At 33.4% G+C, this 72,089-nt stretch overlaps 5 protein-coding genes across 6 annotated transcripts in view; 2 read left to right on the top strand and 3 right to left on the bottom strand.

Moving 5' to 3' along the window:
* Positions 1-2,317, bottom strand: part of LOC140445926 (beta-1,4-N-acetylgalactosaminyltransferase bre-4-like) — a 129,629-nt gene extending 127,312 nt beyond the window's left edge. Inside the window, exon 1 of one of the 2 annotated variants that reach the window (XM_072538371.1) lies at positions 1,998-2,317. The gene's annotated coding sequence lies outside the window, so the exon portion shown is untranslated. The remainder of the gene's footprint in view (positions 1-1,997) is intronic. The other variant, XM_072538370.1, reaches the window with a different exon arrangement.
* A 32,428-nt stretch (positions 2,318-34,745) lies between these two features.
* Positions 34,746-47,604, bottom strand: LOC140445924 (Golgi resident protein GCP60). The gene is made up of 6 exons (XM_072538367.1): positions 47,411-47,604; positions 47,064-47,352; positions 40,879-41,057; positions 39,991-40,142; positions 35,604-35,838; positions 34,746-35,211 (listed from the first exon to the last, which is right to left on the bottom strand). Exons 1-6 carry the CDS (start codon positions 47,574-47,576, stop codon positions 34,865-34,867), a joined length of 1,368 nt encoding a protein of 455 aa, XP_072394468.1. The 5' UTR covers positions 47,577-47,604; the 3' UTR covers positions 34,746-34,864.
* Positions 47,605-47,858: 254 nt separating this feature from the next.
* LOC140445923 (CWF19-like protein 2 homolog) lies at positions 47,859-50,066 on the top strand. Its single transcript, XM_072538366.1, has 3 exons — positions 47,859-47,951; positions 48,031-48,692; positions 48,755-50,066. Exons 1-3 carry the CDS (start codon positions 47,949-47,951, stop codon positions 50,043-50,045), a joined length of 1,956 nt encoding a protein of 651 aa, XP_072394467.1. The 5' UTR covers positions 47,859-47,948; the 3' UTR covers positions 50,046-50,066.
* A 3,062-nt stretch (positions 50,067-53,128) lies between these two features.
* Positions 53,129-54,546, bottom strand: Rpn12 (regulatory particle non-ATPase 12). Its single transcript, XM_072538369.1, has 4 exons — positions 54,323-54,546; positions 53,858-54,226; positions 53,415-53,600; positions 53,129-53,352 (listed from the first exon to the last, which is right to left on the bottom strand). Exons 1-4 carry the CDS (start codon positions 54,428-54,430, stop codon positions 53,212-53,214), a joined length of 804 nt encoding a protein of 267 aa, XP_072394470.1. The 5' UTR covers positions 54,431-54,546; the 3' UTR covers positions 53,129-53,211.
* A 613-nt stretch (positions 54,547-55,159) lies between these two features.
* Positions 55,160-57,082, top strand: LOC140445922 (uncharacterized). Its single transcript, XM_072538365.1, has one exon. The coding sequence runs from the start codon at positions 55,277-55,279 to the stop codon at positions 55,676-55,678; it is 402 nt and encodes a 133-aa protein (XP_072394466.1). The 5' UTR covers positions 55,160-55,276; the 3' UTR covers positions 55,679-57,082.
* Positions 57,083-72,089: the final 15,007 nt, after the last annotated feature.

Here is a 72,089-nt window from a genome sequence, read left to right as displayed (position 1 = left end):
GGTTTCTAGGCAAAAGTTATTACGCTACGTATCATCCTCAGTAGAATAAGGAATAAATGTGAAAAAGATCAAGATGAAACGCAGTTTGCGTTTAGAGATGAATTGGGCACTATAGAAGCACTTTTTGCACTGAATGTTTTGCTACAGAAATGCCGAGATTAACATAAAGATGTATTTGCCGTATTTATTGATTATGAAAAGGCACTTGATACAGTATATCATGACCAGTTAATTAAAATATTAAGAGATAAAGGAACTGACAGCCGCGAAGTCAGGATTATTGAAAAATTATATTGGCGTGAAATAGCGATCATTCGTATTAATGGGAAGTCGACAGAAGAGTGTAAGATTCTGAGTCAAGCAGGGTTGTATGCTGTTCCCAATGTTTTTTAATTTATATTCAGATTCAAACGTGCTTTGCACAACTTGGAATATGATGTAAAAATTAATGGAAAACTGGTAAATACCATCAAATACGCAGATGACACAGTTATATTGAGCGATGACTTAATTCGATTGCAATATCTTTTTTTAAAGTCCATTAACGGTGGGACGAGAGATGGGACTAACAATTAATTGTTCTTAAACACTGGTATTTAGTCGCTTAAGTACCTCATCAAAATACTCAATTGCAAATAAATAGACAACCAATACAAAGAGTAACCAATTTTAAATATCTAGGATGATATATTACCGAACAATTAAATCCAGATAAAGAGATAGAATGTAGAATTGAGATGGCTCCTACAATTTTTTTTTAAATAAGGTCACTCTTTTGTAACGATAACTTGAAACTTCAACTTCGGAAACGAATGATTAAATATTACATACGGTCAGTTATTTCATATGGTGTGGAAGCATAGACCTTCACAATATCTACTATTAATCGCTTACAGGCTTTGGAAATGTTACTAAAAATACCGTGGACTGCTAAGCAGATAAATAAAGCAGTAAAGCAGGAAAATAGCATATCTTGGACATATAAGGCGGGCAAAACAGTACAATATTCTTCGACTAATAATTATGATGGGTAAAACCAAAGGACACAGTGGAATTGGTAGAACATAAGCGTCGTGGTTGAAGAATGTCACAGAATGGACCGGGATAGCAGAGTCGAACAATTATTCAAAATAGCTCAAGACAGAAAGAGTCTTGTAATCGCCAACGTCAAGAGGACTTGATAAGGCGCGTCAACAAGAAGATAAGACAATCTTCTATATGAACAAGTAACTCAACTTGTGACTTTCGATAAACATCTTTCAAACTATACGAAAAATACCATGAAGAAATCATTTATACGATGTTTTCCAAGATTATTTTATTACTGTTCTGTTTTGACCAATCTTCTATAAAGGCCGTTCTAATCTTCTGATATAAAAAATGCACTATCATGCATTCCCAAATCGAGTATAGAAGGAATATTAACTATAGGTATAGAACAGAAAACATTGAAGAGGTACGGACATAAAGATCAGCCATTGGCATAGGTAACAGGCAGATATATCGACAATTAGATGAGCAATATTGATACCAGGAATGCCATCCCAGAGGCAGCTGGAAGAGCGAGAGAAGGCAATGAAAACTGTAATATCCTTATATTGTATTATATTATCTATGAATATAATAAAGAAAAGACAACAGAATATTTTGTCAGAAACCAAAACAAAAATCATACAAAACGATCTAAAATGTATTTATATTTCAAATATGGTAAATTCTGGCAATTGTCCTAGATTTAATATTGTTGCTGACCTTTGTTTACATCGCGAAAGACGTGAATTACAAAACACAATCACTAAAACACTAAATATTTTGAAAAACAAAGTAACATACAGGTGAGAGGTGACTATGCTGGTCATAAATAACGAATAATTTACGTTACCATCGCGTGTATGTATTTCTACCTCTTGACCTATCTGTCTGCACGGGACATTAGCATAATTTGAATCCCTATACCTATTGCGAATCGTTATCTACTTGTAAATTGCTTAACATACTTTTAAAAATACCAGTCTAGACGAAATAATGTCAGTTGGGCAATATCGTGATGTAATTTTTCTGTAACTGTTCAGATGCGAGAAAAACATGTGTTGAAATTTACCATTCTTTCCAAATAATCCGGGAAAATCGTTCTATAAACACCACAACATATTGATTAACTTTAACTGTCTTTAAAATACGAGTTGTTAAATTTAACACCAACTGGGAAAACACAGTTTTGAAGGACGATTCGAATGTTGCTTTACTACCGACTGACAATCTCCGACATTATAATATCCTCTCCCGCAGCCGACAGACGATGAACTGAACTGTCTGAAGCAGAAGCAGCGAAACAACCAGCCAAAGACTGGTGGCCGCCGCTACTAAGGCATTGTTGCCAAATGTCATGTTTTTACCTAAGACAAATTCAACACGGACTCCAAAAAAAGTCACTATATAGATTTATACAAATCGCATCTTTTATATTGTGCATATTTAACGAAATTATTTGCATATTTTTATGAAAGTTTGTTTATATTTCATAAATCTTCAAGTTGTTATGGTAACTAGGAATGGATATGGACTCTTCCGCCATCTCCATTGTTATGTCTCGATTGATGGAACTGCTTCTATAATACCATGGAGCATTACGATTATTGGTTTTCAACATTTCGTTCTAAACCTCTGGATTACTTCAATGTTGTTGTTATTACCTCATCGCTAGAGCTGCGGGCCCTAGGTCCATACTGGACTAAATATTTGTTTATAAATCAATACTTTATTATCTATGGATAGTTTAGAATTTCTTCCTAGCATCTAATAGAATTTTTTAAATTTAATATTTAGTTCTCCTCTCTGCTTCTGTATATGTATTTTCTAACACAGTCTAGTAGCAGAATCTGCAACAGATTCCTATATGTCATCTATTATGGTTCCCTTCTCTTTTATTGATAAAGTTTACATGTGCATCAATTTGATTGGCCTATCTTCCTTTTTTCGTAGCTGTAAAATGAGTATATATCCCTTTTTATTCATCAATGCCATTTACTATACCTATTTGATAAAATAAATACCTTCAACATCTTTATGTATTTAATTAACTTTTCTAATTTCTTTTACTATTGTAGCGGCATTTGTATTGTACCCGTACCGGTACTCGGTAGCGGGTAAATACTCTTTTACGTTCCCGGTAGAAGATATATCTACTTCAGGGATGCGACCCTGCCACGTGAGCCATAGTTCAGTGAGGCCAAAAGAGAGGTGGCTTTCCGACAGATGCAAGGAAACAGGTCTGGATAAAAAGTATGATAGCTTTAATTTACACAAAAAAATCAAAGAAAGGACAGGTTCTAGAAAAAGCACAAGAACGAATATATTTAAAAATGATAAAGGAGATAATATTACTGATATGAAGGAAAGATTGTGCCACTGGACCAACTAAATCCAAAAGCTATTTAATGATGAAAGAGAAGAACTATCATTAGAAACCACAGAGCATACCGGACCATCAATATTACGGGAAGAAGTCATCTATGTTATTACAAACACAAAAGAGGTCAAAGCTACCAGACCAGATGATGTGCCCATCGAATTATTAACCTTCGAGTGGTAACGTACGGTCCCTGACACCGCGTGTTTTGTCCGCGCAGCAAGGTAGCTTTCAAATCCTCATCACGCTATTCTATTCAGTCTTGAAAAATCTGTGACCGAGTGCGGATAGTTCATATGTTATTCGACCTGACGGTGTGAACGACCGAGGTTACCATTTGTGTTATACTCAACGGTAAATTTTTGTCGTTTTTGGTCCATAGTCAGTTTAAATAATAGATATATCAATTCAGAGGAGGATTTCTGTGATGAAGAATATGTCGAAAATCATGTACCAGTAGAAGTAATCCAGCGTATACCACGTTTGTTTGGGAAAGATGGAACAAGTTGGAGGAAATATCATGAATTTAATCGTAACGTTCGAACTCGTACTGAAAATCTTTTACCCAATCTGGCAGGACCAAAAGGTGATATTAGGCGAATATTGGTGATAAAAGAGATTTGGAAATGTTTTTTCACTACAGATATTCTAGTAGAATGCACCAATAAGTAGCATTGAAACGCTATGACACAGTCAATAACAGAACGGCTAGGCCAATTGATCTTAAATTAAAAGAAGAAGAATTAAAAGCTCTCTTTGGGCTGTTGTACATATCCGGCGCTAACAAAAGCAATCATCTTAATGCTGATGATTTATTTAGAACAGATGGAAGGTCAATGGAGATTTATCGCCTTACGATGTCGCTAAAGATGTTCCAGTTCATTTTAAGACACATTCGGTTCGATGACAAAAGTACTAGGATACAAAGGCAAGAATTCGACAAGTTGGCCGCAATATGTGAGATTTTTGAAGCTTTAAATTCTAATCTACCGAAGCATTACAATCTTTCAGCATATACTACGATAGATGAAAAGTTAGAAGCCTTTTGCGGCAAATGTTCATTCAGGGTTTACATACCGAATAAATCAAATCATTACGGTATAAAAATATATGCTTTAGCAGACGCTGAGATGTATTATACGTCCAAGATGGAAGTATATGTTGGTAGACAGCCAGCAGGAAAATATTTTGTTGATACGTCAAATATGTCACTTGTACCTCGTCTGTGTGAACCGATTTGGGGAACGGGAAGGAACGTTACCATGGATAATTTTTTCACATGCGTTCAGCTCGCGCGATTACTTCAACGTGAACATCGTTTAACTGTTATAGGAACGTTACGAAAGAATACACCTCAAATTCCTCTAGTGCTAACACAACAAAGGCTAGAAAAAAAACAGTATGTTTGCATTTCAAGAGAAGTGTACCCTTGTATCGTATGTACCCCGAAAAGGTAAAAATGTTTTAGTGTTATCTACTATGCATTACGTCTACGACAACAACATTGATAATGCAACAGGTAAACCGGAAATAATTATAGATTATAATAAGACTAAAGGGACACTAGATGTCGTGGACAGAAGAATCCTACGAATATCATGGACTTAAAGAATGTCAAATGCAAAAGTTACTAAAAGAATAGGAAATAAAGCTGAAATAATATTGACTATCAAAAGAAGAAAACTTGAGTACTTAGGCCATGTTATGAGAGGGCAAAGATACTCATTATAGCAGCTTATGCAAGGCAAAATTCGAGGAAAGCAAAATGTGGAAAGACAAAGAATATTGTGGCTTAAAAACTTGAAGGAATGGTTTGAATGCAGTAGTGCAGAACTATTTAGAGCGGCAGTCAATAAGATCCGCATAGCCATGATGATTTCCAACTTTCGATAGAAGATGGAACTTAAAGAAGAAGAATTGTAGAGGCGGGGGTTTTTTACTTCTAATTTCTTCTTCACTCTTTGAGACTTTTTTATGGCGATGGTGACTTCGTATCCATTTTCTTTATTTTTGATTCTTATTCACTCTGTCTCTTTCTCTAGCTCTTCTTCATCCTTTTTGTATTCCTGTATCGTCTGCGTGTTATTGATCTTCTTTATTTGTGTTATTTATTTTCCTTGTTGCGAATATATTGCTCCTAACCTAGCATTCAATTGTTTTTAATTGTTTTATTTGTAGGTACATATAATTTTGATCATTATTTTGATAGTTAAATTCATTTATTTTATATATTTGGCATTCTTGTCTCATTGCTTTATTTTGCATTTGATATATATATATATATATATATATATATATATATATATATATATATATATATATATATATATATATATATAATATACAGTGAGCACGTAAAGGTTGGAATAAATTCGTTAAACGCTTGATTTAGCCATTTGATAAAAAGCTCATACTCGTATATGAATGTCAAATTTTTCTTATGTCACTGATGCCACATAACCCTATGTTCGGGAAATAAAAAATATTTTACTCATATCTAAACGTAATTTATAAAAATATAAACAGGACTAAATAAAAATACAAACTATTAAATTAAATGCTCAAATTGCAAACAATTTGCCTCTTGACAATATGCAAGACGTTATAAGTGTATCAGCATTAATTAAATTAATTTCGGTCCTAATTCTCTCTTTAAGTTCATCAATATTATTACAATACACAGGAAGTTAGTTTCCTTGTGAATATTATTAGGTTTGTTAACGTAAACTTTAGACTTAAGGTATCCCCATAAGAAAAATCTAGTGGGGACAGATCAGGAGATGCCACTCTAACAATCCTCCTCTGCCGATCCATCCATTAGAAAAAAATTATTTAGGTATTCACGTACATTTCGTGCATAATGGGTGCTCCATCTTGCCGGTATTATAGCTACCGAAATGTTCGGTAGCTGATGATTTGGGTAAAGAGCTGCAAGTGCGGGAATTATTCGCAGTTAAAGTAAATCCAAATACTTGTCACCATTTAATGAACCGTAATAAAAATGGTCCCACAATTGTATTACCAACTATTCCCGCCCACATGTTGACTGTCTTTAGATACTGTGTGTGCCCTTCTACCGCCCAGTGAGGGTTCTCTTGTGCCCAGTACCCACAGTTCCGCCTATTTACTGTCCCATGTTAAGGAGAAGGTGATCTCATCTGAGAAAACAGATTTCCGTAGAAATTGCGGATAATGATTACATTGATCCATCATTAATTAACAAAATTTTTGTCTGCGATCGAAATTATGTTCATTCAGTTCATGAATCACTTGCACTTTATTTGGGTGCCACTTATTCTCTTTTAGAGACATTAAAAAGTTGTTAGTTGTTAGACCACTGATGGAGGCTCAACGCAATATATAAAATAATATTCCAGGTGAAAGTCACATACAATGAATATAATACCATTACATTCAGTCAACGACAAACTATAGTCGTATTCTTCCCAGGAAGTTAGTGAGTATACCTTCAGGCTTTATGCTAGGTAAATCCCTTTCTTCCATATTATTTGGTCTTATATAGCATGCTTTGGAGTTCTAGGAGTATATGTATTCAATATAGTGTATATATATATATATATATATATATATATATATATATATATATATATATATTTATATACATATGTATTCAATTTATAAAACATTAGTGCCAAGTATTATGACATATGGGGCTGAAAATTGGATCATAAACAAGAAACAGCAGTAAAATAGTAGCAACAGAGATGGAATGCCTGCGAAGATGCTGCAGAGTAACAAGAATGGATAGGAGGAGTAATGACGAAATAAAGCAAAGAACATCAATAGAGACAGAACGAAGTAGACGACGCCATGAGTAAGAGAGGCCTAAACGATGGAGAATGGAACAACAGAGAGAGATCGAAACGGTTGAGCTAGGGAAGACAGTGAATACTGTAGAATCCCTGAATATATATATGTATATATATATACATATATATATATATATATATATATATATATATATATATATATATATATATATATATATATATGTATTCAATAGCTGTTATCAATTCCGCAACATGGTTCCGTTCAATAAAAGGTAGTTTTGTGGCACCTCTTTTGGCTAACTCATCGGAAATTTTTTCCCAAAAAAGAAATTCATAAATACACATAGAATACTCGAGGATGAATATCCATAATAGCATCATCATCATCATCAGCCCATTCTCTGTCCACTGCAGGACGTATGCCTCCTCCTAACCTATCCAGAGCGCACGGTCTTGTACAGTATGGATCCAATTTTTCGTCATCTTTCGCAGATCATCTTGCCATCGTATAAATGGTCTTCCTCTGTTTCGTTGATCTATTCTTGGTCTCTATTCGGTTTACAAGCTGTCTTCACAACATCTGTAATTCTGATTCTGTCTCGTAGGTCTTCGTTTGTGATCTTGTTTTTTATTGTTACTCCTGTCATTGAATGCTCCATTCTTCTTGGTTTTATTCTTAGTTTCGAAACATTGTTTTTTATTAGGGACAGTGCTTCCGCACCGTAGGTGATTACTGGCAGAACACAATGATCGAAGACATTCCGCTTCAGATTAATCAGTGTGTTGCGGTCCTTAAATACATTTTTAAGAGCTCCATATGCTGCCCATCCATGTGCAAATGGTTGGACAGCATAATAGATTACCTAATAGTAAATTAAAAATTACAAAGATAAGTAGAAAATAAACACCATGAAAATATGGTAGAGCAATTTATTAACAGATACGTGAAGAAACCATAACATCCGATAATCAATTTGGTTTTATACGAGTCAGATTAACAACAATTACAATTTTCTTTAGAAGGCTGCTGATAGAAAAATACAGAAATAAATAAACAAACGCTCAATGTTGTATTCAATTTATGTGAAAGTAGGATTGCACAAGGGCTCGGTGCTTAGTCCTTATTTAGTCTTATTAGTATTAAATCAGATAACAGCAAAACTACAAAGTATCATTTCTTCTTCTCTAAGTGCATCTCCGCAACGAAGGTTGGCAATCATCATGGCTATTCTGACCTTCGAGGCAGCTGCTCTGAACAATTGCCTTGAGCTGCAACCAAACCACTCTCTCAGGTTCTTCAACCAGGAAATGCGTCTTCTCCCTACGCTTCTCCTATCCTCTACTTTTCCTTGAATTATGAGTCTCAAGATGTTGTATCTTTCGCCTCTCATCACATGTCCGAGATATTGCAATTTCCTTTCTTTTATTGTATTTTCCATTTCGCTCTCTCTGCCTATTCTCCTCAACACTTCTGTATTCGTGACTCTATCTACCCATGGAATCTTTAACAATCTTCTAAATGTCTACATCTTAAACGCGTTAAGTCGATTTATTGTATTCCGGTTTAATGTCCATGATTCAGCTCCATAGTAGAGTACACTATGTACGTAGCATTTAATTAGCCTTATTCTGAGAGCCAATGTCAGATCTTTGCTGCATAAAATCTGTTTCATTTTCACGAAGTTGGCACGTGCTTTTTCAATTCTGACTCTTATTTCTGCAGTATAATCGTTATTTTCTGTGATTATCGTTCCCAAGTAAGTATATCTTTTTACTCTCTCAATCTACTGGCCGCCTACCGTTAACATTTCGTTTGTATTGTTGTTCTTGCTAATTTTCAGGAATTTGGTTTTTTTGATGTTAAGAGAGAGTCCGTATTCTCCACTATTTCTTAATATTTTGTTCATTATTCTTTCTAAGTCTTCCAAGTTGTCGGCTATTATGACTGTATCGTCGGCATACCTAATGTTGTTAATTAAACTTCACTTAAACCGTTCACTTTTATGCCGACTATCTCGTGTACCAAAGTAACATTTACTGGTGATTAATATATGCTGATGATGTAGTGTTAGTAAGAAATACTGAAAGGGATTTAAAACCAAAACATGAACAGTGAATACAAACTCTTGAGAAAAAAAGTTTAAAGCTTAGTAGGACAAAAACAGAGTATTTAGAATATTCGTCTAAAGATGGAGTTACTATAAATAAAATGATGACTTTGGGTAGTGAAATGATTGTGAAAAATAATAGTTTTAAGTACCTAGAATTGGCATTACATCATCATCATCATTGGTGCTACAGCCCTATAAAAGAGCCTCGACCTTCCCAAGTCTATTACGCCAGTCAGTTCTATCCATTGCCAACTGTTGCCAGTTTGCTGCGCCTATTTGTCTACCATCCTCATCTACACCATCCCTCCATCTGAGTTTTGGTCTACCCCTTTTTCTACTTCCCACAGGTTGTGACATAAGGATTTTTCTAGGAGGGTTGTTCTGCTGTGATCTTGCCAGATGTCCTGCCCATCTTAGTCTTCCTATTTTTATAAAGGATACTACGTCTTTACCACCAAATATATGTTTATATCTGTGATATATCTCGTAGTTGTACCTCCTTCTCCAAACACCATTTTCACAGATGCCACCAAATATTCTTCTCAGGATCCTTCGTTCAAATATAAGCAGGAGATTTTCATCTGCCTTGGAAATGGTCCATGCCTCCGACCCATATGTCAACACTGGTTGTATAAGGGTTTTGTATATGGTTATTTTTGTTTTTTGGCTTAAGTTTCTGCTTCTCATATGTCTACTCAGTCCAAAATAGCAGAATTGGCATGTGAAATGATTGTGAAAAATAATAGTTTTAAGTACCTAGAATTGGCATGTAATGGCACAGAGTAATGGGAAATAAATTGATATACATACCGTAGAATGAGGGTAAGATGGATGAAGTGGAAGGAAGCGAGTGGTGTGTTGTGCGACAGAAAGGTTCCAATGCCATAAGACCAGCTATAATGTACGGAACTGAATGTTAGGCAGTTAAACAGAAAGAGGAATGAGAAACGAATGCATGCGGCGGAAATGAGAATGCTTAGATGGATGAGTGGAGTGACAAAAAATGATAAAATTAAGAATCTTAGAGAAGGCTAGCAGTGCCGCCGATTGATGTTAAAACGAGAGCATATGGTAAGATGGTTCGGGTATGTTCAAGAATTGCTGATTTACAAGTTCCTATGAGGAGTAGGATAAAAATACCAACCAATGTCTAAAGAAAGGCGCATAGACAGGACAAGGAGGATTGATATTGGTATAACCCAAGATAGAAACTTATGGGGAAATGTAATTAGAAAAGGGCAAAGAGAATAATAATTGATCTACTTTATTTTCTTTAAAGCAACCTCCTTCGGATATAATATACTATGTAGTATAAGCACTTTTTAATCCTCGAAGCTCTTATAATAAGCACTTATGATTATGTCTTATAGCAATACAGTGATTATCCAAATCTGCGCCTTTTATGCTTTTGTTCAATTTTGCGAACAGGGAAATCATGGAATGTGAAAAAAGCTTTTCCGTAGCTTAGTTCGTCTTAAAGTTTCCTGCCTAATCCGAGGCTTTTCATTAGGTTTTTCAATAATTAGTTCATGAGTTCCTTTTTATGAATTCCTTCTTATCATATTTCTTTACTATTATATACCAAGTTTATTAATTATTATACACTCATGGACAAAAATATCGAATATTTTGTAATTTTCCAATTTTTTTTTGTAGTCACTATTATTTGTAGTCACGATAATATTCATATAGTAGGCTGATGTACTCAACTGGTTTAAAATATTTTGATGTTTATTTTGACGTTTATTCAGTGGTTAGTGTCATTCGTACATTTTATCATAAAAAACCTTCTTCACGTAAAGGAAAAATCATACTAATTCGGTTATTTTTAGTTTAATTTATTAAGTTTAAATGAATATTGTTTTGATTTAACTAAGTTTAAAACAAGTATCCCACCAATTCAACACTGCGATGAAGCCCAAGTAGCACATATTGTAATTTTGTACGAGGAATAATATACACAAAAAGGTATCGCACGACGTCTCAGCAGAACTGAATCTATAGTTTCGAATACTCTAAAAAGGTACCGCGAAACAGGAAATTTTATACGAAGGTCTGGTCAATGACGCCTAAGGTGCACAACCGCAATTGATGACCGTTTTTTGGTTCTTAATTCTACACGAATTCGTTCATTGACATCGATGCGCCTCAGAAATGAGCTATTAAATGTTAGACAAGTGAATGTGAGTTCACAAACAATTAGACGAAGATCAAAAGAAGCAAACTTAAAGCCGAGATGCCCCGCCAAAGTTCCACGTCTTCTCCAAAATCATAAAGCTCGTCGTTTGGAATTTGCAAGAGCACATATTTAGTGGAATATTGACAACTGGAAAAATGTTCTTTTCACTGATGAGACCAGAATCCTATTATGGAATCCAGATGGTCAAAGCTATGTCTAAAAAAGAGTTGGGGAATGATTCGCCAGCTGCAGTCTCGCCCAGAGCGTTAGTTTTGGAGTTGATGGCATAATTCTTTGGGAAGGTATTAGTTGGGAGGTACGTACCGCACTTGTGGAAGTGATTGGACGGATGACTGGTGATGCTTACATTTAAAACATCCTGCAAGATCATGTTTTGTCATATGTTGGTTACATTGGATATGGAAGATTCACGTTAATGCCCAATAATGCTCGACCACATGCCGCTGCCATAGTGAGTAATTATTTTGATGAGGTCCAAATTCGAAGATTGGACTGGCCACCGTTTAGCCCGGATTTAAATCCAATAGGGCACATGTGGGATCACCTAAAACGCAGCAAACGACAATGAAATCCCGTTCCAAATACGATAGAGCAGCTTCGGTTTGCTGCACAGGATGAATGGAATGCAATTTCCCAAGAATATGTCCAAAATTTACTTGCAAGCATGCTGAGAAAGATGCAAGCAGCAGTAAGAGCTAGAGGGAAGAATACTCGTTACTGATCATGCACTTCTTTTTTCTTTTAGTTAAAACGACTTGTTTAAGCAATTTAAATTATCATTTAAGTTTAGAGTAAAATAACGTTATTTACCTAGTGTTAAACATTTAATTTTTTCGCAATTTTCTCTGCATAAAAACTTAAAATTGTTCATTAAACATTGTTAAAATAAACTTTATTTTACAATAAACGTCTTGATTGACCACAATTTATTTTGAAAAAACAAAAATTAGAAAATTCCAAAATATTCGATATTTTTGTCCATGGCTGTAATTATAATGACTTGAAACGTGATAAATGTGTCTGAATCTATTTTTATACATAATATTCAAATTTTAGTGTATTATAACGTCGATTTTAATAATTGGGACCGTCCATATGTAATAGATATGTTATTTGATATAACCTGTTGACACCACCCACTAGATAACAAAACAGGATTGAAATTGAGAAATAATCTGTATGGTGAATTGTAACCGCGATATTTTTATGTATCTACTATAATAGCACTAATTGTGCTAGTGATAGTTCTATTTGGAACGTACGGTTACAAAAAAGCCGAAAAAGCATGTTATGTGATCATACATAAAGTCCAATATTTTAACTTATTGAAGGGTGGGATAAAGGCAAAGATAGTGACGATGATTGATTTTGTCTTACGTCTTGTTGATCGCTAACGTCTAAAACTTCGATATCGCACATAAAGAAGAATGGTTTTAATAATTTAAATCTTGACAATCATAGGATCTTCGACCGCCATACCTGGCAACGCTGCCGAAATATCCGCTGCTACAACTGTTCGCCAGTGACGACATGCGTTGCAATTTCGATTTCCAGAAGATTGTGTTGGGTAGTGCGGAACTTACATTAAAATTGTCCAATACAGTCGCTCAAGCAAGTTCTTAAAAACTTTTCAGATGACTGCCCATACTATACTTCAATCGAACGACTGAAACCAACCAAATCAAAAAACGGACATTAAAAAAATGGTCAAATCAAAGCGCTGGATTATTTTTTTGTATTCAATTCGGTTTAAAAATAACTTTTAGAATTAATGAGTTTGGAACAGGTTTTAAAATTAATTAGATGTTATTTTGGAGAGGTTTATGTACCTATTTTAATATGCAAGTTAAAAATATATTTTCTTCGTACTTATACTAGGTGTATCTATCTATAGTATCGTCTATTAAAATAGTATCGTCTATTAAAATAGTTAAAACACGTATTTACATAAATATAGCTATTTTATTAAATTAAATCAAACTCGTTCACAATGGTCATAATTAAATCACACCAAATTATTATCTCTCGTTCCGCTGTGTTTATGTGTCATCACCGAACTACTCGTGACCATATAAGGCAATTAGTGACCCAAGCCAATCACCGTATTAGAAGTTGAGTGTGTCTTCACAATGTCATAACAGAACTACCAGTATTCCATCTTAAGCTGATTAGGACATTAGGAAGTTAGTGACTTAAGCTGATCAGCGTATTAGGATAATAGTGTGACTGCATTCGACCATCCTGACGTCACGATCGTCCTCGATCGTACAACACCTATTAAAAAAAAATAATATGTTCTTTATTATTAAGAATGCCAATTTACAGAAAGGCTCCATCATTCTGCAGAATGACATAGTCTAAATCAATTCGTTTCAGATAGCTACAACTATCCATACAAGCTCATTTTTAAACATTAAAACATATGACTGTCATTTTTCAGAATGACAATGTGAATAAATTTGTTTCAAATAGCTACCTTTGCTAGCTTGTCTATTATTCAAACAAACTCATTCAAGACATTAAAATATTTGGGTGTCATTTTGCAGAATGGTGAACTGAATATCCATTCAGAACATTAAAACATTTATTTGTCATTTTTCAGAATGACGAACTGAAAATCCATTCAGAACATTAGAACATTTATTTGTCATTTTTCAGAATGACGAACTGAAAATCCATTCAGAACATTAAAACATTTATTTGTCATTCTTCAGAATGACGAACTGAACATCCATTCAGAACATTAAAACATTTATTTGTCATTCTGCAGAATGACGAACTGAAAATCCATTCAGAACATTAAAACATTTATTTGTCATTTTGCAGAATGACGAACTGAAAATCCATTCAGAACATTGAACATTTATTTGTCATTTTTCAGAATGACGAACTGAAAATCCATTCAGAACACTATAACATTTATTTGTCATTTTTCAGAATGACGAACTGAAAATCCATTCAGAACATTAGAACATTTATTTGTCATTTTGCAGAATGACGAACTGAACATCCATTCAGAACATTAAAACATTTATTTGTCATTTTGCAGAATGACGAACTGAAAATCCATTCAGAACATTAAAACATTTATTTGTCATTTTTCAGAATGACGAATAAAATAAATTTGCTTCAAATAGTCAGAACTACTCAAATAAACCCATTCAGATCATTGAAACACTTTGTTGTCATTTTTCAGAATGACAATTAAAATATATTTTTTTTTTAGTTCCAGCTATTCAAACAAATTCCTTTTAAACAATAGAATATCTTTATGTCATTCTACAAAATGACTACACTATCATGTAACTAACCTGAATAATTTTAAGATCTTTGAATCTTAAATCTCTTGATGTTTTCTCCACCAACAACTCCTTCATAAGGACGCCTTTTTCTTGATGAATGTACATCTTCTGTTACACGATATCTATCATTTGGTAGAACCTCAACAATCCTGAATGGCCCTCTATACTTTTCTAAAAGCTTCTTACTTTCATTGTTTGCTGGAAAACTTGTAACTTTTGTCAATACCAGGTCACCAACAGCATATTTCACTGGAGAGCATCTTTTTTTATTAAATTCGTTATTCTGTTTGATTCTGTTTTCTTCTAATCGTTTAGCTACATCCTTTCTCAATAACATTACATCAATAATGTCCATATCATTATCATCTATGTATTTGTCTCCATCAACTCTTAATTTGTACCCGAAAAACACTTCACTGGGAGAAGATTTAGTTATTCGGTGTTTTGTTCCGTTTATTCCTTGTTGAATGTTTTTTAAATTCTTATCCCACATATCGGACTCAAATTTTGCACCCATTGTGGCCATGGTATCTAGTAATGTTTTATTTGCCCTTTCTACTTGGCCGTTGCCTCTTGCCATTCCTACTGCAGTTGTAAACACTCTAATTCCTCTCTCTGCCATATAATTCAAAAATTCTTTTGAAACAAAAGCTGATCGTGCATCTGATATCATTCGTTTGGTGTTACCAAATATTTTAAAAAATTTCTTCTAAAGCACAAATAACATGTTTACTTGATGTATCTGGGACAGCTTCAACAAACACAAATTTAGAAAAGGCATCAATCAAAACCAAGATGTATTTATTTTGAGATTTCGTTAACACAAATGGCCCTAAATGATCGGCATAGAGTGTATGAAACGGTCTAGCATATTTTGGAATGGAATGTAGATAGCCAGGCTTTTTTTCTCCCGGTTGTTTATGGTATAAACAGGCAAGACAAGCCGAAATGTATTTCTTAATAAATCTTCGCATTCGTGGGAACCAATACCGTTCTTTTATTCTTTTAATTGTTTTATCCAACGCAAAATGTCCAATATCGTCATGATTCATTTTGACAATTTGCCAACGACAATTTTTAGGCACATACCATCTTCTACCATATTCCGTTATTTTATAAACTTTGTTTCTCTTAAATCATATTTCTTGAAAGTATCCTTATGATTTTCCTGATCTCCTGACAAAAGAATAATCTTTTTTTTATTTATTTCCGTATCTGTATCCTGTGCTTCTCTTAGATAGTCGTCTTCTTTGATGAGCATCACTTTAATTTCAAGACTTTCCCCTGCTTCAGTTCTTTCAAAGTTCCTACTTAAGGCATCTACATGTTGTAGTTGTACTCCTGATTTATGTTTTATTTCAAAACAAAAATTTTGTAAACACAAAACCCATCTTGCTGTTCTTGGGATTATTGTTTGTTTTACTAATGCATTTTTAACGGAATTGCAGTCTGTTATTACAGTAAAAGATCTTCCTGCTAAATATTATCTATACCTTTCTAGGGTTTTGACAATAGCCAAAAGCTCTAATTCAAAAGAATGATATTTCTTTTCTTCTTTTGTGGTTTGCTTGCTAAAATAGGCAATTGACTTTTCACGACCATCAACAATTTGAGTTATTATGCCTCCAAATCCTTCTCTACTTGCATCCGTGTAAACTATTATGTCATGTTTCGGATTAAATATTGTTAAAATTGGTTCTGAGACTATAACTTTCTTTATTTCTTTAACAATTTTTGTTTCTTCTTATGTCCATGTCCAATTTACATCTTTTTTTTATCAATAAGAAAAGAAGGGCTTGCGAACGATGAATTACTCTTTCGAATAATATTTGCATCCAATAATTCTTATACTGTTTTTTGTAAAATTTCTTTGTCAGCTGCAGGTGTTCTGTAGGGACGAAACTTAACTACATCTGAACTTGTAATATCGATTCTCATAACAACAGAATGCGATTTTTTTAGAGCTTTCAAATTTGTATAAAAACAGTCCCCGTGATTTAGCAAAATATTTTCCAACATCATTTTCTCGTATTTAGATATATTTCCTGTACTTATTTATTTATCTAAGTCTTTCTTTATCTAAGGAATTTAAATGTTAAACTATTATCTATCCTATAATACATAATATTTACATCTTCTGTAAAATTTCTTCCTATTAGGTCATTATAACCCAATCTTTATCCATGACATACAACATAATATTTAATTCTACAAAATCGATTTTTCTTTTAGCAAATACATAATATTCAACTGATAAAGAATTTCCCAAAAATCCAGAAAGTTTTACATCTTTAGTTAATGATTTTATTTCTAATTTAAACTTATCTGCCAATTCTTTTGAAATTAGCGAACAATCGCTGCCAAAATCAATGAATGCAGTATGGCTGTGCTCATTTAAGAAAATAATTTTATTAAATTTATTTTCGAATGAATCAAACTGTATTTGTTTAACAGATTTATTTTTTTCTAAATTTTTGTTCGTTTTATTTACTTTTGTCTCTTGACATTCTTTGTTCTTTTTAAAACAGTATTGTTCAATATGACATTTAATTTAAAAAAAAAAAAACCTGCATATTTGGTTTCTGTGGTGACAATCTTTTTTTAAATGACCCTGAATTCCACAGCACATACAAGGTTTATTCTTGTTAAATTTGTTATTAACAAATTTGTTATTATGTACAAATTTTGATTTGGAAAAAAACAATTGGATTTGTTAAATCAGGCAATTTTTCTGGACTTTTGTGATAAAGCTTATTTCTTAAATAAACTGCCAATAAATTGACATCTTTGATTTGAGCAACTTCAATAGCAGATTTAATATGTTCGTCTCTAATAGCATCAATTATTAAAGAAATCTTATCTGACTTGGAAAAATTTACTTTAAGTTTATTAATTTTTGCTAAATGTTCAAAATAAAATTCATATAATGAAGAACCCTCTGTTGGTTTATGATGGGCTACGTTCATAAAAAGATCATAAGTATTTCGTGTACTTTAAAAAGTATTTTCTAACACTGATCTCCATTCTGCCCAAGAAAATTGAGACCATGCAACTTCATTTTCAATAAAACTAGCGTACCATGTTTTAGAGGTACCTCTAAGCTTAGAAATCGCTTGAAATATAATGTAGTTATCAGACCAACTATACGTCTTAGCATTGTGCTCTATTATTTCAATCCATCGATCTATTTCTCCAATTAGTGGATCAAATTCAGGAATAAAACTGACAGATTCAATGTTTCTATTCGTACAATTATAAGATGCAGATGGTGAATTTATTTATGTGGCATTTTCTTTAATTTGAGGCAAAGGCGAAGACGTATAGGTTCTATTTATTTTTGAATGTTTAGATCTTTTTTTTTACTTACTGGTTCTTTTCGTTTTTGTATACCTTGACTCCCTTCTCGGCGAAGAATCGGTGGACGAAATAGTTGTGGTTTCACTACTGGAACTACTATTTCGCTTGGACTTTTTCCTTTTCGGCATTTTGGACACTTAACATTAAAAATCACTTATCATTAAAAACAGTTCACTAGATTCTACCGTAGGTTCTTTAACACACTTCTGATATCGTCTATTAAAATAGTATCGTCTATTAAAATAGTTAAAACACGTATTTACATAAATATAGCTATTTTATTAAATTAAATCAAACTCGTTCACAATGGTCATAATTAAATCACACCAAATTATTATCTCTCGTTCCGCTGTGTTTATGTGTCATCACCGAACTACTCGTGACCATATAAGGCAATTAGTGACCCAAGCCAATCACCGTATTAGAAGTTGAGTGTGTCTTCACAATGTCATAACAGAACTACCAGTATTCCATCTTAAGCTGATTAGGACATTAGGAAGTTAGTGACTTAAGCTGATCAGCGTATTAGGATAATAGTGTGACTGCAATAGGTGTTCTCCTGATTCGGTCTTGTTATATTTTTATGTGTTCTTTCTTCTATCTTTTCTCTTTGTAATTGAAAGTTTTATTCACTATTGTACACCCTGGTGTCTGGTGGCAGCTGTAATATCACACATAGATCAAATTGTTTTACTCTGTACTTCTGATAACATACCTAATTATAGTTGTTTCTCTTGAAACAATTATAGTGAAATAATCAATTTAATTGCATCTGAAGTTATTAATCTCTACCGAATCTCTTGAACACAGAATACCTACAGAACAGGATTCAGCAACTATTCCGAAAAATATAAACGCAAAAGAATGCCTTTGGTAAATACAATCATCATTTTGGCTTTACAACCCTGTGTGGGTCCTAGCCTCCCCAAGAATTTTTTTCCAGTCGTCCAGTTCGTTCACAATAAAAGCATTTCAACATTGAAATCTTCACTATCCAAATATCGACATATCGACAACAATAATACGCATTTTTGTTTGTATCTGAAAACTTACTAATCTACCTACAACATCTCTATGTTGAATGCCCTCTGCGCTCTTGCAATATACACTGTAGTTTTGACGTGACAACGTCTTAAATTAGGTTGTGGCTCGGAGTCACTCATGAAAAAGTGTAACGCCCGCTCACGTCTGTTACGATGAGTCACCGAACGAGAGAGAGGCCCGCCGGACCGGCGAATGCCTTGCGTCTCTCTCCCACTCAAACATGATCGGTCCGCTGGTGCGATGCTATTTCTCCTATCATCGTCCTATCCTCAACAAAATCACTCAAATAGAAATTAGTTAAGTTTAAGTTTACATGTACAATGTTTTAGTAAACAAAATATATTTCTATAGTTAAAATTTGTGCAATTCTTATTTTCAATCAATTCCTTGTTCCTATTGTGCAATTTAATAATATTCATATCAATAAATATTCTACCGAGAAAAAGACGTTGTCACGTAAAATCTTCGCCCGTAAAACCGACTTTACAGGCAACCGATTTTTTTTGTACCAATGACTGACTCTGGCCATTTCATTTCATTGATTCCCAGAAAATCTATTTTCACTCTTTCTATATCTTTTATTTCCTTGTCCAGTTTTCCAGCTGCTAACAGGATTCTGACATTCCAAGTGCAGATTCTCAAATTAGATTTTCTAATGATGGTTTTCTTCACGAGGTTTTCGCATCTTTCACCTGTCTTGCCGAATCTTGGCCCCCGATTTCCATGATTCAAAAAAGTTTGAAGTTGAAGTGTTTGTGTTATAGTAATTTTCACGGGGAATTATGGTGATATTTAATACAGCGGCTTTCCATTGCCTTCTATATCCTTAAGCCGTCGATCATTAATTTGGTCTATCTAGAGGAATTCTCAACCTCAGGACAAGTGCCCTATCACTTATCAACTCATCCGTCCGAATCCGTTGGTCAATAAGTGGATCTCCACAGCTCTAAATTGAATAGTGTTTATGGTTAGTCGATTACGATTAAGGTTCTTTAATGGTTTTAATAATGACTGATAGTCGGTAGATAATTACGTGATAAAATGAAAGCTTTTTTGTTTACGTCTTATTTAGCTTTCGTTACCATGAAGTTACTCTTGTCTAACTGGATATTGTTGATTAACACGTTAATCGCCAGGCGGCATTCACGGTGTGCCGCACTAAAAAATTAGTTTAAGTTCTGCGGCACAGTAGTTATGCCGCATGTTGTCAGGCCCGTTCCTAGGGTAGTGAGCGCCTGCGTGCAGGATTTTTTGTGCGCCCCCATATTATGTTTTTAAGATACCTATATCATAACATGTTCTTGTGATATGACTGAAAATACGATATGAATGTAAAAAGAAAAATAAAATGAACCATGTTTGAAGAAAAGGTTTTATTTTCAAAATTAAATGAAGAAAAAAGGTCATTTTAAAACAATATTATTATGTAAGTTAACAGTAAGAAAGAAAACACTCAATTCGCAAATTAATAAGGCATTCTGCAATATAACATGAAACAATAACGGAAAGGAGATACTCTCAATGCAAAAAACTTTATTAAATAATACATATATACCAAGTAAAAAATAATTAAATAACAAATATTGGAATTACAACATGATACGTCGTGCTTTCACAGATGCAAGCTCATTTATCATTTCATTGTGATCAATGGCTTCACAAATTTTATTTTGAATTGAAATGACGGCCAAATCTGATAGATTTTCTTGGCACATTGACGTTCTTAAATAATTTTTTATGAGCTTTAGCTTTGAAAAACTCCTTTCACCAGATGCCATCGAAATTGGAAGGGTCAGGAATATTCTCAAGGCTATAAATGGATTTGGAAACAAGGATTGTAAATTTTTCTTTGTTATATAATTTAAAATATCTATGAGCGAATCCGAAATTTTGCTAGAGTCTGTGATTGGGTTAAGAAGTTTGTATGACAGAATTTCATTATGCAAATCAAGACCATCAATATCTTTGCATTAGTTTCCTTCATGTTGAATTTGTAAAGCTAAATCCAAATCCATACATGATCTTTTAATCACATCAGAATCTAGATTTTGAAAATTAACCCAAAAATCCAAATAAATCGTGCCACTTATATATTCCCCCAAAGCGTCTTTGTAGGGATTGAATTGTTGTGTCCAAAATTTGAAAATAAAAACTGATCTTAAATTGTTGTTTTTGGATCGAATACTGTTTCATCTGTACCTTCATACGAATATTGAAGCTTCGTCTTTCTTTGTCTTAATAATGGAAATGTTTGCTCTACATCACTTTTTTCTGCTTCTGCTACAGCCTCATACCTGAAAATCTCGAAATGTTTGTCTGACCTTTTTTCAGTGAAATAAATAATAAGATTTTTTATTTCTGTGTGGCATTCATTTAAAGTTGTATTTGGAATTTGGATCATTTTACTTACTATATTAACTTTTGTTAACACATCATGCCAAATTATAATAGAAAAAAATGAATTTGAACGTTTTAATTTTGTCTAATAGTGACCTTGCTGAATGTTTCGTGTTCATATCTCTTGAATTATCTTCCACCAAATCATGTAAACTTTTACAAATTTCGAGGAATTGAAACCTAAGAGGGCGAATGGCTTTGACTCTGCTTTCCCATCGTGTTTCACTTACTGATTTTAAAGTTGAGTTTGGTACATTTCTTTTTAAAATGTCCCATCTGTAGGGGGAAGCAGAAAAAAAATTGAACAACTCCTGAATAATTGAAAAAAAAACTAGTCTCACATGAAATTTTAGCTGCAAGGCAAAAATATTGCTCTGGGATTAATTTTTAGAATGTGAGCTTGTGGGCCCACATGCTTGCCAGACATATTTGCCCCATTGTCTTAACCCCCCATTTCTTCTTTTAAAAAATTGAAGAGCCCTTCTCCTTTAGTATTTAAAACTTTGAAAAAACCCAGAAAGTGTTCTCCAATTTCGACTTCATATGGAGAACAATAAACGAAGCGAATTATGACCGTCAGCTGCTCAACATGGCTAGCATCTGGAGATTCATCCAAAATAATTGAGTAATATCTTGCTGTTCTAAGGCAATTTAGAATTTCTTTCTGAATATTTCTTGACAATAAATGAATTAATTCATTTTGGAAGTGATTGCTCAGGTAATGAGGCATATTTCGGCACAACCCTTTAGACCTTCGAATATTGCTCATATTGCTCAGGTATTCCATCATAATTGGATCGAATTTAGCAATCATTTCAACTAATTTCAAAAAATTGCCATTATTAGTCTCATAAAGATTTGTACTGTCACCCCTTAAAGCTAAATTTTGGCCAGGTAAATACTGCACAATACAAATCATTCTTTTAATGATTCCACGCCATCGCTGTTTTTCAATTTCATAATATTTTTGTTGCTCTTTATCAATAGTACATTCTTTACTCAAACGCGGCGAGCGGCATTAGACGACGCGTCGTGTGCTGACACTAATAAAATTGTAGGGTGGTAATTTAATTAGTAATTTTGGTATTATAATAGGGAATAGCAATCGGAATACTGAACACTGACTTTTTTTGTTTTAGAAGTGAGAATATTTTTGTAATGGTAACCAAATATTTGGCGCCCCTAAAATTTAGCGCCTGCGTGCGGGGGATTCATTGCATACCCGCCAGGAACGGCCTTGCATGTTGTTCCAATGAATTTTGATGCGTGGCATTTCTATCATACCGCCGTTGCTATACATTTATATGGGAGTAATAAATATGTGGCCTGGCAGACCCAAGTAACCCACTTCCCCAAAATTTCAAGTTTCGCTTACCAAAGAACTCAGTATCTGCGGATAGGTTACTTTTATTCCTATATCGTAAGAAAATTGTATATACTTTGGAAGTTTGTTTATTAGAAAAAACTTAACACATTCTATAAGGAAAATACGTTATAGACTTAAAATAAATAAAATAAACTATATTTTGTTGGTAGAATTGGCTACAAAGATGCAGGAAACTCAGTAATGTTTATTGCACGCTATACATTTCCAGGGGGACTGAGGGAGGAGTCTTATTGGAGGCAGTTTTTCTAACGTATTCTTATGATATTCGGTGGTAACATACCACACAACGATTTCTTGTTTCCACATTCTCAAGTTTGTGATTTTCTTGAGGCTCTACCTCCTGTGGCGCTGTGGATGGACAGCGCCACAGAATATAGCGTCGTAATTGACATCTTGGCCTTTGTTACTTATTTATGTAGAATATAGGCACTTACAACTTTGATTCCTAAAATTAGCTCAAAGGCCAGTTTTCTGTACCACTTAATCCCTTTCCAGAGTGAATGATTGTACGATTTGTACTCGTCTATGAGTTCAGTTTTTTCTACATTATTTCCCCATTTATTTTTAACAGTTTTCATAGTGTCAGTATGTTTTGTGCTAAGTGTCAACACCTCGTGCTTGTCTTTCCACTTTAGCATCAACACTCCTGCATCACTTTCTCTGGCACATATTTCACCTTTCTGTAATTTTGCTTTTTTAACTTTTTTATAATTAAGTTTTCGATTTTGTCTTATTGTTCCAACTAATTAAGTTTTATGTTCCAAAAGCTTATGAGCCAAAGTAACAGTTGTGTAAAAATTTTCGGTGTAAATTGTACGACCCTTTTTACGCAAGTTTTATGTGCGATGTAAAACTACGCCTGCAGAGGCTCCCAGTGGATGAGTATCTTTCCCGCACTATATGTTAAGGTCAAAGGTGTATCCTCCTTTCAAACATAGTTTGTACAACTTAACTCCACATTTATGGCGTTTATTTTTGATATACTGCCGAAAAGATAATCGTCCCGAAATGGCACAATTGTCTCATCAACACATCTTTTTCTGGTACAATAACATCTTGATATACCTTTTTTCTCATAGATAGAAGAGGCGTCAATTTTCTTATTCTATCATTGGGATCCAGATTTATAGATTCGGTATTGTTGAAATGAATGACTCGTAGTATTAATTCAAAACGATTTCTACTCATGTGGTGAATTAAGTTGTTATTGTACAAGGAACTTTTGGACCAATAATTTGTGATTTTTGGGTAGGAACATAATCCCATCCACAACACAAGGCCTAAAAATGTTTCAATTTCTTCAGTTACTGCATCGCGCCACCATTTCAAACGGTGTGAACTTTTATATTTTTTTTTGGGTTTTCTTCTGCCCTGAATATCTATTGTTTTCTTCTACTATCTCAGCAATAATTTCATCTGCAAATAAAAGTTTGAAGAATTCATAGGGTCCCTTGTCAAGATAACCGTGAAGTGTATGGGACTTTATGCCGGGCGTTGGCTCGACAACTGAAAATTATTTTATGTAGCTGCCATCCGGTATATATCAATTAATATTGTAATTTTCTTGTTCTTTCGTTACCATCTTTATCATCGTTATCTTCTTCATCGATTCTGAACTGCTCCAAAACCGCGGAAATCGTATTATCGATAAAATTTAAAACTTGTACTGGTTGTGAAGATCTTTCAGCATCTGATCGTGATCGAACTTGATCATGAGGAAGTTCTTCATTGACATTATCGACATAATCTACAAACGTTATAAACTTTACAAAACCATGTCTAGCAAAATGGGCTTTACTTACTGTGAGCAGTAGAAGTACTAGGTAAATCTTGAATACCATCGTCCTTACTGGTCATGTGTTGTACTTTTTCGTACAGGAAATTTGCGTGACGAGTTATCGCTTTCACTACCTTCTTTACTATGTAAATAATCATCTTCATAGTTTTCGCCACATACATTTCTTTCGTCGAATTCATCATCAGATAACATTTCGTCAGAAGCATTTGATTCGACGTTGTTCTTTCTCATAACTCATTTTTTTTAACTCTCTCTAACTACGATAAACTGCACTTGTCGAAGCTACCTACGATTACAAATGATCAAACAGTGTAAAATGTAATACGAATAAACAGGTTGCAACAGGAAAGTGCGGCACTAGTTGCATGCCGCATGAGCACAGTTAACAAAAATATTTCTTTAGTCTGTGGCACTTGAGCTGGGCTGCAACAAAAAAACAATAAAAAAAAAGTTTTATTGGTAAAATAATACTGCAACTTTCCTGAAATATATATTAAATATTGATGTAAATTTAAAAAATCGCGAGGTGGCCTGGGACCATTTTTTTTTATTTAACTAGCGATTAAAGTGTTGTGTGCTTTCTTCATATAATTATCATTTGTTGTTATCTTTTATGCGTTAAGAGTAATTTTTTCATTTAGGATGCCTCGAAACCAGAAAGTATAAAGTCTTCTAAAAAACAATCTAACAAAGTTTCTAATGAGTTACTATAAAACAATTTAAAACTACTCATTGTTTTATTTTTATGTGGAAGTTATTATAAGATATTGTTATTATTGTACAATATGCAACACAAATGACATTATAATCAGTATAAACATATTTAAAGGGACACGATTTATAAACAGTAAACACCTGTTGAATCAGCTGAGAAAAGTATATGATAAGCTTTCCTAGGTTGCCATCTTCCCATATTACAAACTAAATTGGGGGATTTTCTAAAATTATTTCTATAATATTCGTACTATTTACATACATATTATAAGTTTGTAATGAATTATTTATATAAACTATGTTTATTTTAGATAATTGTTGTTTTGATCTAAATACTAAAATGAGTTTTTTAAAAATGAATCTGAGCTATCGATTTAGGAAATTTAGATTTGACATTTGACTACGGTGTATTCCAAAATAGACAAGTAAAGTGGGAGAAAGTTTATTTCAGTTTTTGCGGCGGGAAGTGAATGAAAATAGGTTCGTTTTGGCGCTAAGATAACAAATGCTTCACCTAAAAAACATTCTAGTGCATTATTCCTGAAGTTAATTAAATAAGTAACGAGAACATTATGAAGATATTATTATAGAATCTAACCTCAACATAAACAAGGGAACACTGACCGTTAAGGCCGTTAGTAACCGTTAGTACAATGGAGGAAGAGGAAGCCTTTGTGGACGAAAACGTTCCTCGCCGATCTCTACGTATAGCACTCATTGAACTTAATGAACACATCCCAGACACTCCAAAATCTACAAACCCTGATGAGATGATCGTTATCCAAAGAGGGCCCAGGAAGAAACCGATAACTTGGTCTCCTGTAGACTATCATAAAATAGGTAGTTTATTAGCTCCATCCAGAGACAGAACTCCAGAGCCAGTGGTAACAAAGTCTGAGATTAATCCCAGGCTCAGGAGGAGGTTGATCATGAGTCCATCAAAGAGTCCTTCACAGGAAATGGATGTTTTCATAGCCAAGAAGTTACGGGCGTTAAAGAACATATCTCTACAGTAAAGATAAGAATCTAGGATGATGTTTAGTTTATATTTTCAAAACGCTTACTTTAAAAAATAATGTTAGTGGGTAAAGAAAGTCCTAAGATGACTATCTCAGTCTGTTTGGTTTTTAGTACTAGGATAATTTGTAATAGGTAAATTTTACACTACTTGTTTATAAAGGTTATAAGTGAATATACAGTTTTATGTAGTTAATTTGAGCTTAGCCATGATTGCAATTCTTTTTGAAAGGCTAGTAGTTTTCGTAGTTTATTGCTTAATGATTTCTGTTTCTAATAATTTAGATATTTATTGCAGATTGTTGTCTGTAAATTTGTGTTTTCAAGAAAGAAGCTACTTTTGATATATTTAAATCTTAATCAAATGAATGGCCTACTGTAAAAAGGTGTATATCAAAATGTTTTATTTGTTTATATAATTTTAAACAGACTGCATTCTTTACCAGGTAAGTAGTATCAAATCAGTTATATTTCTTTGGACTATCTCATTTTTAATTTGTTTCTCTCTGTTTTATAATTCATTCATTACGTTATTTGTCTATTTTTTACTATCTTTTGAAGATTTTGAATAGTTCTATTGATCACAGTATGGTTTTTTTTAGTATACATTACCCTTATAGTAAAAAAATGCTCTGCAAATTATATAAACTGATATTTCCTGTTTATTATGGGCTCTTCAAAGGGTATATTTAAACACACATGTACCAAATGGAAAAATATCTGTTATCTGATTTTGCTATTAATCGCCATCAAACAAAAGCAATAGATTTATGCCATTTTAGTGTAATTTTTCTTTCTTTTTCCAATCCTACTATTCTGATTAAGTGCCTTATATGATTGTAGTGAATTGCAATATTTATAAGAACATTAGGTATAATGAAAGAACTAATAATCACAATTTATATTTTTACTTTATAAAAATAAATATATTTTATATGAATACATAAGTTTTTTATTAATAGATGATTCAGTGTTCCACTTGACACATTTATGAACATTTTATATCCACTATGTAGCAGCAAAATTTTACTAGAATATAAGCAGTCAGAGATTCTTTTGTAAATTGAGATGCCATTTAAGTTTTTCATTTCTACTTCTTTTGATGATGCCCATGCTCTTAATTGTGGCAATCTCATTTTACAGAGTCTTCTGAAGTTTGTCAATTAGCAGTGGTTTTGGCTTGTTTCTCTGTGCTTATTTTATTTCATCTACGATTAGGTTTTTGTATCCTACCTTCACACCTTTTCCTTGTTCCTTTTCTTGTAATCTCTTTTTATTACACTTGAAGATGTTTCTACAGCTGATTCCTGAGTGTATTTTCGTTTGTCAATGATCTTCTTTTTGTCCTTATCCATTTCAATGTTAACAATAACAACTTTTGAATTATGGATTCCTACATACAGGGTGGTAGTTAAGTAATTGTACAAAAAGAAACAGTAGATTCTACACTTTAAAATATTACGATTTCAGCCAACTTGTTTTAATAAAATGTTGATGAAAGTACAGAGTATTAAAGTTGAAATTTTATTTTTCGGTATAACCTTCATTTTTGTGAACATTTATGTATAAAAATTTATAACTGGGGGCTCTTAAGTAAGAGGAATTTTAATTTGATGCATACTTTGACTTAACTGAAATAGGGCGCTACATATGTGGTATAAATTTGCGCTTAACATTTTTGTTCTTCAAGTTAGTGCTATTTATGTCAAAAAATATTAAAGATCCATTATTTCAACAAAAAAAATGTCTGTTAATAACTTCATAACAGAACAGTTTTTAAGATAATTGCATTTTATAAGATGTAACACCACAAAATGGTGTGCTACAGCTGCTAAATGTTTTATTTGAAGCCAGTTTTGATGTCATCATTAAATAACCCCAGCCTTATTTAATGCATTATGTGAAATCTTAACATAGTATGCTGATCTGTCAAATACTTTTGACTAAAAAAGTCATCTTTCAATTAATCAGTGACTTTTGTAATATCTAGTATATTTTAGTTTATTAAGGAAAAGCAGAGAATCCTGAGAGATCCATAATATATGATTGCTATTTATTGTCAGCAATATTTTAACGAGCATGCAGTGAAAATGGAATATTTAAGAAAATACCCAGACTGCAACCTAATCACCAAACTGTTTCGGAATTTAAGCAAAAGTGATTTGTTTCATCCTAAACGTTAGGCCGATCGAAAATCATTACACCTGATCAAGAACATGAAGTAATGGTTCGCGTTGACGATGATTCTCAAGTACACTTGGCCACAAGGCAAAATATGTGGTTCATGCAAGATGGTGCACCTCCACATTATATGAGGGCAGTGGAAACATATTTAAATACCAACTTTCCTGAATGCCGAGCCACTTTCCTTGGCCACCATGTAGACCAGAATTTAATATATTCCATTTTGGTATATGGGGCACAATGAAACAACGTGTCTACAATAGAGGAGAAGGTACAAATATGGGCTATGCTACTAATATGGGCAATTAATATGAAATACACACCACCATATATACGTCAAAAGCATGTCTAGACACTCTTTAGTCTAAAATAATAACTAATAAAGCTTACAGTGACCTAGATCCAGTGACCGTTGAAACAATCACATGTTAGTGTTGAAGCTGTTTAAGAAATTCTTCAGGTATGTTTTTATTTCAATTTTTTTTTCGGTGAAAACTAAGAATAAATTTAATATTTTATCACACATCGTAAGCGAAAAGCTGATATTTTTGACTTTTTCTTTTAATTTGTGTTGCATTTTAGTTATTAATATTTGACTATATGTTTGGTTATGTTGCAATATGGGCCAGCGTGGTGCTACAAATATGAGCTAGCCCATATTTGTATCAGTTTGGTTTACAGGGTTTTTTTTTCTTTTCAGAATGCCTAGAAAAGGTATTGTAAGTCCAAAACAACGAAAGTCCTGGGATCCAGATAGCATGAAATCTGCTATTCAAGCTGTGAGAGATAAAACGATGGGTACATTAAAAGCAGCTAAAACTTATAATGTCCCGAGATCGACAGTACAACGGTTAGTAAAAATGACAACTGAGTCCAGATGAAGCAGTACTTAAGAAACTGGGAAGAGGAACTATTCTTGGCCAAGATTTAGAAAAATGTTTGGTAGACTATATCCTTCAAATGGAAGCGAAATTCTATGGTTTAACGCGGACTGATATCAAACGAATGGCATTTAACCTGGCTGAATCAAATGGATTAAATCATCCCTTTATGCATTTAAAAGAAGCTGGTAGAGGTTGGCTAGATTTGTTCTTGGCGCGTCATAAAAATACATTGGCTTTAAGGAGATCAACTGGAACGTTTTTTGGACGGGCAGCTAGCTTTAACAAAGAGAATGTTCAAATATTTTTTGATCATCTAGAAAAAGCATATGATAAATACAATTTTTCCAGTAATCAGGTTTACAACGTAGATGAAACAGGCCTAACCATTGTGCAAAATAAAATTGCAGCAATAGTGGGGCGCAAAGGAAAGAGACAAATCGCATCGCTGAGTTCGGCTGAGAGAGGATCATTGATCACTTTAATTGCATGTATGAGTGCTGTACAGTGGCGGCTTTTGGGGGTAGGCAGGGTAGGCCGGGCCTACCCAATAATTTTAAGAGCTTTAAAATTGAAAAACATATATTCAAAAATTATGTTAATGCATGTAAATAACTTTTAAATGTACTAAATCACTCAATACATTAGCGTCCGTTAAGACAACTATGTTATTATATTACCACAGAAAGTATCGAATCGTATTCAGGCATTTTAAATATCATTAATAGGCCCGATCGGAACTGGCCGACCCAGCTCACATAAGATCCCTGTACAAAAAGCGTTTGAAGTTAAGCAGCTTGACGGACAACGATTTATATTGTCGTATTTATGCTTGCTGTTTAGGCACCAGACGATCGGGCCTACGACGACCATCGTTGTCACTTGTACGTAATTATCGAATTGTAAAATAAATTTTCTTTTAAATTATGGTAAAACATATGTAACATAATCTATAATTGTAACATATTTTTAAACAAACATCACCATTGCAAACAAGTGCATGGTTGCCCAAATAAATTTTAAAAAATTTGTTAAATTTAAAGAAAAAAATCACATTTGCATGATTTCTATATCTCCTGATTGTATGCAACTTATATATGTGAGATTGTTTTGTAACTGATACATAAAAATGAGTTTTTATGACTCTTTACCAGGTTGCAGTAATAGTAATGTAATACTTTTAATTGCTCTTGGTATGATGTCTACAAATGGTTGTCTGGAAGTATTACGAAAATCAGAGTATATTGTTGGCCGTGTTTGTTATTTTCTAATAAGAAATGTGTATGGAATTGTGAAGGATACTTTGATTTAAAAAATATGTCTGCCTCCTTAAAAAACATTCTAGTTGCAAGGAACATTTAAGTAATTTTCTGTCCTTTAAGGATGTACCGAAGACGGAATTTTCTGTTCGCGATTTGTTAGATGAAAAATCAAAAATCGCAAAAATTAGATATAACGCAGAAGTTAAAATGAACAGAAAAATCATTAAAAAATTAGTTAGGGGAGGGTCATGACCCCGTGACCCCTCCCTCTGAATCCGTCACTGATTACACATAGCTATTAATATGTAATTTGCTGGCTTGGCCTATCCAAAATTTTACCACACCAGCTGCCACTGGTGCTGTAGGGAATTTTATCCCACCCATGTTAATCTTCCCAAGAAAGAATATGAATGTGCAACTCACGAAAGGTACTTCTCCTAGTGGTTGGGTGCAATCTAATTTATTTACACAGTGGTTTAAATACTTCATAGGATACCGTTAATCCCTCTAAAGAGTTTCCTGTACTTCTTATATTGGATGGACACTACAGCCATACTCGCAATTTAGATGTGATCAATCTGGCAAGGGAGAATAACATAGTTATAATTTCATTTCCTCCACATTCAACATACAAACTGCAACCGCTAGACAAAGCTTTCATGGGAACGCTCAAGGCATACTATAGCGAAGAAATCAGGCAATGGTTACGTCATAATAACCGCGCCCTCTCTCAGTACGATATTGAAGAACTTTTTGGCAAAGCATACCTTAAAAGCCAAACTGGAGAAATTGCTGTAAATGGATTCCACGCCACGAATTTATCCATTGAATAAGACTGTGTTCTCAGATGCAGATTTTATTACAGCAGAAATTGAGAGTAACAACCACAGCCATGTAGAACGGTAAGCTAGTGAACCTGCTATCCTACCAAAAACACCAGAAGCCAGCAACATCAGTGAACCAGGTTCTTCTGGTTTGCAGAAGTTTGTAAGTCCGCAAGCTATTGAACCTGATATTCTACAAAAAACACCAGAAGCAAGCAACATCAGTGAACCAGATCCTTCTGGTTTGCAGAAGTTTGTAAGTCCATTTGAAATATCGCCAGTACCGTCGATCAGGAAAAAATCTACAAATCGTGGTAGAAAATCATCGAAATCAGCGGTAATAACTTCTTCACCTTACAAGGAAGCATTAGACCAGCAAAACAACAAAAAGAAATTAAATGTATAAGTAGTAAAACGTAAAACGACACATTACGGCTGAGTCCACAAGGGAGGTGACTAAGAAAAAAATTAAAAACAAGTCAGAGACGGCATAAAAAGGAAATCGAAAGTTCTTCTGACAACGATAGTGAGCAGGAATTTTAACCAGCTGATGAAGATATGGATTTGGAAGAGATTCCTGGTGTAACGGATCCGGAAAATACGAATGTAAATTGTATTTTCTGTGTTCTATTTATTGTTCTGGGGCAGAAAGGGACGAATATGTGACGAAAAAATTAAAAACAAGTCAGAGACGGCATAAAAAGGAAATCGAAAGTTCTTCTGACAACGATAGTGAGCAGGAATTTTAACCAGCTGATGAAGATATGGATTTGGAAGAGATTCCTGGTGTAACGGATCCGGAAAATACGAATGTAAATTGTATTTTCTGTGTTCTATTTATTGTTCTGGGGCAGAAAGGGACGAATATGTGTGTGAATATTGTACATAAAAAATTATAAAATAAAAATATTTGTACTAGTAGCCCATATTTATATCACCTTTCCGTTTCTTACTTAAATGACACCGTGAGAGTTTTTATAATATTACAGAAAAAATATCTTACTAGGCAGAAAAACGGACTAGGACAAAAGAGCAAAACAATTCTACATGCCAATTATGTAATTTGAACTTTTTCGTTCAAAATAGTCAAGATATCAACAATAAACAAAATGGTACAAATATTTGTACCTTCTCTAATCCCATAACTATTCACAACCAACTTTGGGAATAAACAAATACTGCAGCAGTTTCTTTTGAACCATTGATGCTATTTAATATGATACGATATTTTATGGAATATATTGATAAATGCATTGAAGAAAATGGTGGACATATCGAACACTTACTTAGACAAAAGTTTAATGTTATTCGGTGTAACTATTTCTTAATTTAGTTTGTAAATAAAATTATTTTATTAGGACTTTAATTTAATATTAAAGTAAAATGTTTGATGTCAAATCCCATAACACTTTATTAATAATTATCCTACTGATGTAGGTATGTAAAAAAATCGTGTATACAATTTTTTCTTTATTTTGGAAACTATTAAAGGTTTTTCGTACCAAAACTCAGAAGTATTGATATTTTTGTCTATCTTTACTTCGTTGCCTAGAGTAATTGAGTTAAATCAGAGTTTATGCAGTTGATTTGTAAAATGCGATTATCTCGAAAACTTAAAGTTTTGAAGTTATTATCAGGTATACCTGTTTTTTGTTGAAATAATGTATCTTTATTATTTTTTTTTACAATAATAGCACTAACTTGAAGTGCAAAAATCGGTTGCCTGTAAAGTCGGTTTTACGGCCGAAGATTTTACGTGACAACGTCTTTTTCTCGGTAGAATATTTATTGATATGAATATTATTAAATTGCACAATAGGAACAAGGAATTGAATGAAAATAAGAATTGCACAAATTTTAACTATAGAAATATATTTTGTTTACTAAAACATTGTACATGTAAACTTAACTAATTTCTATTTGAGTGATTTTGTTGAGGATAGGACGATGATAGGAGAAATATGAAATGAAAGGAAGTGTTTCTGCTGTAATGTGTCTTGAACGCCAAGAACGCTCGAGAAAGACAGAGACACAAGCACGGAAGCACGCACCGATTCAACGCGCCTAATTCTCTAGTGCTGCGCGCGCAGCGGACCGATCATGTTTGAGTGGGAGAGAGACGCAAGGCATTCGCCGGTCCGGCGGGCCTCTCTCTCGTTCGGTGACTCACTGTAACAGACGTGAGCGGGCACTTTTTCATGAATGACTCCGAGCCACAACCTAATTTAAGACGTTGTCACGTCAAAAAAGTTAAACGCAAATTTATGCCAGATATGTGGCGCCCTCTATCAGCTACATCAAAGTATGCACAAAATTATAATTTCTCATACTCAAGAGCCCTCAGTTATAAATTTTTATACATAAATGTCCACATATGTAAAAGTTAGAGAGAAAAATTAAATTTTTAAATTTAACACCCTGTATCTTTCATCAAAATTTTATTAAAGCAAGTTAGCTTTAATTGTAATATTTTAAAATGTAGAATCTACTGTTTCTTTTTGAACAATTACTTAAGGACCACCCTGTATAGACTAACTCCATCGGCTTTTTTCCTCTTAATTCTTTCACTGTAGATAACGAATTTCTTTCTGTATACTTGCACAATTTTACCTACTTATTGGCCTTTGTAGTGACCCATTACTATTTGTACTTTGTCGTCCTTGTAGATTGCCATAGTGCTAACATTGTACTTCTGTCTTAAGTTCTTTAGATAAGGGAGCGGACGTAAGGGTCCTTCTGATGTGGGACGGGACTGTAAAATGTGTTTTCCTATTTTTGCTTCTTGAAGCGGTTAGTAATTGTTGAGTTTAATTTTGTTAGCTGTTCCCTCAATGACAACGAAATTTTTGATATAAAAGACTCATTATTCTTCAGTTTTTGGTCAGTTGGTACTTTTTTTCTTTCATTACTTTGACCTTTTCTGAGAAAATGTTTTCCCCTGGATTATTATATCATGTTCTGATTCACAATTAACACATTGTGAAGATTATGTAGTGTCTTTTTATTATGGTCCATATTTTGACCATCATAAAGGATTAATTGGGTAAATTGTTAGAAAAACACGAAGAACAATAAATACAGGATAATATATTTTCAAACATTTTTTTTAAAGCCCACTTGGAAACATTCCAGTGACCTTTACACAGCAAAATAGTAAAATAAAAAACTATATTTAATAAAATAAACCTAACGGGTATAATAGACTCTATAATAAAGCGTTTTGGATCTCCAAAGGGAATACGAATTGTCAAACTTCAATAAATACACTCCCTTGCCGGGATAGGGATGGGATCCTGCGTAGACTTCATTTTGACAATCTCTTCGGTATACTGGCACGATTTCGTGAAGAAGAGGTTTGGAGATGCCGTTTATGGTGACGGAACCTGATTCTAAATCGCTAGTTCGTATCGTCTCTTCATCGAATACATCGTCGTCGTCGTCTAGTTCATCGATATCTTCGTCGTCGCTTTCAGAAACGTGTACTGAGACTTCTTCAGTCTTGGGGGTTCCAAATTCGAAGTATACGCCAAAACCTAATAAAAAGCAAAACTAGATTACAAAATATTTGAAGTATGCTTAAAAAATAACCGTTATTAGAGTAACACGTAACCAATAATTCCTAAATAATAAACTACAACAGTTTATCATTAGTTTCCGTCCTTATAAAGCAAAATAAAAGTTATTTTAGTGTCGAAATAGCGTTCTAAAACTTGTTTCCTTTATCCCATTTCTCAAGCACTGAACCTACTTCTTCTTTTCCAGTCGTCTCACTTGTTCCTGTTACAATAATTTTAGAAACTCATTGTTAATGTGCGCATGCAATATGGCGACCAATTATGAGCCTTATTTTCTTCATTTCTTCTTTGATTGTAAGATTGTGGCAATAAACAGCGAAGGAAAACATATTTTTCTAAAGAATACATACCTATGTCGTAATGGTCAGTCGCAAACTCCCAAAATAATCTCGACCCGTGAGGATGTGTCGGTACTCTGACGGTAACGGTTTCTCCGTGTCCCACTCTCACGACGCCGTCACCTTCTCCTTGCGATACACTTTGTTTGAAAGCATCCACTTCTGCTCTGGTCCACATACTGGCAGTTACGATGTTCAGCTCGTCTGTATCATTGTTTTGTGAGTTTGAAATCGATTTTTCGTCTGCCTGCAAAATATACGAAGTCAAAATGATTTACTAAAAAAGTCTGGAATCATAGGCTAACGGAAGAATGCCTCTATAGAAATTTTCCGCGGCCATAAAAGACTGGTAAAATGGCAAAAAAAAATCCAACAAGCTTCGATGTTCGACTAGAGCAAATTCAAAACTACCATAACAACAAAAAAGTACATGAGTTTAGGATGTTGGAACATGCAAGGAGTAGGGCAAAGGATACTATAATCCTTAAAGACCTACAACTCAGTGAGACGAAAAAAGCATATAGCGGAGTCAGAAAGAAAAATGAGTAGCTGGAGTACCAGTAACAAAAGAATAATCACAATGGAACTACAACTAGGAGGATAAAACCTGTAATAGTGGGTATATACGCTCCAACCGATGAAGCCACTACAAATATACAGAGAAATAATTTTGAAAAATATTAATTTCAAAACATTTTAAAATCGAAGAGGTATATTCTTACTGGGTGACTTTAATGGACGAGACAGAAGAAAAATATACAGTGCAATGATAGGAAAATACGGAAAAAATATACCAACTTGCAACGCCGTGTGTCCTATAGAACTGTATCAACAACATTCACTAAAAATATAAATTGGATATTTTAAACATCAATAATATTTTATATTCACAAATAGGCGTGAGATCAGAGAATGCTTAATAAGACAGCAATCACCGACAAAAATAATTGATAAAAGAGGAGCAACACTTGCTTAAAACTGTATTACTGTTCTTCTCATAGCCTTCCTTCAGACGTAACGTAATGTTGTGTTTTAGACATGTATAGAATTATTGCGTGTAATTGGAGACAAATTTGACAGTTGCCAGGATTGTATTAGCGAAATGTGCATTTGTTATGAAATAAAGGTAGTATGTTATTGAAATTTGAATTAAAAAATAAAACTTGTGATTTTACTGACCTTTGTATAAACTACTGTAACGTTGTAAACGTGACATGTTTCGTTATTTTTTTTCGAATCATTATTTTATTTCAATTTCTCTTGATTTTATTAACTTTCTCTTTAAATTTACTATTTTTGTTCTAAAAATAGTTGGCGCTCAACTCTTCTATCAACTAAATATCCTCTTTAATCATTATCTTTCAATTTTAATCTCTCACTTATTATATTCTATTTTCCGTATTCAGAACCCATATCTACTCCAGTCTATTCTATGCCATAGCCATATATAAAATGTCTCTGCCCCTATTCCAAGCAACAAAATATATTTGTCAGGGCTTTTGTAATTTCAGCATTTAATTTGCCTGGTACCGTTAGACCTGAAGATGCTTAGTAAAGTGTAGTAAGCGAAACCGGTCGTTTTGGTGGTAAAATTAAATTGATTGTGAGTAAGTCTTATTTTATTTCTTTTTTCCTATTTGAAATGGACTCACACAGGCAACACATTCATGATTTAAGATAGAAAACATTATAGAATGGCAGGAAAAGGAACGACACAAAAATAATATTATTTTTGAATGGATTGTACATGATACAGGTAAGTGAAGACAGAAAAGATGAAACAAACGCTATGTAAAGTAAGAAATGCATACGAGCTAGCAGAGAGAAAATAGCGATAAGAAACAAGTGATGCAGAGCAAATAGTAATTTAAAAAAAGCAAGCGGAGCTTTACTAACCATGATCTAACTAAAAATTGAGTATATATGGGAAAAGAATTAAAGATATTGGCAGAAGGAAAAATCCGTCGCAGTTAAACTTAGTAAGCTAATAATTGACGAAGAAATACGGACATGGGGCAAAGCGAACAAAAAAAAATAGAAAAAGCAAAAAACCAGTATCGAAGTGTTTGGTGGAATTTGGGACGAGCGAAGTAAATGGGCTGGCTATGTACCTTCTAAGCCACACAGAATGTTTTCCCCATATTTTGGAAAATATCGCAACAATTGACAACAACGCACTCCATAAGAGTCCATATATATATATATATATATATATATATATATATATATATATATATATTAAAGAGAGAGATCCTCTGTAAATTTTTGCATCAAATCTAAGGGTCCATTCTAACTATTTTTGACGCTTTTCTTGTTGGAGACACAACAGCCAATTGGATCATGACGAATGAGGTCTCGCTGAAAAGGGGAGGCTAGAGGTACAGGTTTAAATTAAATAATGTACAAAGTTCAAATATGTGGTGCTGCTTCCTGTTAGTATCCGGTGTTGGAGGGGGAAGAAGAACTAAGCTGCACTCACATACTGTCTTCATACAGGATAAAGATGGGGAACCTCTTGAGTACAAAAGGATTCTGAATAGACTGAGGATAAGTAACCATGGGCTCAGGATACATCTATGGACAGTCTGGAGTAGCAAACATTCAAACAAAACGGTTTTATGGACTTTCTCAAAAGGATTCTGAATCTTAAGAAGAGCTCCAGAAACTCCAAATGTTAGCCTTTTTCGGAATCGGAAAGTTAACTTTCCGATCCAAGGAAGGGAAGACAGTAGCAAGTAGCTCCAGTGAAACAGGGGAAACTTGTTAAGGTGGAACCAGCCCACTCGTAAGGATTAATGTCCAAGAGTGTGTTGGACCCACAGAAGAAAAATGAAACGACAACTCTTCGTAGTGAATAGAAAAATAACCCTTCTACAGGCCAATATTCGACACGCAAAAGTTATGCGAGACAGTTGCATATTGTCTAGGAAAAGGATTACACCTCAACATAAGATGTGATGACAACGCACGCCACACATACGAGCAGTAATACAGTCCGGTGGAATAACAGCGTAAAGAAGCTAAGGTCGGAAGTTCGAAGACTATTTAATAAAGTCAAAAGTAACGAAGGCTGGCTAAGTAACGGGTGTAACTAATTCATGGAGAGAATTTTGCGAGGAGACTACAGATATCCCGGCATGCTCTCGAATCCATAAGGATGGTGGTCCTGGCAAAGGATGGTGCTACCATTAAAGAAGTAGGTTTCCTAAAGAAGCTTAATGGCAAATTTATGGAGACTAAAGAGGAAAGTCTTAGAGAACTCATAAACAAGCACTTTCCGACATTAACAATTCTGAATGACGCAGAAAGGTGAACCAACATAGAACAAAGGCTGACTATAAATAAATTTCAGCCATATAAGTCTCCAGTGACAGATGGCATATATCCGATACTTTAGATTAGAGGTATTGACACCATACATATGCAAGTTCGTCAAAACCAGTAGCATCGAAGATCGTACCGGAAATATGGCAAAAGGTTAAAGTCATATACTTGCATAAGGTAGACAAAGTATCAGACCTAATACCAAAATCATATAGACCAGCCTATTAAAACCTATCGTCTTTTCTATTAAAAACGCTGGAAAGGTTTCTGGATAGGTACATAAGACTCGAAGTACTAAAAGATAATCCTGTAAGCAATCGTCAATATGCATACCAACCTGGTAAATCCACGGACCAGCGTTGTATGATCTAACTAAATAGGCTTATCTCAAAGTCAATGGAGGACAAAGAGATAGCAATTACCGCTTTTTTAGATATTGAAGGAGCATTTAATAATGTTACTACCAACACTTTGATAAAGGCCATGAGTAAACGAGCCACACCTGCAGTAGAATGTAGATTGAAAAGTGCATCCCTGGAGAATAGGATAGTAATATTGACTCTGGGCAAAACAATCATCAAAGCAAGAGCAAGAACACAAAGGAGCTCGATTTGGGCTGCAGAGCCATTGGGAATAAAGAGAGATAAAGGTACACGAAAAACACAGATGATTTCATACCAAAAATTCCTTGAGCTCTTAAGTTCCATAATAATGATAAGTAAAAGGCATATGACGTTCTTTTGTCATCAATACGTCACTCCTATTGGCGCAATCGTTACAGATAAGAAGTCAGGTAATAGGATTTAGTCAGCAGAATGCATTGGTAATGAAAAAATAAATATTTTTATATACCTCTAACTAATCAGTGTTATAGTTAGGTTTGGTCTGAAGTGGAAATCAACCCGTCAAAATAAACGCATTTTCAACAAAAATTGTTGTTAATTCTCATCAAAAATAGTAAGTAATGGGAAAAATACTACTGCCTATGGTTTTTTTTTGTTCAATTATGAATTAGATCCTAAATTTCCCTTCTTTAAACGAACTAATAACTTTTCTACTATTAAAAATGTTTTACCTGCTCTGCAACGTCAACGGCATCTTCTTTATCAGAATGAGCATCCTTTTGATTTTCTTTTTCTCTTTGTGTCGCCTGTAATTGTTGCATATACTGAATGTAGTGTTGTTCTTGTAGCTGTTTTATCAAAGAACCTTGTTTTTCGGGGTCACCTATAATGTCGACAATGAATATCGTAAAAATAACAACAAATGAGTTATTGTTATTCAATCATTTGTTTTATTAAGACGTTTATTAAACTAGACAAATTACAACGAATAATAACAATAACTTACTCAGTAACTTTAACGTTATATTAACAATTATTTTTGTAATAATTCATATATATTACTTTTTTTAAAGCTGTTTTATTCTTCTCCTAATCTTTTTTAATATATTTTTAATAATTTGGGAGTATACTTTATATTTTTTTGACAGTTAAAACACCGCGCTTGTCTTGACGAGATTGTTTGTTTTTAACTAATATTATGGCATGTGGTCTATATTAAATAAAAATCTTTGTTTTTTCTAAGGCTCAATATTTCGCCATTTATTTAATAGCTTCATCGGGAGTAAAGAAATTAAAAGATTATACACATAAATAAAATTGAATATTAAAATAACATTATTGCTGATGTATATGTACATCCAATAAAATTCATGTTAAAATTTAAAATATCTTTGAGCACGTTCGTTAACAATAAATAAGATGGAACTCCATCTGGAAGTTGCCAGATGAATTCATTCAGATCTTCTTCAATACTATGCTTTAAAGCAACAATAAGTTCTTCGGAACTCACTGTATGAGTATGATGCATCATTTAATATATGTTATCAATTAGAGTACTTGGCCTTAATATGGGCAAAAAGCTTGGAGCATAAAAAATATTAAAATTTAAGTAAACAAACCTGGATATTGCTGCTCTGCATACTTCCTAAACTGTTCATAGGTTTGTTGATTTAAAGCTAATTGGATCTGTCTCTTAATTGCCTCCTGTCTCCAAATTTCCTCTTGAAGTACTTTTTCTTCCTCCAATTTCTTCAGCTTTTCTTCTTCTTCCACCTTTTGCCTTTCCTCTTCTTGCTGACTGTAACATTTTTATACATTTTATCATGTATATAATATGAAATACAGAACAAATGATGTTGATATAATAAGAGAATGTAAATTTTAAAAACATTACTAAACTACATTTTTCACAGCAAAATTAAAAACATGGACCATTCTTCCAAAACATCATTCTTAAATCTTGTATGTATGGGCACTGAAATCGGGAGAAATAAAAAGTGATCATGAGCTGGTATTGTACAAAACACAAATAAAAACATGCATTTAATATAATACCATACAAAAAATATATAGGTATATACACATAAAAATTGATAGTAAAGAAAGTTGCACAAAAATTAAAGATCTTAGACTTGACTAGGGCGACTAGGCTAAGACTAAAAGCTGCCTCAGAAGAAATTGAAATAAAAAAAGAATGACAGAATAAAAGAAAATATAACATCACTAAGTGGAAAAGAAGTGGAGTTAAAAAAAGAAATGGATTGGGAAGAAGACTGAAGACGGGAAAGAAGGACAAATGTACAACAAAACTAACAAATAGACACACACTATATTATTCTGGTACAAAAGCACCACACAGAGCAAAGGAAGAAGTGGGAATAATATAAACAGATGAATTAAACAACAAAGTAATCAAATTTGAACCGATAAACTAAAAAAGAAAATATACATAGATACTTGAAAGAGAGTGTCAATCCAATTCAACTTTACACATTAGCAGGAAACACAAGAAGAAAAAGTGATAGAGAATTTTATGAAAAACTACAATTAACTTAAATAGCAAAATCAAGTAACACAGAAATAATAATAATGCTTCTGAGCCAATTTTTTTTGCCAAATTGGAATATAAATTTATCGACCAGATATATTTTATGTTATATTTTATCCAGTTAAATCACAATTTCCTGTACAAAACTTAAAAAATAACTCTGAGGATGATGTTTTGGAATAATTATTAATGAGGTCATAGCAGAAGCTTCACGCCATTTTGAGGAGCTTGTGCAAAATTTACTTTGAGAAGGTTGTTCAGAAAAAACTTGTTAAAATCGTTTGGAAAAGGATTTTAGCAAATATATTGTATTTAAAAATAAATGGGAAAAATAAAAGTCTTGTATAAATTCATTTATACAGGCTGATTCAAATCATTAATAGATAAAATAGAAGAACATTCAGGAATTAAAGAAACAGCAGACAAGAGAAAAAGCACTAACTTTTTATATAAAAATTAATACTATAGGAGCAAAAAGTGGATGTACTTACTTAAATATATACAATAAATAGGAAATAAATAGATTTTTTAAGGAAAAACAGAATAGAATCCTATCTATATCATAATTGTAAGTGATAATGAGAATAATAGTAAATAGTAGCGGTCAGTCTATTATTCATAAAGAAAAATATCCATTTAAGAATAATAAGTCAGATGTACCAAAGTTCCTAGTAGTAATGTGTGCTGCATATTACTAATAATATGTTATTATAGCTATGATGATATCCTATAGCTACTAATAAGGAAGACAGATCAGATAGAAAAGTAAGAATTTTTTTTGTTGAGGGTGTAAAAATCTTCTAAAGACGTGTGTTGGACTCAGAGTCACAGGATACACCCGAGTGCATTTCATCTCTTGGAAGTCGTGCCCACGGGTGTGTTCATGATGCCCTGCCTACCAAATAAAACCATCAAACAAAAAAACTCACCCACAAACCAATTCATTTATACAGGCTAATTCAAATCATCAATAGATAAAATAGAAGCCCTGCCTACCAAATAAAACCATCAAACAAAAAACTCAGCCACACACGCGCGGCTAATCTTGTTTAGACCGTCCTAAAACGCATGCGCGGCTTCCTTCTCTTCTGTTTTTCCCTTTAGCGTTTATGCCTGCTGTCGTTTCCTTTCCAGGATCTCTTTCTTTTTTATTATTCCAGTTATTGTCCCCAGGATTTCTTTGTATTCATTTTCTCCTCTTCCCGGCACTTCCATTATTCCGTTATTCGCCCTAACTTCTCCCACCCTTTCGTATAGCTCCGCCCTCTTGTTCGTGAACCTTTTATAATTAATTATATAAAGTCGGGTCCATCGATATTTCGTCCGTCGGCAAAATAAAACAGATAATATTTGTATGTTATGAAATTCGAGTAACCGATGTCCAGATACGTATCGCGATATTGGTTGTTTCACCGACACAAATGTTTTAATACTAGTATTAAATCATAAAATAACAATGTGTAATGTGTATGTTATAGTCAAAGAGCAGAAAATCTGATTTTGGAAAAACAAGCAAAACGTTATATTTCTTTGTTTTTTAAATGGTTAAAAGTCAAATGTAAAAAAAAATTATCACTCTACCACCCTGTCAGAAAAAATACTAGGTGAAACAACGGCATCTTCTGTAGGGCTTTTCAACGCTTCTCATGTGTTTTAGGCACTTGTTATATGTCATACAATTTTAATATTCTACGTCATACGTCTCTGGTATGTATAGTTATTGGTATATACTATATACCAATAACGTATGACGTAGATATATTAAAATTATACGACATATGACAAGTGCCTGAAACATATGAGAAGCGTTGAAAAGCCATATTAGCGTTTAACGATGAAGTACATAGACGAAACTGTGGAAAAGTATTTTACATTTAAGAAAATATTGTTTTAAACGAACTTGGCAATTTATAATGAAAAACTGAGTTGTTTTAACTGAAATAATCATCATATTAGCGTACCTTGTCTAAAATATTTCTCCTGCAGATGAACTCTCATCATCGTCACTATCCACCAGATTAATAATAAGTTGTCCACTGTTTGAAAATAATTGTCCTAGTCTTCTGTACTCATTTTCTCCTTTCACTACACGGTTCACTGCTTTTTTCCAGTCGGCACTTGTAATCTCTGATAGTTCATATCGAATTAAATTGACCAATTTCGCATCAAATTTTGGAAAACTATTTTTCCTCCGAATCCGTTTTTTACTTGCCCCAAATAAGTTCGATAGGATTGAATATGCAAAAATATGGTGGTAACCTCAAAAACAGTATGGCCATGTTGTATTGCAATAGTGTCCAGTATATATTGTTTCTTATAAGTTTTAGTACGAAGCACTTCAAGTAACTGCTTCTTATTATAGTTGTCATCAAAATACAAATCATTATCTGAGAGGAAATCTTTTAGTTCCTGTTTTGAAGACGAACTGTTAGGAATTTTTTTGAGAAGCCTTGAGTGGTAGCTAGCATTGTACATAACTATCACACTGCCCGGTGTTATATTGGGAAGTAGTGTATTTTTAAACCACTCTTCGAATATAGTAGAATTCATATTCTGATGATAATCTACCTACACTACATTTTTCTATTTTTTTTTTCCGCAAAGCATTAACCAATTTGACACCCAACCATTTGCAGATCCACAGTGCACAATAATCATCCGAGAACCATTATTCGTAGGTACGCCTTTCAACTGGCACCAAAGTAACTATCAGTCCAACCCTTGTTTACGGTATCATGCATGTCATACGATGTCTCGTCTAAATAATATATAGTCCGCTGTTGGACTCAGTATTATTGAATTTTTTTTAAATAATCTAAACGCCAGTATACTATCCTCTTACTTTTCATAATAGCCACCCGTTTATCAGCGGTTTTGTATTTGAACCCAAGTTTTTTCAGCCAACTACGTAAAGTGATTTTAGGGCAGCCTCTTCCCATCGCAACAAGCTTGGTGTATATAATATCAATTGTTGGTATTACATTTTTTTTGTATTCCTTTTCTTATAATACCGCTTTTCTTATAATACTGCCTTTACAACTATTTTCAAGATCATTTTGAAGATTATTGTAAACATTCATACAAATTCTTAGATTTTTCATTCTAAAACAATCCTTTTCTTTGGAAGTCTTAAACACTTTTCTACAGTTACAGTCTCAGTGTCATTGTTTTTTGTATCAATTACACTTAAAAGATTGTTGACTACTACACTTTCTCTACTACTACTTGGGTTCTCTTGCTCCCATGCACGAGAAACTGTGGGTGATTTTTCACATGGTCTAAACATTTTCTTTATACACAAATAGACAGTTTCAAAAAACAAACAACAAAAATTACTACTATTATTATAACTACTCACAACAAAATTTCAACACAACTCAAAACTAAAGCAATGCACAATGCACATCTATCTATAAACAAGCTAGTTGCAAAGATACAACTAAACTAAAAATTTGCAAGTCCAGTCCCTTAGATAAGGCACATGCCGGATTACTTATCGTAAATCAATCAGTTCGAAACTTGAAAATTGATACTTGGGCATTAGTACAGTTAAAATTGTTAGACGATTATATGTAGATGAAATATTAAGCAATATAATTGAAACTTTTTTCTATTTTTAAGGACAAAAAAGCAAGTTCATAAGCAGAATGTAATTCAAAATTATTCTGCACATTATATTTAAAGCATTATTTGGTTAAAACATCTCATTTTTGGTGGTAAAAAATATATTAAATACATATATTAATTTGTCTGGACTAAATGTGGTAAAAGATGGTCTGGAAGTTATATTTTTGTTTGAATTTGCCAACGGATGATAGATAGATGGTGTCAACTTTACCAATCATTTACGTTAATTTATAGTAGTAGTAATGTTATTATTTATTTACTCCGTAGGTTTTCTTATGTTCAGTATAGTGCATCCTGTATAATGACTTAACTGAACTAAATTTAACAGAAATTCATTTTCTTATTATTGTCTACTTGCCTTGTCTAGTTAAGTTTCCAAATGAATGAATACACAGTGACATAATTATTCACTAATTAACATTTTGCTTGACTTGACTTCATTAATTTTTTTTTATTTAATCTCTAACATATATGTAATTTAGTTATTTCAATATATTAGCATTAACATATTCAAATTATGTAAACCTTCAAATCAATTTAGAATTCAAAGTTCAAGTGATATAATATTAAGTTAGATACAGTACAGATTATAAAAATGTAGATATATTTCAGTTCAAATTTGGACAATTCTTTTGCATGCATCATCATGAGCATGACATATTTGAATATTCCTTTTACCACTGAACTAGTTTTTTTTTTCATTTCATTTGTAGTTATAACCAGTTGTACTTCAGCCAATTGACTTATGGTACATTTTCTGTCTATGCAAGCTTTAAGCTGTTTTCTATAGTTAATAACTACTTACTTAGACAGAGTCAACAGCTTTACATACCTCCAAAGCAATTGGCGAATGGATTTAGTGTCCGCAGTCATATAAACCCAAACAAACAACAAATACCTCCAAAGCAATGTGACAGCTCAGTTAAAATAAAAATTTCTGGTGTCTACTAGAACCAAACCCTGGCTGTCTGTCTGAGTACATAGGTACTGAGCTATGGCTGCCACTTTTGTCGATCTTGGCCAGTTTGACAATGTTCTTCCAGTTTTTTCTGAGCTGGGTCATTCTTCATACCCTTACAATAGATTTCCCACAATTGACAAGCCACCTGTACAAATTTTACCATTTGTCGACTTTTTTTTATTTTCTGTTTGTTTAAAATTAAGAATTTATATGGGATTTTTTAAATTGTTTTAAGTTTAATGATACATTATATTAAATAATTTAATCTTGTTAAAGGATACTGGGAATAAGTAGGAATATAGAGTTATGGCGAATTATTTTAAATGGAACAATAAATTCTAGATTATCTACATTATACTTTTAAGAATTACACAAAGAAAATCATAAAATAATTACCTATTTATAAACTAATTACCTAACTTTACTACAACCTATAGAAAATAATGTAAGAATTTGTCAAAAATATTTTACATTTCATTGTGGGATTAATGATATGAATAAAAAAAGTCCATATTTCTTTGCTTTTGCAATTTTTGATATATAAAATGTGTTCTATTTTATTCTTACTGTTCCTAGTAAGCCAAGGCAAGTACAATAATAAACCATAGCAAAGTCTAACTAACATTCCAAACAAGAAAGTTATTTTATGATAAATATATAGTACTTACGCTCGCCTTTCTTGTTCCTTCTTTTCTCTCCTGTGTGCCTCTATGTATGTCGAAAATAAAGGACATTTTCTACTAAGTAATTCTACAAAACCTGCCCTAGCTTGGTCGGCCGAAAGTTGGCCCAATTTTTGCCACGCCACCCTCCTATCTCTACCAACAACATCTAAGGTCCCCAAGGGGGGTAATTTATGTACTGCGTCAGCGTAGGGGCCGTGAAGTACTTGTTGGGAGAATGCTACTAATTGTAATTTGTCTTCATAGCTAAAGTGTACTGCTTTACCTTCTTTTTCTAGGGAATAATCAGAATGTTTATGTGGAACTAAGATATCACAAATATTTAAATTTACCTTTATAAAAGTTAAAACCTAATTTATACACTTCTTTTAGGGGCAGACCATATTCTGCTGTTTCTAGTATATCAGTACTTTTATTGCTTATTATAGTATTTCCATTTTCTAACGCTGATTTATTAAAATTATCAGAAATTTGGGAACTGTCACTTTCGGTAGCCATAGCGAAGTGGTGACGTTTATTATTGTCTTCTTCTATTCTTGACGGTGCTTTTATTTTTATTCTGTCAAAAATAAATTTTTTCTGAAAACATTGTAGACTTCTCTGCACTTTTGTCTTATTTGCATTGATACAATTTTATTCAAAACAAATTTTACTGTTTATTGTACAAATATAAAATGCAATTTTTAAATACTTGTTAAACACAGATAAATTAAATAAGAATTAAACCATAGAGGATGGAGGCCATTCATAAAAGTGACAGGTGGTGACAGTAACGTTGACACCATAAGTTAGGTTAGGTTAGGTATTTAAACAGTGTATTTAAATCTCAAAATATTTTTCTCATTGTTGTTCTCATATAAACAAAAATAAATGGTGAGATAATAAATGTTGTCACGAAAGATACATATTATTTCAAATATTTATTATGGTATTAACTGTTCATTATTTCTAGGGCAAATCAAAGAAATCTAAAAAATCTAAAAGGTATTCCAGCTCCGATTCTGAAGATGAATGGGTAGAGAAAGAAGTTGTAGAATCGAAAAAGAAAAAATCCAAGCACAAAAATAAAAAGAGTAGTTATAGCTCCTCGTCAGATTCACAATCTAGCTCAGATGAAATATATAAGAAAAAGAAGAGCAAAAAAAATAAAAATTATGAATATAGTTCCAGTAGTGATTCTTCTGATGAAGATAGAATTAGTAAATGTAAAAGAAGTTCATATAGGTCTAGATCTAGAAGTCCCCCTTACAAGCCCACTAAGGAAAGTCAAGAAAGTAAGTTACAAAAACAAGAATCAATTGCACAGAGAGAAGAATGGATGAACATTCAAACTAAATTTTTAACATCATCTAATTCTGATCGAAAAAAGGAAAGAGATGAGCAAAAGAGGTTAGAAAGGGAAAAACAGCAGTATGATCCTAGGAACTGTGATAGAGAACTGAATCCCTACTGGAAACATGGCGGAGATGGTTTGCCAGGTTTTAAAAAACCAGTACTTTCAGATGATGAAGATTCAGATAGAAGGCACAGATCATCAGGTTACAGGTCTCAGTTGCCAAGTACTGGAAGTTCTAGTTGGAGAAAGAAGCAAGATAGTGATAGTAAATCCACTAGGTATGTTAAAAGTGACCAGTGTATGGTACAACTGATAATATTATTTTTAATTTATTTTATAGACCATCCAGTAGTACATCTAATTGGAAGAAAAAGAAAGATGCTGAAGAATCAAAAACAAATAACACTGTAAATCCTTCAGGCACTGTTACAGATACTACAGAAATTCCAGAAACAGTTGAGTACACAGAAAAAGATTTGAATGCTTTAGCAGCAAAATTAGTTAAAGCTGAAATAATGGGAAATGAGAAACAAATCACAGAACTAAAGGAAAAGTTAGAACAAGCAAGAAAGTCAGTGCAACAAAAGGCAGCAGGAGATGAAGAAGTTTTACTTACACAAACTGATTCTAGAGGCCAATCCAAGCCCTTGAGATTGCAATCAGAATATGGAGAGTCCAGTAATTCTAGAAAGAAAAAGAGAACTGAAACACATAGGGACAATCAAAGAGTAAGATATTTTGCAGATGATGATAAATACTCATTAAAAGAAATGTTTGAAAATGAAAAATATCAAGCTGGAGCTGATCAAGACAAAGAGTTCATCAAAGCTTATAGTAAAATTAAAAAGAATGATGATTTAGATGATATATTTTCAGATAATATCAGAGAGAAACACTCAGATTCAAAGACTGATGAGAAAAATAGGAGTAAGGCTATACAAGATCATAAAAAAGTGTCCAAGAGTTTAGACAACTGTGATAGATGTATTCAGTCAGAGTCTATGCTGAAACATTTAATGGTATCCATGGGAGACACTCTATATCTGGCTCTGCCATCATTTGAACCATTAACAGAAGGCCATTGCCTTATAGTTCCAATAAGGCATACCCCATGTGCTACTCAGTTAGATGAAAATGAATGGTCAGATATCCTTGATGTAAGGAAAGCTCTTGTAAGACTTTTTAAAGAACAAGATGAAGATGTTATATTTTTTGAATCTGCTAAAGGTTTACATAGATTTCCCCATATGGTAATAGAGTGTATACCAGTACCCAAAGAAGAGGGTGACTTAGCTCCAATTTACTTCAAGAAAGCCATTGATGAATCAGAAATAGAGTGGGCTCAAAACAAGAAATTGGTGTCACTAAAGGGTAGGGATGTAAGGAAAGCTATTCCAAAAGGTTTGTCCTATTTTTCAGTCTCTTTTGGCATGGAAGAAGGTTTTGCTCATGTTATTGAAGATGAACAACTATTTCCTAATAATTTTGCACAGGAAATTATTGGAGGAATGCTGGATTTACACCATAGCAAGTGGAGGAAACCGAAAAGTCAAAAATTTGAAGAACAAAGTAAGAGGGTCATGGAATTTTCCAAGAAATGGAAGGACTTTGATTGCTTGGTGAATTATTGATTAAAACAAATAGAAGCTGGGTTTGCTGCAGTTTGATTTAAAAACCTGTAGGGGATGAATATGAGATTTTTGTATATACTTCCTTCACCATATGTGAATTTTAGTTCTGTTGTGTTCTTTTCTTGCAGTTGTGAGGAAGATCCATTCTTCAATGGACATTTGTATTTATTTCATTTTTCATTTGTTTCTTAAATCTTAACACATTTTATGCACAACTGCCTATTTTGCCCCTTTCTAATATATTTTTGTCCATTTTCCAGCTTCTCTTCCTATTCAATGATTTAAATGAGTCCATTTTACTGCTGCCATTTCTTTATTTAGTTAAGAAAGCCATTCATGAATCAGAAATATAGTGGGCACAAAACAAGAAATTGTTGTCATTAAAGGGCAGAAGAAAAGCTATACCTAAAGATTTGTCCTACTTTTCAGTTTATTTTGGCATGAAAGGTTTTTCCCATCTCTTTAAAGATAAATTACTATTTCCTAATAATTTTGTTTACGAAATCATTGAAAGCATGCTTGATTTACACCATAGCAAGTGGATAACAACTAAAAGCCAAAATTTGAAGAACAAAGTAAGAAGGTGATGGAATTTTCCAAGTAATTGAAGAATTTTAATTGCTTGGTGAAATATTGATTAAAATAAACCTAAGGAAGGTATATATATATATATATATATATATATATATATATATATATATATATATATATATATATATATATATATATATATATATATACATCAGCTCAAACAGGCCCTAGAGGCCCAAGGCTTCAATGGTTTTCTTCCATTTCTTCCTAGATTATGCTAGGTTTCTCCAATTTTATACTCCTAACTTTTTTCTCCATTTTCTTCGTGGTCATTCTCTTTTCCTTTTTGGGTCAGCTTCAGTATTTATTAATTCTTTGGGGATTTCAGTATTTATTAATGCTTTCTGCACTCTAGCTATGTGTCTGAGCCATCTTAGTCTGTGAACTTTGCAATGTTTGAAATTTTTTGTTGTCCTTATATTTGCATTATTTGTTCTTCTTCTCTGGATCTCTTATTACCTCCATATACTCTTCTGAGTATCTAGCGTTAGTTGTATGGTTTTGCTTAAAATCCAGGTCTCGCTAGCATAAAACACCATTGGTTGGACAAGTGTTGTATATATTCTTCTTTTTGCTCTTCTGGATATTTTCTTTGATCACAGCATCTTATTTAGATTTCCAGCACTTTTAATTTCGATTTCTTGAGTCCCTTATTTCTATTTATTGAATGTTACTTTCAAATAATTGTCTGTCCAACTATCTCAAAGTTATATTCTTGTCTAGGGCAGATACTTTCCAAAACTGTCCTAAATCCCTAAGGGGAAATAACCCCTTATCTCCATATACCTTGTTTTCTTCTTCATTTACTTCAAGCCCATACTCCATCACAAGTCTTTTCAAAATTTCTTTTAATTCTGTTGATCTTCTTCTTATTAGGGCAAGATATTCTGCATATGCTATGCATTGATGTGTTTGGTGGTGGATTGAGCCTTTAGTGTGTATATTACTTTCCCTTAAAATTATTTCCATTATTAGATTAGAAAGTACAGTAGACAGGGGTCACCTTGTCGTAGGCCTCTAGTGATGTTAAAGCTGTCAGAGACTTGACTTTCCATCATAGCTTCACTTTTGGTTTCATTCAGAAGGGATTTAGGGATTTTAATCATATTATTTTATCCAAAAAGTTAAAACATTTTAATGTGTCATTATTTGATGTCTGTTTATTGTGTCATATGCTTGTCGAAAATCAATGAAAAATATGGTTAGTAACAGATTGAATTCATATGAACTAGCCAGGATCTGCTATTCATCCAGGTTTTCTTCAATGTTGGCATTAATTCTATGTCTGATCTATGTAGCTAGAACTTTATATGTTGTGTCTTGTAATGCTATACCCCTGTAGTTTTTACATCTCCTTTTTTGTGTATTGGGCATAGTAGGGCTTCTTTCCACTGTTTTGGTATTTGCTCTTTGGTCCATACTTCACATATCAACTCTGATTTCTTCCTGTAGGCTTTAGCCACATTTTTTTAGGAATTCTGCTGTGATGCCATTTTCACCTGGTGCTTTATTATTTTTTAAACTCTTTATTATGTCTATTATTTCTCCTTTTGTTGGTATTTCATGATTGTTATTCCAGTTTATTGATTCTTCTAGTGGCTGCTGTATCTGGAGATATTGTTTTTTATCAGTATTTAATACATTTTTAAAATATGTGGCCCATCTCTAAGTTTTTCATCTATTCCTCCTACTAAATAGCCATCCTCATCTTTCTAATATTTCGGTGGGGTTTTATATTGACTTCATTCTCTTTTTATTTCTTGGTTGAAGCCTATATTTACAAAATCTTCAATATTATTAAATTTTTCTTCCAGGTACAACCTTTTCTTTGTTCTGCATATTTTCTTTGCCTCCCTCTCTTTTCAGCATGTAGTTATCTATTGGTCAAATTATTCTTTCTTATTCTATTGATTCTGGCTCGTCTTAATCACTCTCTTACAATCATTATCATATCAATCTTTTTGTCTTCTTTGAGAGGGTTTTGGAAGTGCTAACTTGGCTGCTTGTTCAATCTTTCTCTGAGTTGTTCCCACCTACTCTCTATGTCTTGTGCTACTTCCTGTACCAATAGTTTCTGGAAGGAAGGTGTACTGAAGTTCAATTAAAAACCTATAAGGAATGAATGTTAGATTTTTTATATATACTTCCTTTACCCATCTGTTTATTTCAATTATGTTCTGTACTTTTCTTCCAGGTATGGTTTTTCAATGGATTTATTTTAGTATAACTATTACATTCTTTATTTGTTTCTTCTTAAATGAGTATTTTTGTGGCTTGTTTTATCCCATATCATTCATAACATTTTTTAACCATAACTGCCTATAATTTGCCACCTTCTTTATTCCCTTTTTTCTAGCTTCCCTATTTGTTCAATGTTTTCTCTTGGTACTACCACTGAAACACCACTGCCTATTTTGTTCGTGGTTAATAATAAATGGCACACTTCCCAAAGTTTATAAAAGTTTCTGCTTTACAAAAAATAAAGAAAATAGTATAAAACAAATTAATTGTTTGTTTATTTAATATTGATTTTTATATAAAACAAAATCCTAAATATAAGAATTAAATACACCTATTAGACAATCATTTCAAGTTCCTTGGCATACTCTATAGCCTGTTGTGCTAGTTCTTTTGAGGATATGGGTTCATGGGTCTTCTCTTCAGGAAGAAAGTGGAAAAAATCGTTGTTGAGTTTCCAAGGTTTGAGCTGGAAAGCCTGTAATACAAAAAACAAATAAGATTTTAAAATAACTTGACTAACAACACAATTTTACACACCTTTTTGGCAAATGTTTTAGCAGCTTCTTCATTTGGCAGGTACAACATTCTGGTTACATCTTTTACTGAGATCTTTTCATAAGCTACTGACAAACAGTCTGCAATTTCTTCTCTTATGGTGTCCAATAAAATATCCATAAAAAAGTTGTAATTCTTAGCAGGTACATTACCTTTAGCCAGAAAGATCTGAAATGAATATGGAGTTAAGATTGTTAAATTTTTGTAAAAATGGGGGCATCCCATAAATAAATAAATAAAGACATGATCTAGAATATATTAAAGTTTATTTTTGGATTTGGATAATAAAATGCCACTTTTCTCTTATTTCTTTTGCCTGGTGTCCTCCCTGGTATTTGAGAGAGAAATTATATTTATAAGAATAGAAAGGTCTAATTACTAACATTTTGTTCAATTAAAGATATATACTACTTTTTAATACTTACTTTATTATAACTTCCTTCCATTAAGTATTGTTCAATAGACAAAGGATGCCTGATGTACACATCATTCTGAATGTGATCTGCAGGTAGAAGTTCCAATTCAGTATGAAATTCTGCTACTCGGTTTTGTGACAGCAGGAATAACAAGTTTAATCCAAGCAGTTGATACTTAAATGGTGATTCTGGTAGTTGGTTGTTATAATCAAAGTAATAACATTTTAATTGTGCCATGTATCTTTCAAAAGACGTAATATCATTGGCGGCTATACTCCATTGGACTCCTATCTCTAGAACATCTCTGGCTAGAAGTAGTTCTTGTTTGGATGCAGTAGATGTGGTAATTGGCAGAAACATTAGATTGGTGAGCTCAAGCTAGAAATATAGACATCGGTATAATTTAAGAACCTAATTTGATATATAGGGTTTATTAAAATAGCAATGTAATTATAAATTGTTTCAGCATGTTACCTTAAGAGTTGACAGTAATTTTTCACATTTACTTAAATTTGGATTGTTAGTATTCCATTCGGATTTTAATTGCTTGTACAAATTAGCCACTTCATTTACTTTCGCCATTTCTTATTTAACTGATTCAATCTTCCCGATTTTAGCTATAAATATTCGTATAAACTTGAATCACAAATTACAATAGTAACAAAACGCAATGAGTTGAATATTTGTGACAGCTGTCAGTCTGTCGATGTACGAAATAATAAAAAAACCTGCAAATGAACTACCTCAAGCTTGATTAATTGAAGCTACGTTAATGCATTATTAGTATCATAGTGTAAATTTTACAATAACTATTCCATTTTTGGTGTATTAATAAAATAATTAAGCGATATATATATATATATATATATTCTAGAATTTTGTATATCAATCATGTATATTTCACTACGTGAATAACAAATTGGGCAAGACCATAGTTTAACTAATTTGTAAAAGTAGTTATCACTGAGGAAAAATGTCATATTTTATAAAAAAAATCTTTTTTAATCTTAATAACTATGAGACAGAAATTTTACTGAAATAAAATGTTTAATCCATTATGCCGTATGTGTGGGGTATTAGTTATTACTAGTTTTCTTTTATATCGCCATCTACTGTGTGCTAGATGTATGAATATTCTAGAATATTCACAGAAAACATTGCGCAGTCGTTAGCGTTCATTGATTCGATTTTAGAAGGAGAACGTGACAACTCACATGTGTTTGTTATTGGAAATCACAAGGCAGAGTTTCCCCTCCCTAAAGTGACTACCAATCAGAGTTCACGTAGTAAGTTTCCGATGACATAAAACAGTCTCGTACGCACAGGAAATCTTCATTCTAGAATTGTTGTTGCGATAACAAGTTGTTTAAGAAAGTGACGTTTCGGTGTTTTGAAATTTGAAAGTGATAATAAAATAATTGATCAAAAATGGCTTTTATGATGCCAGTAGTGAAAAACGATTGGGATATCTACAAAGCCAATCGTTCTCGAAGAGTTTCTGAATGTGCGAATCCAACGTCGTGTCGTTCGAGAAAAGTGTCTGAGTGTAAATCAGAAGGACCAAGTCTGTCGACTTCTCCTGGATCGGAATTTGTAACATCTCCGATCCGTAGTTCTGTGCCCAGCAATATGTCATCCAGACAGTACTCCAGAGCAAGTTCCAGAACTAGTGAAAGCAGCCTTCCCAGCCCCGTAAGGAATATGAGCATAGGGTCATCGCCCCCGAAGAACGACTCAGAACCGACCTTGAACAAGTTCCACAACAGACTTCTGGACAAATTGAAGAAGTCCTTGAGGAGTGGGTCAGAGAGCGAAAAAACCAGTTCATGAGACGCGGAAAAGGAAGGGTCGCCTTCAAAAGGTGGCGGGAAAAGACTGTAGAGGTGATTTTTTGTTTACCTAACCGGGCCATCGAGCTACGTATGTTCAGGTATAGCAACTGATCTGTTGTCCTGTGATATGTAGTGAATATAGTAGCTTTAATGAATTGTTTAAGTTTGCTGCTCGGTTAGTATATTGTTATATTTATTTGATTTTTTCACAGTATAATAGCGTTGAAAAAAGCATAAGGATTTATAACACCATATAATAATCTGTATTTTTTAACCTGTACTGTAATGCGATTTTGAGAACTTATTGTTCTCGTAGAATAGGTAATTAGATTTATTAATGACAAGACTGCAGAGAAATCTATACATAAGTAATTATAATATTCCTCAAAACTAAAAGGAATCGATTATTTTTTAATTTGCTATCCAAAATCAACATAATTTTGTTTATATTTTCTATTTTAAAGTTGTGGATATTTAATTGCTGTTAAAAATTACATTAAATCCTTGAATATCAGTAATTATATCTAAACATTTCTTTAGTGATATTGCAAAAGTTATATCAGAATTTTTGATAAAATTTGATTTTTTTATTTGCTAAATCTTTTTTAACATTATTTAAAGTTTGCAACAGCCTAGATTTGTCTGTTTATAATATAAAGCCGTTAGAAACAAAAAAATGTGTACAGTATGTGGAGTTTAACTTTGAGAAAACTTATTATATATCCAAATTAAGACTAGTTTGATATACTAACTGTTGCAAAATCACTACAGATGTATTGGTGAAAGTTTCTACTTAAGTTCTCTTTTTTTAATTGATGTTAAAAGTTATGTAAAACATAAATAATTACATAAATAAGAATTCCTTTTTTCTTGAGGATCATAAAGCAAATATATATTTATTATAAGAAATGAATACTTCGCTTATTATTGTTATACTCTATATATAGCTATAATTGGGAATATATGTGTCTTCAGAGGGATAAAGTATATATTTTTAGTGAAGAAAGAAGCTTGGGGTACTTCCAGACAATAATCGAGTACCTATCACTAAAAAACCACTGCCCTCTTACATAAGTGCTCAGAAAGAATATTTCTTGGTTTAATTCTTCTTCTATAAGTAGTTTGTTTGAAATGTTAGTGATTTGATTTAGTTTCGAATTTTTAGTAGTAAGAAATATTTTTTCTATGTGTTTGATAGTAACATTCCAAAACCAAGTTCTAAATTGTATAAACGAAAATTGTCTAACGAATTCTTGTACAATAATTAGCTAAAATGTTGATGGTTATTACAGTTTTTGTGTAATTGTAAATGGGTTGGAGAAAAACTTAAATTTCGTAGATATTGTCTCTTCTAACTTCGATTTATAGATAATTAAAAACCAAATAAAATTTATTTAATGCATCTTGATTTTTTATTTATACATTTTATCCTAATACTGTTCTGAAGCTATTTTCTTATGGCATCTTAATACTATTTTTTTGGGAATAAGCTACAAGTTTAAAATAAGTTTTTTTTCACCGAAAAAAAGAAAAAATCGAAACGTCAAAAATAAACTTATTTTAAATTTAAATTGTGACTTATTTCCAACAAAAATACTAATTACATTTTATCCTATAAAGTAAATAAAACTTGGAGGAGTAAAGGATCCCTAATACGATAAATAAAATTAATTATTTCAGTGGGCAGTTGACGTGATGTCAATTGAACGATGACCACTAAAGGGCGGTAATAAAAAGCGAGCGGTGAACCTCCAAAAATATGTCTATGACCTATAACTCAATGGCTACCTAGTAAATTTGGTACCAAAATACCGTAATAAAAACGGTACTATAATAATAAACTGCACAACTTTTCTCAATAAAATTTTTTGATTGGGGTGGGAGAACATGTATTTAAACAAGAAAACCTACCAAATCAACACAATAAAAGTAAAAGTAAAAGAAGAATTACCTGGGGATTAAATGGGATAAGACATGGAGATTCCCTGAGTCCTCTATTGTTCAACCTGATAATGGACGAAATAATAAAAAAGTAAGAACTAAAAAAGGGTACCAAATGGGAGAACAATAACTTCAAATAATCTGCTATGCAGACGACGCAGTACTATTCTCTCAAAGTGAAGATAATTTACAACATATGCTGCACCTTAGTATAACCGCCAGAAAACATTGTTTTGCTTTGAGAACATCTATGAGCTGTTGTAATCTATGAACAAGACGTGGTTTCGGAAGCCGTTTGTTTTTATAACCTGTTGTACATCAATCAGTTGGCTTATTGTACATCTTTAGTTCGTATAACCTTTGGGCTAAGGTTTTTAGTGTTAACGACTACTTACGTATCCGGGACTGAGGACTTTCCGTGCCCTCGGTACGTAATAAGGCGTTAGTGTTTTATTGTCTCCCACTGCATCTTGCATAACTCTCTATAGATAATTCTTTTGAGTATATAATGAGGTTAATGAGTATATTATTAAGAATGGAGTATAGCAACAAAATCGAAAGAAACAGCCTCATTTGGTAAAGCAAAAGATTTTTCATCAAGATAATGCTTGTTTTAACACCAATTTGCATTCCAACTATATTCTCTAATCCAAGCTATCTTGGCAAAAAGACAGGAGCGTCAATAATTCAATATTTTTGTTTGTTGGCACGGAAAAGGCTAGAGCCAGCGCTGAATCATCCAATTATTTCACTGTATAGTTATGAAAGGAGTAATGGAAATGTACAAGTGCTAATGAGTGTGGTGTGAGTAATCAATTTTAGCACCTTATCAAACTAATTTACATTATAGGACGATGATATTTTTTAAATGAAGTGACAGGTAATTATGTACGTGGAATAAAAATTAATGGGCATGTAGAAATATTTTGCTTTGAGTAATTAAGTATCCATCCTATTAATTATTGTGCAATAATTTTTGCAAATTTTATATTTTTTCAAAAATGTGGAACCTGATGACGAATTATGGATCCTATGCATCGTTCAAGTTTTTTTATATGTATAAAAAAGATACAAGTTTTTAGGAAAACAAGTAAACGTATTTTTAAACATTCAAGTCATTATTAAATACACTATTTTTTTTTTAGTTTGTTCTTATGCCCTTTAGTTATTCTTTGATCAATTATTTCCATTTTCCGTTCGCTGATAAATGTTTCATTTCTTCTTTCATTTTTCCTCATTACTTTACCTACCCTGGTTGCGATTTTTGCTAGTACACGATTCTTATCAGCCAGACAACTGGATTCAGGGTGCTCGAGATCGGATGCAATGGAATTATTTACGCTCATGTTCAGCAGTGGACTCAAAACGACGGATAATAATGACCCGCAGTGAGCATCCTTCGCCTTCTATGCTTACGTCATCCATAGCTTGTTAGAACTGTAAGTATTCGTAATCGCTATCAACACATCTTACTAAATATACCCAATCCAGATACAATTTGGTTGATTAGGATATTTTTCCAAATAATACGTCTCGAAAGACAGAGAGGGAATCTCGGAAGGAATAACAATGCAGTTTTATGGTTTGGTAAAATTTTTATTCTTTAAGCTACGTTAAAACAAGCACTAAAACTTGTAGATAAAAAATAATTTGGAGTTAATACAGAAGATAGCTTCAAAACGTCATTTAATGTATTTTAGCGTTTGGTCGATTTTTATTTATGTTATTAATAAAGGAATGTTTAATTCCCAACCATCATTTTCCTCTTTTCTGGGATTTTCCTGTACGCTATCCAACCATCTTTGTCTGGATCGTCCTTTCCTTTCAAAGCGATTAATGGTTGGTTTGTTATACAGTTCCTATAGTTCCCTGTTTGTACATCACACCCAACCTTCCACCGTGTTTTTGTCTCTATATATATAGCTCTGACATTTTTCTTTCTCATCTTTCCAGTTTCTGCGTATTTACTTATTTCATTGTCCATACTTTACTGTGGGCCTTATTACTGTTTTATATATTTTTAACTTTGTTTTTCTCAATACATATTTGGATTTTATCAGTGGTCTTAGGCTTCCAATCTTTTTATTTTCATGTGCCAATCTGGCATTCAGTTCCCATTCTTCCTGACCTTTTTCTTCTATAATAACCCCCAGATAGGTAAAATGGACCACTCTCTCGAAATTATATTTCCTTGATTCATTAGATATGAAAGTAAACTGCCCCTCTTCTTTTTGCTGTACATTTCCGACTATCCTGTACTTTGACTTTTCCTGTTTTATTTCTAGGTCAAAATATTTTGCCTCCTTTTATAATCCCTTTATAACATTTTGTATTTCTTTTCTTATTTTCATTAGAATAGTAAGATCATCAGCGAAGACCAGACATTGGTGTTCATTGTTGAACATGGATCCGGTCGTTTTAACTCGGCTATTACTGATTATCGTTTCCAATATTAAATTAAAAAGCACCGTTGATAATGGATCTCCTTGTCTAAGACCTCTATTCACTTCAAACTAATCCGATGAAAATCCTCTCCATACTACAGGATTTCATGTGCTATTCAGAGTCATTCTTACTAACCTAACCAGTTTTGCGGGTATGCCTAAGGAGCTGGGGCTCATACATTTTATTCCTTCTTATAACAAGTAACAAGTATTCAACAGAGCAACACCTATTGTAATTTTCACATGCAAATCTATACCCCTTTTTGTATATAGGACATAATAAAGCTTTGATCCAATCTTTGGGCATATATTTTCCTCTTCCCATATCCTCTTGATGAGACTATACATCTTTTTTGCAGTACTTCCCCTCAATTATTTAGCATTTCCGCAGCAATTTCGTTTCTTAAATATAATTCAGACATTTTTCATACGTATTTACATAGATGAAACAATGACAACCAACAAAGTGACGACTACGCTCAAGATTACAGCATAATAATTCGTTAAAAGGCTAAAATGACGCCAATTGTGCTGGAATCAGGTATATTTAGTAAGACGTGCTGATATCGGGTAGAGATAGTTACAGTTCTGGATTACCTATGCATAGAAGGTAGGGCTTGTGGTCACAGCAGGTATATTTTGTAAAATCGCACTCGGGGCCCTGATTCTATTTCATTTTGATGTCGAAATTTAAAAGCGACTTCGCCATGACAGTCGCAATCGCTAGCAATTCTCATTCATTTCGATTGTAGTTAAAACTGGGGATATTTACTTTATCGTTTTGACACTGCTGAAAATTTGGGTGCACGCTGCACTACGCTTGTTGAACGTTTGTTTTGTTTACGTACCGTGAACGTCTTTTTTTTCTTGTTTGAGTTGTTAAATCATAAATAGTGGCTATTCTCAAATATATTTTGAATTGAAAGAAAAGATGACAAGGAAAAAAATCCTTAAGTTATAACCACTAAGATTTGACTTAGTGGTTATATTCTAATATATTTTTAAATTTACTGCAGCAGTGCAGCTTAGTAATACTTACCCTAAACATTTTGGGTAGATATCCTAAAGGCATAAACACCCTCCTCCAAATATGGTTCTAATACCCTTATCAAATAATTTGCAGCTTGTTTATTAAGCCGGAATTGCTGCCTAAATGGAGCATCACTTAGTGAAAAAGGATTTTGAGTATCCCGTAACATTCTTCTTATCCTCCGTTGTGAGCGTCGGATATCTATCTTCTCTAATTCCTCCAAAACCAGCAAATGTCCGTAAAACGCAGCCATATTAATACTTTTTGCCTCAGCTTTCCTATCAGGAATCAAAACACAACATTGCCTACCTAAACTGAACCTAAGTTCACTTCTCCCAGTCCAGCCAGTCATGTCAGATTAATTTCGACTCGAAATGAAATTTCAACCACTTTCTTGAAGTTGAAATTAATTTCGATAAATCGAAAATTAGTGACGTAGTTTGGTTAGTTCAGCTGAAATCCACAAGGCTCGCAAAGTCGCATTTCGACGTCGCCATATTAATTTTGACATGTTTTTAGTCGAAATCTCAATTAGAATCAGGGCCCAGGGTTTTAAAAAACGTATATAACTTACAAAAAATCTAGATAGGTAGTGTGCAGAGAAGTTTACAAGAAGTAAAATTTACAAAAATGATTTCATTAACAGTAAACTGGAAGTATACATTATTAAACAACAACAGCGAAAACACACATTCATGTCTCTCTCCTATTAAATTACCTAGCATCTTTCTAATAATACAAATTATTTATTTTTACCTACCGGCTAGTTCTGTTTTTTTTTCTTGATAAATTTCCATGTTTACCTCTAATCTCTTGATGTTTCCTGCTTTTAAATTATTAGCCACAACAATTTGTACAATACAAATATTTACATGGGAAATATACTAGGTAGTAATATTATTATTATGGAAATTTATATTAAGGGAATATTTGTTCGAGTAATCGGAATTTTCGTGTCAATAATAAACGAAAATATTATTGAAAATATTACATTAAATCTCGATTATTTATATGTCAAAAATAACAATGGAAAATTGGGGAAAACCTTTTAATAACGAATGATAAAATCATAAATAAGACCAATTTTGTTTTTACTTCTGGAAAACCACAGAAAGAAATATTTCTGTGGTTTTCCGGGTTTTACTTTGAGTTGAATAACTTTGACTTTTAGAAAAATCCATTGTTTTGGTTATGGCCATGGAGAGGCCGATCCTCTCTCCTGTTGCCGATCAGAATGTAGCTTCGACTTTTTAAATCATTTTAAACTGTTTGTCCTTGTTTCTTCTTAGAGTGCCATATCCCTACGCAACGTCGGCGACTACCATGCTTATAATATTGTTATACTGATCTCGGTCTTGCGCTACGTGTAGCAATTGGTCCGCTGTCAAACCTGTCCACTGCCGCAAATTCCTCAACCAAGAGAGTTTCTTCCGTCCTATCCATTTCTTTCCTTCGATTTTACCGTTGAGAATTAGCCGAAGGAACTCATATCTTGGTCCTCTGATTATATGTCCAAGATATTCTAGTTTACGCCTCTTAATAATATTTAATAGAGTTCGTTGATGTCCCATTCTTCGAAGAACTTCTTCGTTTCTGGTTCTGCTAGTCCATGGAATTTTTAGTATCCTTCGATACAACCACATCTTAAACGCCTCGATTTTATTCATGATATCGGCGTTTAAAGTCCAAGTTTCACATCCATACAAAAGTACAGACCACACGTAACATCTTGTAAACTTTTCACGGATTTCCAGATTTAATGAGTTATTGGATAATAGAGGCTTGAATTTTTGAAATGAGTTTCTTGCCTGTTCAATTCTACATCGAATTTCGAAGGATTTTGGGTAATCGAACATCCAAGGTATTTGAATCTCTGAACTCTCTGCAGCGGTTGTTGGTTTAATATCAGTTGGGTTGCGCCGATATCCACTTTACTGGTCACCATGTATTTAGTTTTATCGATATTTATCGACAGTCCCCAATTTGTGCATTCCATGTCAACTCTATTGATTAGCTCCTACAGATCGTCGATGTTTTCAGCTAGAATCACAGTATCGTCGGCGTACCGTATATTGTTAATTATTTCTCCTCCTATGATAATTCCTTTTTGATCTTTTAAAGCTTCCCTAAATAGATTCTCAGAATACACGTTAAAGAGGGTTGGAGACAGTACACAGCCCTGTCTTACGCCTCGTTCAATACTGATTGGCTTCGATTCTCTGTTGTTGGTATTAATAATGGCTGTTTGGTTCCAGTAAAGTAGGCAATAAGTTTAATGTCTTTCTCATCTAGTTGGATGCTCTGCAAGGCGGTAGTGTCCTTGTTTAGTGTAGTGTTATGTTCAACTTTATGTTTAATTTTATGTTTATGACATTCTATGATTGTTGGATAGCCCAAATTTGACGAAATGCCCCTGAAGATGCTCTAGTGAGCGAAAGTACTTGGGCAAGATTTAATTAATAAAACTGTGCTCGATATCTGCTTTTATTTTTCAAAGTAAAAAAGAATACACAATTTTCAGAAATAAATTAATAAAGCTAATTATTGAAGCAAAAAATAATTATTTTCGCTTAGAAATTATAAAATATGACCAAGCTTCTAAAGGTCGGTGGAATACTATTATAAAAAACAGATAACGATAGCAAAAAAGTGATAGTAAATCTATTTTAAGTGAAAATAATAGTTAAAATATAAGCAATATTTTTAATAATTATTTTTCTTAACTGAACCGGATCTGAAATGATTAGAGTAAAATTAGAAGGAATTTATAGAAAGCGCGATGAGAAATACAAAAATGTTTCTGGTAAGTTTCTCTTATAGTTAATAAAGTACAGAAAAATGTAGACGATTTCGAAAACAAAATTAAACAACCAGCAATCTTGATAAATAACCGGATCCAAACGACAGATCTATCACCAACTAAAGCCGAAAGAATCTGAGTAGATCCAGCTCTGACAGCGAAGGAAGAACGGACAAAAGATTAATCAACACATTACATTATATTCAAATTGCCACCAATTAATGAAAGTCTTCTTGGTCCATATATTTCAGGCAATTTGTAGCCTTTGCAACACCAAACCATTGGGCAGCAGAAGAAACGGCTATTTTTTGGAGTGCGCGGCTGTTCGAGGTTATGCTTCCGACATGTTACGGTCAACTTTATAGGGCCAAGATAAAATCTTATCAGATCTTATTAAATTGACTGAAACAACACAAATATAGCGAATGTGTGTCCAAAATATATTTTGTAATGTGATTGACTGGGTATACTTCCCCAGTAAGAGTTATATCGTATTCGGATCTAGGTTTTTTTTTGGTCACGGACAGTCCTTTTTGTCACTTCTACAGTCGTCTTTGGATTGAAGTATTTTGTAGTTAATACTCTTCTACAACTTATAGACGAAGAAAATTTAAGTGCAATAACTATACTCTTTAACAACATATACAAATCTGGTGAGATACCTACAGAATAGCTGCTATCGACCTTTGTTCTGCTACCAAAAACCAAGAACCCCAAACACTGTAATGACTATAGTTTAATCAGCTTAATGTCACACTTATTAAAAACATTTTTAAAGATTATACATGCAAGAATATTCAAAAAGTGCGAAGCGGATATGAGTAATAGACAGTTTGGCTTTCATAACGGCTTCGGAACAGTGGAAGCTCTGTATAGTTTCACAACTCTTGCCCAAAAATATCGAGACCAACAAAAAGATTTTTTCGTTGCGTTTATAGACTATGAGAAAGCTTTCGACAAAGTTAAACATAACATTCTCATGGAATATCTAAAGAGAAAAGGCCTCGACAAAAATGACATTAACATAGTGAGAAATCTCTATTGGAACCAACAGGCTGTGGTAACATTAGCACGGATGCGCAACAGATAAGTAGAGGAGTGAGACAGAGCTGTATACTTTCACCATTACTATTTAATATATATTCTGAAGAGCTATTTACGCAAGCAGTTGAAAACTGTATAGAAGTGATCAAGATAAATGGTGAAAATATAAATAACATCCATTATGTTGACGATACAGTGATTATCGCTGAAAGTGAGACATATCTGCAGACGTTACTAAACACAATTTGTGATACTGGGGAACAGTTTGGTTTAATAATAAATATAAAGAAAACAAAAACCACGGTTACCAGTAAGAGGGACAAAGTCATTACAAGGATCCAGATAAAAAATGAAGATATTGCGCAAGTGGATAAAATGAAATACAGGAGTCTGGATTAGAGATGATCTGAATCCGAAATCAGAAATTTGCTCAAGAATAGAGCAATCAAGAGCAGCCTTTTTAAAGATGAGGAAATTTCTGAGTAACCAAAGACTCAATCTGCAAATCCGATATTGGATGGTAAAATGTTATATCCACTCTATTCTTCCTTATGGGGTCGAAGCCTGGACTGTTAATGTTGATTTAATGAGAAAACTGGAAGCTTTTGAGATGTGGCTTTTTAGGAGAATTTTGAAGATACCATGGACCGATAATATTACGAAAGTAATTGTGTTGCACAGAATGAGAAGAGGCAGAGAACTTTTGACCACCATTAAAAGGCGAAAAACAGCATATTTGGGGCACATACTTAGAGAGGGAGGAGGATCCACCAACGATCCTGGAAGTTAAAGACGCTGTAAACAAACTAGCCAGAAACAAATCACCCGGAATAGATAATCTCCCAGCGGAATTATAGAAAGAAGGTGGCCACGATATCATAATAGCGCTACAGCAGCTTATAAAAGAAATATGGATACAGAAGTCCCTTCCCAATGATTGGAATATTGGAATACTTTGCACCATACACAAAAAGGGAGATATCTTTGAATGCTCTAACCATCGAGGAATTACGCTCCTAAATGCAGCGTATAAAATATTCTCCAATATACTATGCCATCGTATGGCACCATAAGCAGAGCGAATAATAGGACAATACCAGGCTGGTTTCAGAGGTGGTAAATCAACAATTCATCAGATTTCAACCCTGAGACAAATTCTAGAGAAAACACTGGAATACGGCGTAGACACGCACCACATATTTATAGACTACAAGGCAGCCTACGACTCTGTAAATAGAAGAGAATTGCTTAGAGCAATGATAGACCTAGGAGTACCAAATCAGTTGGTAAGTTTAACCAAACTAACCCTTGAAAAAGTTGAATGCAAAGTACGAATCCAGGGGAACTCTCTGAACCTTTTAAAACAAATAACGGGCTACGTCAGGGAGACCCACTCTCCTGTATACTATTCAATCTAGCTCTGAATAAAGTAATACGTACGTCACAAATCACAACTACCGGTTCAATATATAACAAATCTGTGCAAATCTTAGCATATGCTGATGATATCAATATTGTTGAGAGAACGGAAAACGCAGCACGAGAGGCGTACGTAGCATTAAAGGAAGCGGCTACAAAAATGGGTTTAATAATAAACACCAATAAAACAAAATACATGAAAATAGGTACGCAACCACAAACACTACGGCCACTTGTTATAGAAAATGACGTCATCGAAGCAGTTAACGAATTTGTATACCTGGGAACGCTCGTCAATACTGAAAATGACACTACCGCAGAGATAAACCGCAGAATTTGCACGGCTAATAGATGCTATTTTGGGCTTAATCTCCTTTTTAAATCTACAGTTATATCAAGAAATACAAAAGTAAAACTCTACAAAACAATAATATGCCCAGTCCTAACATATGGTTCAGAAACCTGGACTTTAACAAAAAAGCAATGAAAATGAATGTTAGGATGTTTCGAAAGAAAAATACTAAGGCGCATCTATGGAGCGGTAAATGAAAATGGTGTCTGGAGAAGACGATACAACTTCGAACTCTATAGGATATACCAGGAACCAGATATCGTAAAACACATAAAGATAGGACGTCTGAGGTGGGTAGGCCATGTAATGCGGATGGAGCAAATGTATCTCTCGCTGTAATGTTTTATACATGGAGTTATCGTTCTTGTTTTTCCTTCTTTCTTCCATTAGTTGCAGAATCTCTGTCGTCATCCATGTCTTATTCTTACCTTCTTCGTTCTTCATAAAATTGTCTTTAATGTCGTCTATTGTTTTCTTAAGGGACTCTATCTTATCTTCTGTGCTTTCCGTTGTATTATCGATTTCTTTAAATTTTCTATTTAATGTTTTGCTGACTATTTCTTTTACTTCGCTACATTTCAGTTTTCTCATGTCATGTTTTTTTACAGTTTTTCCGCGTATTTTCTTTAACTTAGTTCTATACACGCCCACTAAAGAATTGTGGTCAGATTGAATATCAGCGCCTGGGTAGGTTTTAATACTGTTGAAACTATTTCGATATCTTTTGTTAACAAGCATATAGTCTATTTGATTTCTAATAATAACGTCTTCTTCGTTGTCTCTAGGTGATTTCCACGTATACAGGCGTCTAGGCGGTAGTTTGTAAAATGTGTTTAGCACGATTAAGTCATGCTCAGCTGCAAAGATACTCATTGTTTCTCCGCGTTGATTTCTCTCTCCTAATCCATGTAGACCAATATGTTGCCCTTCTTTTCCGTTACCTATTTTTGCATTGAAATCTCCCATGAATATAAGGAGTTCGTGTCTTGGTATATCTCTTATAAGGTTGCTTATTTGTTTGTAGAATTCTGATATTTCTTCATCACTATGGTCTGCTGTGGGTGCATAGACTTGTATGATGTTTGTGTTCACCGGTGACGTATTTATTTGTAACAGGAGGATTCTATCGTTCACTGGTATGAAGTTGTTGACTTGTTTGGCTATACTTTTATGCGTGATAATTCCAACCCCATTCTCATATTTACCATTTTCTGATCCTGAATAGTATACTCTGTAGTCTTCTATATCACAATAACTTGAGTCAGGCCACCTCATTTCACTTATGCCCATTATTTCTATTTTCATGCGTTCCATTTCTTTAATTGCGCATTGGATTTTTCCTGATTGAGCCATCGTCCTAACGTTCCAAGTGGATATCCTCTTCAGACAATTCGTGTGGACTTTTCTTAAAGGTGTTTTATTGGGTATTTCACAGGGATTTTGCATATTAACGACCTGAGAGGCCCTGTGGTCATGGGAATGACCTCTCTTGCCGGATCTTGGTCTCCGATGTCCATGATCAGTATGCGACTTTTTATTGAGTTGTACAGCCATTATAATTGTACTAGAGATATCCATAGGGATCTTTAATATAGTGGTTTCTCGTTGCCTTCTATATTCTTATGCCGTTGACCAAACCATTGATTCTTCCGCCTTTGGGGCCGGTTTCTCAGCCCCAGGACAAAAGAGTGCCCTACCACCTACCAACTCGTCCGCCCGGAGCCGTTGGTCGGTAAGTGGGGGACTGCTTATACCGGCAATCACTCGGTCCCTATCTGCGTTAGCCATCAAAATTGATGTTGCCCGTCCTCTACCGCGTGGAGGTGCAGATTCGGATTTTTCCTTCATCGAGATTAAGACCTTTCGGCATTTCCTAATCTCTCCAGAGCTTTAGAGAACCAACATTCAAACTTAATTAATTAAACGGTATCTCATGTAAAACTGTCATAATAAAAAAAAGAACTTAATTAAGCTGATTTTTTTCTGTTTGATCAGAATAATCCGCTACCAGTGCGAAACAACTAAAAAACGGTGTAAAATCTATTCACCAGTTGTATGACAATTCCAAGTCTAAAGTCTACACAAGGCAATTCAATTTTAGAGTCTTTCGCAATTGAAATTTGCAATTATTGATATCTATCATGCCATTTTGTCCACGTTGAACAATTCACTATCCATGTTAAAGGGCAAACGAAGAGAAATTTTTCTTTTCGTATTAGGTAGCTATCAATAGAATTTTGTAGAATTTCCAAATAAAAACCAATGAATTACATTTGCGTTTAATACACCTATTTTAGATTTATTCTGTCAAACTACCAAATCTTATCGGTTTGCAAGGGGTTTATGGTCTATACCCGCCTTGGATGCAGGTAAGCCATTGATGAGTTTACCAATCTCTCGGGGTCTATTTTAAAATCCCTAGTTTTATAGCGGTGATGAGTTTGTACTATGTACGAGGGTATTTATGCTAATTGGTGATGAGTTTACGTGTACTCCTATTATTATCATCAGAACTTTTCCATCGGCAAGCAGGTGTTTTTAACATTATTTAAATATAATTTTGTTTACATACAAACTTGTTAATCATATCTGCAGCACTAGAAGAAAAGTCCATGGCTATATTTATACATTATAAATCAATTGGTAAACACAATTTTACACACTTTGTTCCTAAAATATTTAATTATTTACCCGAGATATACAAAACCTACGTAAGAAAATCAACTAATTTAACATGATTTATTAAAACCATTCCTATTAAATTTCTTAAGAACACTGAAGCAAATTTTCCGTTCACGCACAAATCATGTGCCCTTACATTAGTCAAATTCGATTTTTTTTATTATTATATCAACCTGATGGTACTGTGGAACAAAATTTTTGAATAGTATAAACAAGTGTACCTAATGTAGGTACTTTACTACATATGTGACTTTTGTCGAAAAAGGTCTATTTCATACCCACAGGTTAAAGTTTAAAAGTTTACCGAAAATTTTCTATGGCAACCTATTTATTTATAACAATTTTTAAACGAATTCAAATCAAAATAACATATTATGCAGTCACTTAAACAAGTATTAAGGCGCGTAACAATCTCATGTTGATGTTCTTCGACAAAGAGCGATCTTTCCATAGTTTTGATAATCGACTCAAAGCATTTTCCGCCATTCTTATTAGTCTAAGATTCCACTGCAGGATCATTACGTTCATAACGTAGTTGTCGTTATAAACATAGTGATCCTGCAGTGGAATATTGTACTATATTCTTCTACGTATTCCGGTTTCATTAGAGTCTGTATTACCAATGTAGGATTCTAGATAATTGAACTCGTTAACCATTTCAAACTGGTCCAAGGATCCGGTTGTTTGCAGTGAATTTGAACAATCGAGTATCATAATTTTTGTTTTTTTTGTTTATTGGTCTTGAGACCAGATCTATTGCTTTCGGTTTACACAGCTGTAGCCTGTTTGTTCTTGTCGTATTTGTCTATCCAGGTATGTCAGCATGCGACATTTGACGATTCCCAATAGAATTTTTATATATTCTCTGTTCACAAATTGTTGAGAGCACGAAATATGCTTCAAACTCATAAAACGGTCGTAAATCATAGGCGTTCCTAAGGTGTTTATTCATTAAATAATAATATAATGTTTTAATACTGTTATATATAATATTGATAATATTTTAATACTAATATATTTAGCAAAAAAACAATTAAAACTTTCACGACTTATGTTGGTTATTATATTATATTAATAAAAATAAGAATTTAACCTTTAACAATTTTGTAAATAAGAATCTTGAAATAGTATTGAAATATCTCTTTGGATATTTCAATACTAATCTTCGCGTTTAATCACTTTACTAGAAAACCTGGAATTCATATCCGAATGTACTATTCGTTGCAAGATAATTAAGATGGAATTCCCCAGATTTTTAATAATATAATTATATTCGAAACTTAACTTGAAAGGGTGAAGATGAACGAAAACAATTTTTTTGTTTAGTACGTTTTTGATCGCATGTAATTTACGGTTCGTCGGTGTTTCCGCGTCTAAGGCAGTAATTAGCGTCTCGAATATTTCTTTTGCGAATTATATGCAGTGCGTGAGTGATTTTTTATTCCATATACCTACGAACATATACGTACCTTTCGCTCGTGCTCGTTTTGTTGGATTGTTTGTGATGGCTTCATCATCAAGTTTTACACCGGTACTGTTGCGTACAGTCAGTAAGTCTGTCTATTCACCAAGAGAGAAGACTATTGTCCTGAATGTTCACGATGCTCTGGTTTTCAGAATCCCACAAACACTGTTCGCAACATAGTCGAAAGTTGTGCCAACATGACTGGCGTAGGAGAGTCAACTTTATATAGGTTCCTATCAGAAAGAAAAAAACACGGTATAGCTAACCTAAACACAAACGAAAACTTAAAGAGAGGGAAAAAGCCTATTGAAATTTATGAATTTGCCAAAAATGGTATTCGAAGGAAAATTCATGGATTTTTTTTCAAAAAAGAAATACCAAACCTAAACAAAATTTTACAAGAAGTTAGAGACGACCCGGATTTGCCTCATATCGGACGAACTAAATTGTGGCAAGTTTTAAAAGAATTAAATTTCCGGTGGGAGAAATCAGACCGAAAATCACTTTTGATTGACCGGGAGGAGAAGATGATGTTGGAGAAGAATTTATGTAAGATTCATACGAAAATTCCGGGCTGAAGAAAGGCCCATCTTCTACCAGGATGAAACGTGGGTAAACTCAGGTCATACTCTAAAAAAAATTTGGTCAGATAAAAATATATTAAGCTCCAGGCAAGCCTTTATGGAAGGTTGGTCTACTGGTATCTCCCCACCTTCTGGTAAAGGCAGTAGATTAATAATTTCTCACATTGGCAGTGAAAAAGGATTTGTTAAGCATGGTTTGTTGGAACTTCATTCCAAAAGCACAAAAGACTATCACGAGGAGATGACAGCTGATGTTTTCGAAGAGTATTTTGAGAAAATGATTGAACACATACCACCAAATTCAATTATAGTATTAGATAATGCACCTTATCGTTCACGACTAGTAGAAAGACTTCTAACGAATGCGTGGAAGAAACAGGATATTCTTGACTGGCTGCGGAATAAGTATCTGCCTTACGAAGATGGAATGGTAAAAGCAGAACTTTTAAAAATTGCCCGGCAACACAAATCTAAGTTCAAGAAATACGTAGTTGACAAAATGGCGGAAAGGCGAAACATCACAGTCTTTAGACTTCCACTCTACCACTGCGAAATAAATCCAATTGAACTCATTTGAGCACAGATGAAAAGTTATGTGGTTAGAAAAAATACGTCATATAAAATACAAAATGTACGTGAATTGTTATA

The sequence above is a fragment of the Diabrotica undecimpunctata genome, chromosome 7 (genome assembly GCF_040954645.1).
Source record: "Diabrotica undecimpunctata isolate CICGRU chromosome 7, icDiaUnde3, whole genome shotgun sequence".
Classification (NCBI taxonomy): Eukaryota; Metazoa; Arthropoda; class Insecta; order Coleoptera; family Chrysomelidae; genus Diabrotica; species Diabrotica undecimpunctata.
Note: the sequence above shows the minus strand (reverse complement) of the source record. Positions and strands in the feature narration are given on the sequence as shown.

Coding starts and splice junctions, on each gene's coding strand:
- Rpn12 (XM_072538369.1), bottom strand. CDS start 54,430: ATGGCGAAAGTAAATGAAGTGGCTAATTTGTACAAGCAATTAAAATCC. Junction 54,227..54,322: donor AATTACTGTCAACTCTTAAG/GTAACATGCTGA, acceptor CTATATTTCTAG/CTTGAGCTCACCAATCTAAT. Junction 53,353..53,414: donor CTAAAACATTTGCCAAAAAG/GTGTGTAAAATT, acceptor TTTGTATTACAG/GCTTTCCAGCTCAAACCTTG.
- LOC140445923 (XM_072538366.1), top strand. Junction 48,693..48,754: donor AGTGATAGTAAATCCACTAG/GTATGTTAAAAG, acceptor TTTATTTTATAG/ACCATCCAGTAGTACATCTA.
- LOC140445924 (XM_072538367.1), bottom strand. CDS start 47,576: ATGGCTACCGAAAGTGACAGTTCCCAAATTTCTGATAATTTTAATAAA. Junction 47,353..47,410: donor AGGTTTTAACTTTTATAAAG/GTAAATTTAAAT, acceptor ATTATTCCCTAG/AAAAAGAAGGTAAAGCAGTA. Junction 40,143..40,878: donor TGCAGAGCAGCAATATCCAG/GTTTGTTTACTT, acceptor TCGACATTATAG/GTGACCCCGAAAAACAAGGT.
- LOC140445922 (XM_072538365.1), top strand. CDS start 55,277: ATGGCTTTTATGATGCCAGTAGTGAAAAACGATTGGGATATCTACAAA.